At 38.1% G+C, this 72,089-nt stretch overlaps 1 protein-coding gene and 1 pseudogene across 1 annotated transcript; both read left to right on the forward strand.

Moving 5' to 3' along the window:
• Positions 1–7,179: 7,179 nt before the first annotated feature.
• LOC107136618 (microtubule-associated protein RP/EB family member 1-like) lies at positions 7,180–7,965 on the forward strand. The gene has a single exon (XM_048811958.1). The coding sequence runs from the start codon at positions 7,180–7,182 to the stop codon at positions 7,963–7,965; it is 786 nt and encodes a 261-aa protein (XP_048667915.1).
• Positions 7,966–8,039: 74 nt separating this feature from the next.
• On the forward strand, positions 8,040–54,409 carry LOC107136619 (annotated as a pseudogene).
• The last annotated feature ends 17,680 nt before the right edge of the window (positions 54,410–72,089 follow it).

Here is a 72,089-nt window from a genome sequence, read left to right on the forward strand (position 1 = left end):
CTAATTGGAGACCAGAGCCAATGAGTAAATGCTTCCATATTTTCAGCTCATGAATAGAAGGATCAGATGCTGGTTTCATGAGGCTCTTCAGGGGAGCCTGCAGAATCAAGAAGCAGCCCCGACAATGAGGCCAATTCAAGAGCATATCCTGTGTTAGCTTTTCATCGCTGTGACCAAAATAGCTGACAAGAACAACTTAGAGGAGGGAAAGTTTATTTTGGTTAATGGTACCAGAAGTTCAGTCATTGGTGGATCGACCCTTTGCTCTGGGTCCAAGTGAGGCAGTCCAAGTCTGATCATGGAAGTCAGGAAGCAAAGAGAGGGAAAGGGGAAGGGACTGCAGGGAAGATCAACCCTTCCAGGGGACACCCTCAGTGACTCACCTCCTCTAGCCATGCTCTACCTGCCTACAAGATGGACTGATTGGGTTACAGCTCTCATAATATAATCATTTCACCTCTGAATATTCCTGTGCTAACAAAGGATATTTGGGGGGACACCTCATGTCCAAACTATAACAATATCCATGTTTGACTTTCACTACTTTCCTTTTTAATTGCTCCTCTTCTTCACTCTGGCACTATGAGGTCACTTTACAAATAAACTTCTTTAAAGACAGGCTCTGCCTTGTCAGAAATCTAAATATAAGTTAATTACTTTTATTCTTTTTTTTTTTAGTGTCACAATTTGGGGGTGGAGGGCACTGGGAATTGAGCCCAGGGATACTTTACCACAGACTACCTCCTGATCTTTTTTATTTTTAAAAATTTGAGACAGGATCTTGTTTAACTGGCTTAGACCTCTCTAAATAGATGAAGCTGTCCTTCCTCTTATAATCCTCCTGTCTCAGCCTCCCAAGTCGCTAGGATTGGAGGCATGCACCATTTTTAGTTTCATAATTTTAAAAAGCTCTTTGCTTATAGAATTTATAAAAACATTCTCTTGGCTATAATACCAATACAAGAATTAAAGTTTTCATTTTCCATGAAATTTCTGAATTTTTTTTCAATCTCCATTTGATTTGCTAGTGGATTATACTAAGAAGTATTGAGCCACTGACAGAAACATTGTTCTGGAAATGCTGTCTGCTTTCCATTCCTCAAAAACTTAGCATGGCCTTATAATTAGGTGACTGATTTGTTTTTTCAGGTATGACAATGGCAACTAATTACAGTATTTCTGCTAAGACCTTAATGTTATTAGCAAAATGATCAGGTAATAAAATACCACAGGAGTAGTGATGTTTATTTTATTACCTGTGAATAGAAGGATCAGATGAATAAGTTAAAAATTAATATCAACATCATGAATCCATCATTTTTAGTTATACAAAGGGATGACTGTATACATATAGTCCATCATTTACTGAAGCTACATTGACATTTTATTTAAGAAACTAGTGAGGTTAGTTCTGTGAATTGGACATTGATTGGCACTCTAGCTAGTAATGAAGGGCATGGTTGGAAGAATTTAATATTTTTCTTAGGATATTATTTCAAAGATTTGATCCAGCCATTTAGTAGCCACAGTTTTATTTAAAGACCCTAAAATAAAGCAGATCATCTTTTACCAATTACCCAATAATTATCCAAAATAATTGGTAGCAGGCAAAACACACAAACATTTACACAAACACACACACACACACACAGCCAAATTCAACCAGACTTCCTTTGATGCCCCATAGTCAAGAGGAACTCACTCTAGCTCCTTGAAGCCACACCATAACCACTTCCTTACTAAATTGGAGCCTTGCCTAAGCTATCAAAACCAGTTCAGGGCCATCACAGGTTTCTTGAGAACCAAACCATCAATTAATCTTGAGTTACATTTAGAGCTCCCTGTGGAATATATTGCTGATAAATCACTATTACAACTGGAAATAAAATAACTAGTTTGAGCGTTTGAAATTGAAAGGCTATAATAAAGATGATACTGAGAATTATGGTCTATTTTCTAAGTAACAACTCTACTCTTACACTAGGTATAATCTTAAACCAATTATGAAAATTTAGAACTAGGAGATGTTCTTTCAAAATGGCCTCAAAACCCTAATGTCTTAAAATGTTTTGAATTTTTGACCAAAGATACACAGAGGGTATTTGTTGTTAAATTTTTGTAATGAAATGTAATCTAGTTAGCCATCCATGTTCAGAGGTTCCACATCTGTGGATTCAGCCAACCATAGATTGAAAATATTAAAAAAATCTTTACATCTGTACAGAACATGTTCAGACATTTTCTTGTCATTATTTCTAAACCATATAGTATTACAATTATTTGCATAGCATTTACATTAGGAATTATAATCTAAAAATGATTTAATGTATACAGGACTTGAGCATCCATGGATTTTGGTAACCACGGGGTCCCTGAAACCAATCTTGTATAGCTACAAAGGGATGACTATATACATACAGTGAAGAGCACTATATATATACCTTAAATAGCACAATTCAACACATTTTTATGAACTGAATGCTTTATTTTCCATATCACTTCAAGTCAACTATTTAGATAAATAACACACAAGCAAATAAAAGTGATGCCTGAGAGTTCTTGCAGCAAAAGTGATGCATTCATCTGCTGTGGAGACTTATCTCCCATTTTAGAGACAGTAGGAATTAATATTTTTGTTGTCATGTGATTTTTTTGGGGGGGGACTGTAAAGGTCTTTTTAAAATTTGTTCTTTTTAGTTATACATGACAGTAGAATGCATTTTGGGAAATCATACATACATAGAGTCTAACTTATTTTAATTAGGACCCTATTGTGGTTGTACATGATGCGGGTTACCCTGGTTGTAGATTCAAATACAAGGCTAGGAAAGTTATGTCTGATTAATTCTACTGTCCTTCCTATTCCCCTCCCCTCTCCACTCCCTTTGTTCCCCTGAACTAAATGTTCCCTTCCCTGGTGATTAAGATTCAGAGCGTTTCCAACACTACAGAAGGCTCCTCCTGTCCCATTTCAATCATCCACAGTCATTTCTCCTCCAAAGGTAACCAATATTCTCACTCCCACAGTCATTGGTTCTGCTTGTTGTCCAACTTCATGTAAATGAAATCATAGAAGGTTATGTACTGCTTTATTTCCGCCTTTTTGACCCACATTTTATATGATATATTCATATTTTAACTTATAGTCATAATTTGATGTTTTTCAGTGTTGCACAATATCCCATTTAAATTTATCTAAATTTTTTTATATTTTCCACTTTTAATGGGCATTTGGATTGTTTCCAGTTTAGCACTCTTAAACATAATGGTAATATAAACATTAAAGATGCTTTTGAGAAATATATGTATATGTTTCTGTTGTGTAGACATCTAAATAAGGTAGTGTACATTTAGCTTTTATAGATATTACAAATAGCTTTCTAAAGTAGTTGTTCTAATTTATACTCAGCAGTGTAGGCAAGTATTATGTTACTCTATTCGTTTAACCATAATTGATGCTGTCAGGTTTTTGGTTTGTTTGGTTTTTTTCATTTCAGCCACTCCAGTGTTATGTCATTGTGCTATAATATACATTTTTCTGTTAACTAATGACGTTGGGCGTCTTTTCATATTATCTTTTATCTTTGCATACACTACTAAGTGCCTAGTCAAGTTTTCTTTTGCCCATTTTAATTTAGTTGTCTTTTTATTTTTTGGTTTCATTAATATTTTTCGGTAAAAGTTCCTTGCTAGTTGCATGTATTAAAAATATCTTCACCCCTATGTAGCTTGAGTTTTAACTCTCTTCATTGGATGTCTTTGTTGTTGTTTTGTTTGTTTGTTTTGTGATACTGGCGATGGAAACCATGGGAACTCTATCACTGAGTTGTATCCTCAGCCCTTTCTAGTTTTTACTTTGAGACAGGGTCTTTTATTTTTTTATTTTTTTTATTTTTTTTAAGAGAGAGGAGAGAGAGAGAGAGATGGGGAGAGAGAGAGAGAATTTTTTTTAATATTTATTTCTTTTTTAGTTATTGGCGGACACAACATCTTTGTTTGTATGTGGTGCTGAGGATCGAACCCGGGCCGCACGCATGCCAGGCGAGCGCGCTACCGCTTGAGCCACATCCCCAGCCCCGAGACAGGGTCTTGATAAATTACTGAGACTTGCCTAAAACTTTTTCTCCTCTTGCCTCAGACTCCCAAGTAGCTGGCATTGGAAATAGGTGGTATTGTCCTACCACACACAGCTTCATTGCATGTTCTGAAGCAGTTCTAAATCCTAACATACTCCCGTTTGTCAGTCTCTTCCTTTATAGTTACTGCTTTTCTGTCCTTTTTAAAAACCTTTGCTCATCACGAGTTTGTGTAGATCTTGTCTTACTTTAACCTTTAAAAGATTGATTATTTTTTTCACATTTAAACATATTACATTTAAACATTCCATATTTAATCAAACACATTAAATCCACCTAGAATTAATTTTTGTACGTGGTGTGAGGTAGGGGTCAAGAGTTGTGTTTTTCTAAGTGGATATTAAACTAACCAGATTCAATTTACTTTTAAAATTCTTTTCTCAAAATTCGTTAAAACTGCACCTTTGTAGAAAGTCAAGTGACTGTATGTGTGTAGATTTGTTTTTAGATTCACTATGTCACTTTCGTCTTTATGCCAATATCATACTGTTTTAATTATGGAGCTTTGTGTTAAGTGTTGATATCTTATGGTGTAACTTCTCCAACTATAATCTTCTTCAAGATTGTATTGACTATTCTAGTATGTCTAGACACATACTTTTCTATAAAAATTTTAGAATCAGGTTTTCAATTTCATTTAAAGACATGCTGGTGGAATTTTTATTGGAATTGTGTTAAATCTATATATCAATTTAGAGTGAACAAACATACTTGCCTTGTGTATTCAAATTATTGGAAATGATATGTTTTATTTATCTTCTTTCACTTACTTCAATAATAGTGTAGATTTTCACGTTTGAAAGATTTATTCTTAAGTATTTATTGCTTTTATTGCCATCATAAAGGGTATCATTTCTTTAAAACAATTCATCTGCAAGCTTATTGCTATTATATTTTTTAAAAATAGAAGTTCTGTGTATTTACCTTGCATTAAGTGACTTTGCTAATTCACTTGTTAAGCCTGATTATTTATACATGTGGGGGTTCTGTGTACATAATACCATCATCTCCAAATAATAACCATTTTGAGTTTCTAACTTTAATAATTTGTTTGTTTGCTTTATATACTGACTAAGCCTCCCTACACAATATTGAATAGAAATGGTGATAATACACACCTTTGTCTTATTCCTGAACTGAGGGCAAAAGATATTTACTATTTTCCCATTAATAATTAACAATAAATGCTTTAGATATATAAATTATAGTATAAATATTTTTTTCTGTTTCTAACTCCTAAAATATTTTAGCATAAATAGGTGTTGAATTTTATTAGATGCTTTTTCTGCATCCATTTAGATTATCATGTTGCTTTCTTATATTTTTACTGTAGTATATTATGATTGAATTCTTAATATTAAGCATTGCTAGAATAAAGTCAATTTGGTTACTATGTATTTAATTTGCTAATGTCTTGAGGATTTGAATTTCTATTTATAAAAGGATTTGATTTTTAAATTTTTCTTTTTTGAATAACTTTGCTAGGTTTTAATATCAAGGCTATACTGGTCACATAAAATAGTTGGGAGATGTTTCTTATTTTTCCATTGTTCATGTTTTCTCCTGGAGCATGGTCTGTTAGGAGTTTCAAATGTAAGTCTGGGGTGTTTATGAAGAACACACCTTAGAAAGCCTAAATTCCAGTTTTTTCTCCTTACAGTCAGATTGCCAAAGCATCTGCAGCTTAGCTATTTTAGCCTTTTAGCAATTGGAGTCTTCTAAGTTTCTGTATGTCTTATCCTATGCATATAGAGCACAGAAGTCATCAATGACTCAAGGAAGAACTGCACAACGAATGCTGGGTACAATTCTCTGCAGCATTCTCTTCTTAGCACAAAGAACATTCAAATTCTAGTTCATAGTAACTCTAAATTCCAGCTTTTGTATCTCTGTCCCAGTAAAGCTGCTGTAGCTCTAGGATGCTGCTTTCTTCCCAGCCTGTGCCCCAGGTCTTGAGTGTTAAAAGCAGCAGTGAACATAGGACCCACCTCAATTTTTTTCTTTCTCTTTGGGACCTTAGTCTCTCAAATCCAACTGTCTGGATTATTCTCCAGTGACTTTATAAAGACTGTTTTGTTGTTGCTGTTGTTGGTTTGTTTTGTATTTTATTTACCTTTTATAGTTGATATCAATGAAAAGTTATTCGATAAGAGCTCCTCCATCATAGCTACAATCAGAAGCCTCTCAATAGAGCTTTAAAATAGATGAACATGAGACATCACTACTTACTCTATCATTTCACATCTGCCAACAAGCTGCTCTTTTGCTGAGGTCAGGAGTTTGAGCCCCAGTCAGGGACCTGATGAAAGCCTTTATCTAACTCTCCGGAGCCCTGTAATTGTTTACTGGATGGGAGTCATCTTCATGGTCCGTTGGTGCTGCCTCCAGATAATTTTTTTGGTAGTAATATTTATATGACTATTCATTGGGGCATGATTTTACACAGACTAGATTTCTCAAATTTTCTCAGTTGACACTAAAACTGGAGATACTACATGACATAGTAAGCTTGCTTATTTGTTTTTCTGTTCAAACAGCTACCATTTCCCCTTATAGAGGAAAAATAAATACTACCTCATAAATCAGAAATATGAACCTATCACCTGAGCAATAACAATGAATATACCTATGATTGATTCATTACCTGGAACTTCAGCAGTCATAGTAATTCAAGAAATGTTTATTGCATAAATTTCTTCCATATGGGCCCCAATGCATGTCCTGTTAATGTTAACCACATACAGTCAGAAATTTATAATAGAGTCCAGAGGACTCCTATGGTCCTATTCCTGGTCCTTTTTTGGAAAAATCCTGTATATTGATTTTTAAAAGAGAGAAATACCTACAACTGAAATACTATTCTGTCACTGTGCGTCTAAGAGCAGCATGCAGATAGGTTTATTTAATCTATAATAAAAATATTTTTTTAATTTTAAAAATTAATTCTGGCTTACGTCAGCACGTCACGAGGTGTTGGGGCGGGTGAGGTCACCACGCTTGGGCAGGATCGGCAGTTTGAAGGAGTCGGAAGACTCAACGGAAGATGGCAGTGACCCGTACCGACCTAAGTCGACTTGACATGCTGGCCTGGATCAATGAGTCTCTGCAGCTGAATGTGACAAAGATCAAACAGTTGTGCTCGGGGGCTGCCTATTGTCAGTTTATGGACATGCTATTCCCTGGCTCCATTGCCTTGAAGAAAGTGAAATTCCAAGCCAAGCTAGAACATGAATATATCCAGAACTTCAAAATACTACAAGCAGGTTTTAAGAAGATGGGAGTTGACAAAATAATTCCTGTGGATAAATTAGTGAAAGGAAAATTTCAGGACAATTTTGAGTTCGCGCAGTGGTTCAAGAAATTTTTTGATGCAAACTATAAAGGAGAAGACTATGACCCTGTAGCTGCCAGACAAGGTGGAGAAACTGCAGGCACTCCTTCCCTGGTTGCTGCAGCTCCCAACAAACAGAAGAAACCCCTCCACTCCAGCAATGCGGCTCCCCAGAGAACCGTTTCGACACGGAAAACTACCGCAACTCCCAAGGTCGCCCCAGGGGTGGTGCGAAAGAATCCTGGTATGGGAGACGGGGACAGCAAAGCAGCCGAATGGATGCAGCGGGTCAACGTATTGAAGCATACTGTAGAAGGTTTGGAAAAAGAGAGAGATTTCTACTTCGGAAAGCTGAGGAACATTGAATTGATTTGCCAGGAGAATGAGGGGGAAAGTCACCCTATACTGCAGAGGATTGTAGACATTCTCTATGCCAGAGACCAAGGCTTTGTGACACCCAATGAAGGGGCCTCAAAGGAGGAACAAGAAGAGTTTTAACAACCTACACCAGCAGAGCAACTAGAATTAACATCTAGTTGATTCCCCTGGGAAACAAACAAAAAAAGTTGACCATGGGTGGGGCTCGCCTTGAGGATGGTGGTCAACTGATTGCTGGAGGTATTCTGATGTAATCCGCTGAGGTGGAGACTTCAGTAGAGAAATGCAAAGACCAACTTGAGTTTAAAACTAATGTGAAATCTTGTCAGAGAATGTTTCAATAAACAAATGCCTTAAGAATATTTAAAGTATGCTTCCATATTTCAAAATAGAGTAACATGACCTGTGTCTAACATTTTGTCTGGGAAAGAAGGGCCAGATCTCAGAACCTTTTGGAACCTGCTGTCACAGGTCTTACAGGGTTGCTTAAATCCTCACAGTTCTAGGCTTTGGCTCAAAAGGAGAGTTAAGAAATTTCTCTGTAAAGCCATTTGGTGTCATTGACCAATCGCATCCCTGCAAAAAGCAAGATGCATGGTTGCCTGGATGAATAGAAAGTATTTTTCAGCCCAGAGATGTGGGTTTTTTCATTCATTCCTGAAATTTCTATGTATTGTCCTTTATGGGAAATGTTTTGTCCAGTTTTTTAATCTAACCCCTATTTGGGGGAACTTGACCACATCTCTGAGATTTGGATAAGGATTGTGTCCTCTCTTCCTGTTTTTAAGTTTACAAATAACATGTTTCTCCTCTCTGCTCCCCTTGCCCATTGGAGACTCCTCTTTGGCTCCTTAAGTTTGCTACTTACTATTGGAAGTAAGCAAGCAGGTGATTGTGCTGCAAGTTCTTGCTGGACCTCTAGCAAAGGCATGATCAGTGAAGGCCATCTTTGCCTCAATCTACAAGGCTGGGGTGGTTTCAATATCTGCTGTTCATGGCTCTCCATTGTTAGCCAAATACTTTGCCAGTATTTCACTAGTCTCTTTTAGAGAGAAAATTCCCTATTGTGTTAGCTAAATATTAATTTCTTTTGCAGAAATACAGTACCATGTCTGGATTAATTCTTAATACTGAAAATATTCAATTTCTTCACCTTATTTGCTTTGCCCATGGCCTATTCAGTCCCTTTGTCTGGCAGAATTGTGTAAAATATATGTTACTCACTACTGACAGGTTTGTGTTGATCTGTTTATGGTGGTAGCTTGTCCAAAAATATATGTGGAAAACAGATATTTTATGATAAAATTGCTGTGTAGTGCATGCTCTGTGTGAAATTCAGAGGAGAACCCAGATTCATTGATTAAAAATGTCAAAAAACGCAAGTAACTAGCCATTCTTCCAAAGTGGCCTTTTAGATCTTTGTTGCCCTAAAATTCCATTTTATCAGAAACCTAGTTTCCATCTGTCTTGTTGACAGGGTTGCCCCCCCACACACACACTTTTGTTAAACAGTTTCTAAATAAAATTCTGTATTTCAAGAAAAAAATTAAAATAAAAAATTTTTCTGAGCTGCTAGTTTCCTAAATTCTACAGGAGAAAAACATTCATATAGTGGTAATGTCACTGAAAAGCTTGGTGGCATTAATTTCCAAGTAGCCATGGAAAGAGATGAATAGGAGCAAGAGTTGGGGGAAAATGTATTGCTCAAAAAAGATCTCAGTCCCTGGTTTTAAGCTGTCAGTCCTATTGTCTGTCTTCTTGGGGCCTCCATTCTCTCACAGTTGTTTTATCCTGAAAGGGCTTGCTTTTTGATATTCAGGGACATTACATGTTATTGGTCTAAATCACTTTGCCTTGGTCGTTCATTCATGCTGATCCAGCTTCACATGATCAGATGATTACAGATTATTACAGAAAAAAATCTTGCTCCTGTTGGGGTTCTGTACACAGAACCCCAAAATACAGTACTTTGGAATCTGTGAAAACTAAAAAGCTGAAAAGTGTCTCTGACCTCTCTTCAAGACTCTCCTGAGATAGGTGTCCTGCCCTATCCTTGGAGAAAAGGGATGAAGACACAGCGGTGCCAAGAAGAATCTGACCCAACTGGCCTTGCCATGTTCTCTTGGTCTGTTACCATTAGATCATATCCCCTCTTATCCAACCATTCTTCCACACACCCATCCACTCTTGAGCAAACCTAAAGATGCAGAATCCCCATTTCCTTGATTCTTCATTTCTGAAGGCTTCCGGGTCACATAAAACTTTGATTACATATATTTTTTACACTTTTATCTCATTTATCTCTCTTTTGTCATGGAGGTGTTGGTTATCAACCTAGCAATGGATAAGGAAACGATATTTCTTTTCCGCCCCTACCTTCAGATCTACCAACAGTGAATAGCAATGTGTGGGACCACCCTCATCTGCAGCCTATATGAAACATGAAAGAAACCTCACCATACATTTGGTGACAGAGTGAAAAAATAAAGTCACACTTCTGCTTTAGGTCAGGGAATGAGTTAATGACTATTCAAAGTCAGCTTTCTTCCTAAGATTCTCTAATTATATAATACCATATCAACTTATTATAAGAAATTCATTATGCCACCTATATATGGATGATGCGACAGTATGGGAAAATCTGGGTATTCTCTTAGAGACATTCCAAGACACTGGAGAATAGAAGAAAACAATTCACCAAAAGAGAAAGTAGATTCTCTATGATCTGAAACATCAACCAACAAGTGTGTGGTAACACAGACTCACATTCCTAAAACTCCTGCCCTTAAAGAATTCATGGACTAATTAAGAAATAACTAAAATAGATGCTGTGGAATAACACTAGCATATTTCACAGGATTTGGGGCATTTCAAGTCTGGCAGTAGTCATTGGTGATACATAATTTTTTATTCGAATTTCTCTTACATATTGAAAGTAAGAGAAATAAATATCCTTAAGGATAAGAACTATGCTTTCTTCATAAAACCTAAAATGACATTCCACAACTATCTGTCCATTGAAAAGGTTTGGGATGTAGTCAGGTCTACTCCATGCAAATTCTTTTTCAGAGCAAAACTGCCACTTCAAGTTCATGAAAAGAGATGTTTTCTGGTCCCTTGAGATGCAGCAGAATGAAATACTACTTATTGGGGAGTACTATTAACATCAGGAAGAGCAGAATGGCTGTTCACACTACATATGTCTTTCAGAAAAATTCTCCTGAAAATGATTAAGAAATTATCTGTGAAGGATTCACAAGAAGTTCTTAAAGTTATGTGTGCTGAGTTAGTGCTGCCTGGCATTCTATTTGAGAGATTAATTTAGAACTTTGGAGTGGACAATCACCCATGCTCAACCTTGACAGCCTGACTTGTATGCTAAGGGCTTAAGTTTCTGTAACTTCAGCAAAAGATTTACTCCCCAAAGCAGACACAGTGCAAAAAAATAAATAAAATTCAAATATGTAAAAGGCTGTAAAGTTTGACTTACTAAAAATGGGACATTTTCAGTGGTGCTCAGGGAAGGGTCCCCTTGTAGAGGTACCTTCAGTGTTTTCAAATAAGTTTGCTATGCCTTTCTTTTCATTTTCAAATCACCTGAGGCTTAAGAGTTTATATGTTTTGCACTTTTCTCTGCTTTTTGATGCTTTTCTGTCTCAGGAAAGCTCATTTTTATGTTACCAAGGATAACAAAGCTGTTTGGGCCAGGACCCACAGGGCAACCTGCCTCATGGTTTGTTTGAGGTGGTTGTCTTTCAGAACATTCCACTCTGCTATTAAAGAGTGTCTAGTTTCTCTGAACTTTAGATGATGTGACTAAGAATACCAGGAAGATAATAGTGGCTCAAATAATATTAATTGGAATTAACTATTCCTATAATTATCAAATATTCAAATTTACAAATAAGCAGTAACAGGAGAGTTGTAAGGAAAAAAAAATGGAAATCTCTCTTATAAAAAGAAACAAGATATACAAAAATAATAAATGCAAAAAAAGGTTCCTAATCCTCATGACTCTGGTTTTATTACATAAAAGTTATGGGGAGCCATTGATTTGGGACTGAGTACCTACACTAGTAGGCCTCAATAGACCAAAGCAAGATAGAGTCACTCAAGCTGGGATTCCACATCACCAAAAGGAAGCCTACGCTGTTTACTTGTAAGATATGACTTTCTGAGAAATTGGGAGAAAGATGATAATAAAATCCCCCCCCCCAAAAAAAATAATAATAACTAGGAGATTCACAGTAAGCAATCAAATCAAAAGGGACCTGATCTACCTAAGCTGGCATAAGGAAGTTCTCTCTGCTTTAACCCACACAAGGAAAGTAACCTGAAGTAACTTGATGTTAACCATTCCACTTTTTGCTGTGCTGTCTCTTCGTTCCTGTTCAAGCTTCCTTACAAAAACCAATCGCTCTGCCACGCCCAGTGGAACGCCCATCTATTTTGTAGACTGAATGCAGCTTGATTCAGAATCACCAATAAAAGCCAATTTGATCTTTAAAACTCAATTTGTTGAAATTTTGTTTCTTCACAGTTCTCAGCACCTGTATCAGATGTATCCCAGTTGCTCTGTGGGATTGAAACTCTGATTAAAACACAAGATTCTTTGTCAGTAAGAAAAACATTTCAGTGTAAGGATCTTTTGGTAATTACTTGTAGCAACACCAACGACTTCCTATATGTTACAAAAGTATTTAGAAATGTCCATGGATTCTGCCTATGTTAGGAAATCTATGTTGAGAAGCATATTTGTGGTGGTGTTTTAAAAAAATCATTTAGAGGAGCTGAGATTTTGTAACTGAGAAAAAATCATTTCAGATTCTACTCATTAAATAAGAAAGAAAAATGGTTATTTGAGGAAATAATGAGAGAAAATGTTTTGAAAAAATATAGCACAGTTGAAAACATGAAAGCAAATCATTTCACCTTGTTTTTGTTATAATGGAGGAGGCTTGGGTTTGGCTTCCACAGAGGGATTTCATTTGTAGTAAGCCACCCCAAGATTCCAGTGCTTTAAACTGAGGTCATATATACACCATATTAGATGTAAAAGTCAGAAATCCTCACACCTGTTTTAGTGCCCTAAATTTCTGCTTTAAGGCTGTTAGTAAAGATGTCCAGACTTCAGTTCTTGACCTTCTCATGAAGACCAGGAACTACTTAAAGTAAACTATTGCATATCCACAAGCATCAATCAACTCCAGTGATTTTTTTTCAAGCAGAAATCTCTGAATAGCAGGTCTGTATTTGATTTCTGCCAGTGACAAGAAGCTCACTACTTTGCAGAGTGTTCACTATTAGCTACCAGGGAAGTCTGTGTTTTATATCTCTGACCAGGGCTCTCGATGGAGTATGTGGCAAACTACTTCAAGGTCTGCACTTTGGCTTTTGAGGAAACAGCAGAAGCCAAAAGGTCTCTCTGACCTTCTCCCAACCCTTCTCCTCTGAATCAGGCCATAAGAAATTCTCTGAACTGATTCTGAAGCAGATCAGAAGTCCTATTTTCCAGAGGTGCCCATGCTATACCTGGAAGAAAAGAACGTTCTTATTCTTGAAGACACAGAGACACAAAAAAGAATGTGAACTCACAGTTCTTTATGAAGTCCCTCCAATGTATTACCACTAGTTCTTTCTCTTCAATCTCCAATCATATTTCTTGGTGATTGTGTATTCTTTATCAGGTCTAAATGTAAAAAATGCACAGGTTTATCTGTTTCTTTGGTTCTTCATTTCCAGAAGTATTTGTGTCATGTAAAACTTGTTTCAAATAACATTGTATGCTCTTCTCTTGTTAATCTTCCTTTCTTATAGGACCCTCAGCCATGAAACTAAGATATTTCCTTTCCCCTACACTCATTTTTTAGTATTTATTTTTTAGTATTACATGGACACAATATCTTTATTTTACTTTTATGTGGTGCTAAGGATCAAACCCAGTGCTTCATGCATGCTAGATAAGCACTCTACCATTGAGCCACAAGCCCAGCACTCCCCTACACTCTTAATCATTTAATTCTTCCCTTTAGAAACATAGTAAATTAAATCCCCAAACCAAATTAAATCCTTCAAGCTTTAGAACTCATGCTGTATGACACTTACCATATTTGATGTAATTATTGGCATAGCCCCCACCAAAATGTGCTAAGCTATGTGGGTGGGGAAACCTGGTTTTCCTTCATAGAAGTATCTCCCAGCATACAGCTAGCACATAGCAAGTACACGCAGTATTTCTTAGATGAATAAAGGCATTTTTATTTGTGGACTTGAGAAGAGAAAGTTGAAGCCAAACTAGTTTTTCTTCTTTTTCCAGCTAATTTCTTCAATCTTCTTTTCATCATCTTTTAGTCTCATTTTTCAGGTTAGTGTAACTTCAAAACAAATAGACACACATACCAATGAATGAAGCTGTTTGGAATGCTCTGAACTAATTTGAATACTCCAAAATATTAAACCAATCAGTCAACTTGAGTTTTGAATTCCCAGTATTCCTATTTTATGCAAAATGTAGAAATACATTAAAACCTCCAGATAACCAAAATGGATGAGTGAGGAATGTTTATCCTCAGGGTCAAAAGAAGTCTTATGCTGCGTTTTAAAGAATTGAATTAAGTCTTTTTGCTTCAGATGACATCTTTGAAAAAGACTGCCAAGTCTGTGACCTGCAACTCTAGCTTCTGACAATTCATCATTGCCTAGGACCTCAGGAGAAAACTGCTCTGTAGGAGTCCTTTGAGGTGAATAATAGCACTCCTCCTACCCTGCACTAGCTTTTCTGGAAGTCAGGACATTTTATTTTGGATGAAAGTAACTTTTATGAGCAAATATCAGAAGGTACAAACTTTACCTCAGAACACAGCAGCAAATAAGGTTGAAAGACATTTTCAAAGTTGACCTCAGCAATTGTCCAAGATAATATTCCAAGGCTTGGAAGGTTATGTATGAAATCATCAGGGCTTTGGGTCCATGAGCACAAAATGTAAACCATCATGAGGTCATTTACTTGAAAAAAGGAAAAACGAAGACTAAAATATGAATTGACATTAAAAAAAGAAAAAGAAAACATACCAATTTTGACTTCAAAAGGCCAATGATGTAAGTACCCTCTTCAAATCACAAATTGCTCCCTCTTTTTTTTTTTTCACTCAGTTGATTTCCCGTATCTGTCGATTGAACTGCAGTCCCATCTAAGAAGGCAGCTGCAGCTTGTATGGAAGGAAAGAATATATTTTCTGTATTTCTTCTGGGAAAGACATCATTGATCACAATAGATAATGTTGTTGATAGTTCAAGTCATTGTATCAATAATAAATAACACAGCTACATATAGATTTGTCAATGTATGTGACAGCTCAGATACCAGAGTTTTTCTCCGTGGACTCACATTCCCACACCGTTACTTACCTGTTAGGTGACCTGGGGAAGTCACTTTGCTTTACTGAGTCTGTTTTCTTTTCTATGAAATTATTTTCTGAAAAACAATGGCAGCTGGATCAAAGCATTTTGTTTGTAAGGTCAAAGACGTGATGCTTGTGAAGTTCTAAGTATAACAAACTATTATCTCTGTAATAATAATGCTTATTTTTATAGAAATTTTTGCATTTAACAAGATTATTATTTTTAAAAAATGTTATCAGCTTTTTAAAAAAAAAAAGACAATGACTGCAACTTTTTTCTTTTCCCTTTATTTATTTATTTTTATGTGGTGCTGAGGATCGAACCCAGTGCTTCGCATGTGCTAGGAGAGTGCTCTACTGCTGAGCCACAACCCCAGCCCACAAGATTATTATTTATAATGTTATTTATATTGTTATTTACATGGGTAATTTATATAAATATTAAATATATATTTATAATTATAGAGAATATAATTATTCTTGATTCTTATCATCATTATTGCCATATCAAGCATTGAGTCTAAAACACACAGATGTTTTCTCTGCGCTTTACCCTGACCTCAGGGCATCGTCTGGGGATGAAGCCAGATGCCCAGGGCTGAGGAAGGCTAGGCTTTTGTTACTAATAGAGAGACAGCTGGATGGGAGCCGAGAAACCTCCAGAAAGCCAGTTCCCTCAGGTGTAATCATCGCCCCCTCCTAAGCCCCTTACCACATGCACAGCATTCTTCTAATCTCCAAAGGTCCATGCAGGGCCCTACTCTTCGGGTTTATTTTGATAAATGCTCAGGCTCCAGAGAGCCAAGAAACTTGATTCCTTTGCTTTTCAAATAGCAAACCTCTACCTGCACAAGGAATGCTTAGATGAGGGCCTCGAGATGAAAAGTTCTGAGTTAAACAGGCAGTTCTCCCCTTAACCTATTGTCTGCTCTGTTCCTCACCTCAAAGTCAGAAGAAAAATGCTTACAGATAAAGACAGTTGTAAATCACTAGTGAAAAGTTAAATATGATGTAGCAGATATAAATTTTATCTTGAAAATTAGGGTTATGATGGAACTGCCTTTGTATTTAAAGCCAACAATGTTCTCAGAGGAATTATATGTATGTTGATAAAATTGTTCTGCCGAGTAACATAGTTCAGATTCTTTGCTGTATTTCAGTATTCTTTATATCTCCTGTTCAACATAAATTACCCCTGGCCATTGAAAGTGAGTAAGAGACACCATTTTTTTTTTTCCATTGGAAAGAAGAACTAATATTTCTTGAGTACTGTTTTCTTCCAAGAAGCCTGTGTTTGGGTTATATTGTGCTATTTGGTTGAGAAAACCTACATCATTTTTCAGACCAGGCACTGAGACTCAAAGAAGTTAAAAAAAAATTGTCTAAGTTCCTAGTGCTAGAAAATAGGAGATGGACTTAAAATGCCGATGTGTATGATAATGAAGACTGAAGAAATGCTGAGTACTGCTAGAGAGCTTTCATCCCACCCATTAAACAGATTGAATCCACAGCAACTTATCTATAATTTCCAACACTTTGTGAATCTGAGGGAATATAACTTTGAAGTTTGAGAAATTATGTAGTATCTGCATTTGATAATCAATTTCCTGGGAGAAAATCTTTGCTAGCTACTTACATTTCTGACACAGGATTAATGTTTAGATAATATAAAGAACTCAAAAAACTTGACAGCAAAAAAACAAATAACTCAATTAATAAAAGGGCAAATGAATTAAACAGACACTTTGCAAGAGGAGAAATATAAACAATGAATACATATATAAAAAAGTTCAATATCATTAGCAATTAGGGAAGTGCAAATCAAACTACACCTGAGATTTCATCTCACACAAATCAGAATGGCAGTCATCAAGACTACAAACAATAGTAAATACTGGAGAGGATGTGGAGAAACAAGAACACTTTTACACTGTTGGGGGGATTGTAAATTAGTACAACCGTTATGGAAATTAGTATAGATGTTCTTCAAAAGACTAGGCATGGAACCACCATATGGCCCAGCTGAACCACTCTTTGATATTTATCCTAAAAAATTAAATCATCAAATTATAATGATACATGAATAACCATGTTTATAGAAGCACAATTCACAATAGCCAAATTATGGAACCAGCCTAGGTGTCCATCAACAGATGAATGGACAAAGAAAATGTGGTATATATACACAATGATATCCTATTCAATCATAAAGAAAAATGTAATTATGTCATATGCAGGAAAGTGAATGGAACTTGAGATCATTATGTTAAGCAAAATAAGCCAAGCTCAGAAGTTTAAGGGTCATATGTTTTCTCTCATATATGGACTCTAGAGAGGAAAAAGAAAAAGAAAGATGGGGGTGGGGTTGTGACTGCATAAGTAGATCAATAGAATAGAAGAAAGGGACCAGGAGGTGGGATGGGGGAAGAGAGCGGAAAGTCCTGGGGAGGAATAGTGAGCAAATTATATTATTATCTTTTGTATATGTACTAATATATAACAACAAATCCCACAATTATTTAGAACTATAATGCACCAATAAAAAATCTGGAAGGGGGAAAAAAGTAAAAAAAAATAATATTAATAATCAATTCTAGCTCATTTGTTAGCTTACATTTTATTGGCTATATTTCTTCACTGTGATATAGTCTTTGTGTGCAGATATCTTAGTCACCTTTATGTCATAGCCTATAAAAATTTCTCCCATTGAGAAACAGCTTAAGAAATATTTTGATCTTGAATGAATAGGATATTTAAATATGCCTAGTTCTATAATTTGGGCAGAGGTCCACGTGTTAAAATCCCAGTCTCCAGAGTGACAGTACTGGGAAGTGGTGGAGCCTTTGAGAGGTGGGGCCTTATGGAGGGTCTATAGGTCACTGGGATGTGCCCTTGAAGGGGACTGTAATAACTCCATGAGCTGAGTGGCTTTACTCCACCATGAGTTCCCACCCCCATATACTACCTTGCCACAAGCTGAGAGCAATAAGGTCAACAGATCATCAACTGGAACAACCACTCTTTTCTCTTTATAAGTTAAACACCCAGGAAGATGAGTTATTAGGAAGTCAATTCTCACTTTCCCTCTGGAAGTGAAGAATGTTAGTAATAGCTCCAATGTCTTGTAGAATTTTCTCATTGTGATATATATGGCAGAAAAGAAATCTTTCCTTCTGCTTTGAAAGTACAAGTAGCTATTTCATTAAGTCCAGAGAGTATAATCATTATTTATGACTTTGACATGCACTAAATCTAAACTACTGAATCCTTGATAATTCTTTAATTTTGTAAAAAAGTTTTTTTTTTTTCCAAAATTCCTTGGGCTAATCATAACAATAGAAGCACTGACACTGGGATGATGTGCATGTATTGCTTTAGATTTGACATCAGATTTTCCTCACAAGATTCTTCTGTATTAGTGAGCTCAGTTGGATAGAGCTTTATAAAATGGGGCCTTGGTTGTGAGTTGAAATCCCTGATGGAATAATTAGCTTATGCTTGTTTTCAGGACACAGTATTGATTCCAAGCTCTAGCCAGCTGGGGTTCTGTGCCTAACATGGCACCCTTAACATGTTAGTTACTCTCTGATTTTTCTGTCATTATTTGTTTATGTGTGTATGTGAGTGTGTGTGTGTGTGTGCATGTGTGTGTAAAGATAAATGCCTTGGTTGTTTCTTTATTTCTTCTTCCCTGAGTACACCTGTACATTCAATTGCTGACAGAACCAATACTTGATAAAACTGTGAAGTACTCATGTGTGCATATAGTTCCCTGTTTTCATCTTTTCACATTTTGGGGCCTTCCCGTAAACTCTCTCCTCCCCGACTTTCTCTTCATCCTGCTCATTACCCCCATCCCCACCCTTGTTAAAAATCTGCTTGCAGAAACATATCCACATCAGCTATTTGCACTTGCATTTAATTTGTATTTGGACCTTATCTTGCCAAAGGATTTTTAAACTTTATGTTTTGCTTCCTTATTAAAACATCTCTAGAACAGATCAGAAAGAAGGTTTGGTTTAGATTAACTTTTGTTTTGATATGTTGTGTTTTCTAGAAGAAGCATAAGGTAGGTAATAAAAGAACAGAGGTTCAGCAGTTCCTTAGACCTAAGTTTGAACCCTCACGTTCTAAGGCTTCATATCTTCTTGAAAGGAGGGAATAATCAGTCTACATAAAGATGACGTTAATATTAATGAGATCTTTTATAAAAAGAACAAAAGCACTACCTTGTGTATAAGAGATGCAATACATATGACATGTTTTTCTCCTCTGAGCAGCGAGGGTCTCTGTTTTCTATGAAGGACAAAGCATGATCATCTGTTAAGAGTGAAGTGGATGTCGTAGGGCAATAAAATTGAATAATCTTGAAGGATTAGAGTAGCTGCTGTGGGGAATGAAAAAGGGAAACGAACAAAAACAAGCAAAATGGGACCAGACAATGTTAAGGTCAGGGCTGAGTTGGAGATTATACATTGATAGGGGCACTATGATGCAGGACTCAGGTGCCCGGGATGGGGTCAGAGGTAACAGAATGCTAACTTGGCCCAGAGTCTGGACCATGGCTGTCCTAGAGCCTTGTGAGAGAGATTCTTGTCAACAACAGCAAAGACTTAGCCCTCCATCAGGGCTAAGGAATAGCCAGCTCTCGGGTCTGGTCTTTGTCGAAACTACACTAAACATTCATTAAGAATGTGCTGCTGTCACAGGAGGCCCGGATTCCTGTCACAGGAGGCCCGGATTCCTGACCCAGTGCCTGCTTTCTCAACAGGAAACAGAAACCTGGTTTGGTTATGATTGTGGAAGATTTACTTCCTAACTCTAGGGTTCCCTTTCTCTTTTAGGTTAAACAAAAGGATGTGACACAGGGCATGGGACCAAGGTCAGGGATGTCTGTTTATCCTGGATTTCCTCTCTGTCTTCATCACCATGTTGACATGCTATCACTCTTGGCCTGAGTCTGGACATCATCTTTTTTTGAAACTTAGATATAGAGAAAGGTAGTTTCTTTGTTTACACATCTACGTAAGCTATTCTGATGGTTCTGGGGTTTTTTGTTGTTTTTGTTTTTGGTTTTGTTTTCTTTAAATGTGTTACTGCTTCCCTTAGTCCAATCATTGGTCCATTCAAAATTCCTCTGTTTCCTTCTCACTAGCCACCTGGGACATAAATTGCAACCTCTACCTCAAATTCACCAACAGACATCACTAAAAAAGATGTTTCACTTTTTCCGCAGTGTGAGAGTATGTTTTGGTTTGGTTTGTATTTCTGTTTGTGTTGTTGTAATTACACTTCATGATGTACTAGGAGCTTCTTGCATCTGTTTTATATCTGTTAAGAAATTTGGGGAATTTTTGGTTGCTATTGACTGTTTCTTCTGCCTCATTCTCTCTCTTTTTTCTTTTTGGCATTCCAATTACACATATGTTAGACCGATGCTATCCTACATGTCTTCAATGCTCTAGGGAGTTTTGTTTTGGTTTGATTTTTGTTTGTGTTTTATTTAGGTAATTTTGCTCTGCTTTTTTTTCCCCTCTTTGTGTTTTAGATCTGGTAATTTCTGTTGACCTATCTTCGTGTTCATTGATTCTTCCCTCGGCTTGTCATGCCTAATAATGAGTCTAGCGAAGGCACTCTTCATGTCTGTTACCATGTCCTTTTCAAAATTCTAATGTCTATAACTTCCATTTGCCTCTTTCTTATAATATCTACTTCTTTGATGAAATAAGTATTTGATGTAGCACATTGTTCACCTTCTCTATTAGAGTAGGGGTCACCAAACTATGGTGTAGGGACAAGATCTAACCAGTGGTCTCCTTTTATATGGCCTGTGTATTTAGAATGTTTTTTACATTTTAAAAATATTTCTTAAAACTTCTCTTAAAAAAGAAAATTTTGTAGATGGGCACAGTGGCACATGACTTTCATCCCAAGAACTCAGGAGGCTGAAGCAGGAAGACTGCAAGTTCAAGGCCAGCCTCCACAATGTAGCAGGACCCTGTCTCAAATTAAATAATAAAAAGGGGCTGAGGGTATAGCTCAGTGAGTGTTCCCGGGTTCAATTTCTAGTACCAAACTGAAAACAACAAAACAGAAGAATCTGCAACAGAGATTACATGTGGCCTATAAAACACAAAATACTTATTATCTGATCATTTGGAGAAAAAGTTTGCTAATCCCTACATGAGAGTCTTTGACATATTACTGTTATTTTAAATGTTCTTTTAGCCAGTTACAACATCTGTGTTACACCTGAATATGCTCCTAATGATTTCTTTGCTTCTTGGCAGTATATTACTTTTGTTTACCTTGTTTGGTATTTTTTTTCTTCAAGAAAAATATCCAACAATGAGGGGGGAGGTAAAAATGAGAAATCTTATTGAAGAGAATAAGACCATGGCAAATGTTTTTGAGGTTGGAAATGGACATGTCTTTCCTTCTGCTCAGCCTTTAGTTCGGGAGGTTGAATTAATCTGCTCAGGAGTTGTACTGGATATTAGGTTTGTTGTTGCTATGGATACCACCAGGGCCCCACACGTTTCAAATCCCTCCAGCAATACTTTGGTCTTAGTCTGGGCGATTGTGTGTCAGATGGTTTTTCTCAGTGCTTGTTCCATTCTGCTTTAGGTCTTTCCTTTGCACTCTGCCCCTGAAGAGGTCTGTTTTATGCTCTTGAAACTCCCTCATACATATTCTGCTGTTTCTTGTTACTCAACACTTTGGGGTTTGATGGTTGGGGAGAAGGTCCGTTAATCCTCAGCTTTAGACAGGCACCAAGCTCCTTCTGGGTGCCACATTCCCCAAATTGTCTGTCATGGCCCAGTACATATATCTTCCCTGTCTCCGGGATCAAGGTCTTCCTGTTTCTATCCCACAGCTACAGTAGGTTTTTACTAAGGCAATAGTGTTTGTCAACTTTCTCTCCCATACCCTTCCATAGCAAGGCGCTTTGTGTGTGTGTGTGTGTGTGTGTGTGTGTGTTGTGTGTAAATCAGGGAGACTCTTTCTGATGGAGTTTCATGTCCCACCCTTGAGGACTGCACATGAAGGACGCTTTCTCAGATGTCTTGTCAGTCTTTTTTTGTGAGCACCTGATTTAATACATAGAGCAAAAGTCTACAGGAGAAGGGGAGCTCTTATATATTTGCAGCCCCCTGAGGCTCTACACTCTCCTGCCAAACCACATTCAGCCTCCACAAATTCATATCTATTACAGCTGAGTTCTCACCAGCCTCTGACTCTATCAGGCTGACAAATGCTTGCATTTCATTTACCCAATAGGCAGTCTAGGCTTAGTTTTCTTTCTTTCTTTTTTTATTATTTGTTCTAATTATTTATACTATGCTTAGTTGTCATACTGGTCAGTTGCTCTGAAATCTCAGCTCTCTGTTGGCCTCAAGAAAAGTCCTGAACTTTCAATTTGCCTAGTTATGCTTCTGTTTAAAGGATCAGAGTGATACTCTCTCCACATCCCTGGGTGGAACCCCCAAATCCAGATGCCTCACTTTTTTTTTTTTTGCTTACCTTTTAGTTTCAAAGAGGTACACACAAGTTTATTACCAAAGTCAAACGGTTTTAGAGTATGTCTACCTAATAATGCATGTTTGGAAAAACTCACAAGTTGACAGGGATATCAGAGGAGTACTAGGGATCCTGGGCATAGGCAAAGGGCTATGTTGTGTAGTGGACAGAAGAGCTTTGTTTCATCTGGTCTTATGAGTGAACAGGTTTCAGTGGAATCAGGGACTAAACATGGTAAAACTGCAAGATGAGCACAGAAAAATTATCAGGGAAGTTGAAACTGTTGTTAAGAGGTAGATTGGAGTGATGGATGAGGGGATTCAGAAATCTATGAAGCCAAATATGGGAAGAGAAAAATGGAAGGATCAGAAAGTTAGAGGTTCAACAAGGCCAAGGAGCAGATTCACTGCTAGTAAAACACAGGAGAGCCAGAGAAGCTGATGTGTGGGAAAGAGAAAGAATGAGCATCCCCGGAGCTGAAGGGCTCCAGCTGCTGGCAATCCACTTTATGAAGCAGAATCCTCCCCTCCTGTCGAGGGACGTGGTCATTGAGAACAGCAAAAAGGAAGGCTCTCAGAGATGTCGTAGAGGACAGCCCATGGCAAAGGTCAACACTTCCTCTGGAAACGGAAGCTTTTGCTTCAGATTTCAGAAAGGAGGCAAAGTTCCAAGAGCAAGAAGAGCAGAAGCCAAGGGGGGAACCTCTCAATAAGTCACCAAAACTGAAGGGAATACAAATAAGACATTCAAAGCTGGATAGCAGAGCCAGGAATGGGAGACAGAAGAGGCACAGCCCCTGCCTTGGTGAGGTGGAAGTGCTCCACATTGAAAACACCGTCCACCAACCACAGGCTCAGCATTGAGAGATCAGTTCCTTGACCCTGAAGACTCACCTAGTGGGCTTCTTGGTTTTGTTATTATTGTTGTTCCTTTGAGCCTTGTAACCCATCCACCCTTCACCATCAGCAACCCCTTCCTAAAGCCAACAGAACAAAGGCAAGCTCTTTGTTCTGTTGGCTTTAGGTTATCTCTGCTCAGCTGCCTCCTCATCTCTGTTCCTGGGCTCCACCTGCACAGTCTTCAGGTTGACTCAGCTTCAAAGACTGGTTCCCCAAAGAAGCAATCTACAAAACCTGCCCTAATCTTGAGTGGAGAATCGAGGGGTGCTATCTCTGAGTTTCCTTCTAACTCCATGATTCAATAAGCTTGTCTCAGCTTGGAGAGTCTACCAGGGGTGAATAACCACAAACTGAAAACCACCTTCTCTATTAACTTCAGGCTGTCTGAAGTGGAAAATGTGCTTAGTGTGCAGCCTAGCTTTGCTTTACTTTTTAGTTTCAAAGAGGTACACAAATTTATTACCAAAGTCAAATCAAAACTCCAGAGTTTTGGAGTTTGGAGTTTAGATGGTGTTAGAGTATGTTTACCTAATAATGCACGACAAGCAAAGCTTGTCTAGTTTTAATTTTTAATTTTTTTTTGCAAGTAGTTTTGTTTGGCATTTGGTTATACATAATTGTGAAGTCAAGATCCATAAGAAAAAGAAAATTCATGTAAAACCCAAACTTTTCATGCTAATGAAAATGACAAGGGAATAAAACCAGCAGATAAAATTTCTGGTTTTGCCCTAGTTTGTTCTCCAGTGGATGTATTAATGAACTATAAAATGGGCAGAAAGGTCACCACAAGTGGGATATCTGGGTAAACAGAGACCCTGGAAGATTCATTAGCTTGGATTAATGATAGAGTTGCCTTGGCATGGGACCATGAGAAGCCCAGATTCAATGTGATTGATTATCTACAATTTTGCTATTGAGAAATTTCTCTATTAACACATCTCAGGTCCAGAATGGCTTCATCCTTCAACTCAGCTATGGTATTTTCTCTTGGCATTAAATCAGTCTCATGGGGTTGTAATCGTTTTGTCGCAAGGATTACTCGATTTGAGATACACAAACTCTACATAAACACAGATGAAAAAAGTACACTTGTTCTCACATAAATACTAAAGCCAAATGTGCTAATCCTTTGCTGCCTTCGCAGTAATCTGTCAGGAAACTTTTGCCAAACAGACTGGAATCGAGTCAATGTTACATTTTTAAAAGGAGAATAAACTCTAGGGATAATACTGTGCCAGTTTCCTCCTGACAAAGCTGATGGGCAAATATTTCTGTAAATTTTCTCCTCCTTATGGGAATGAGAATTTCAAATTTCTTGAAATACCCCCAATCAAAAAAAATTAGAAGATGCATCCCTAATAAGCGTTAGCTATACAAATACTAATTTTATGTGATATAAACCTAATCTGAAAATATGTTATGGATGCAATAATGTTTAAAAGCATTTAAAATTATGTGATAAATTTAACATAAATGTTTCCTTACAAATTTTTGTATCTCCCTCATTGACTTGTAACCTAACACACAATATAAGAGAGTTTGATGGGTTGTTAACAATAGTACAGATAAATGCACATTTTTAAATAGTTGCATTGATATTTATGAATTTTTACTGGCTCCTTGTCAGATCCTCCTAGTGTAGCAGATAGAGTTCCTACTATAATTAGTAGTGACAACTCTGACAATGCTCTTATTCTTAGGTTTAGCTTGCATTAACAGTGTTATCTTGTCTCTGAATTTTCTGTGCAAGACATTTTATCAGTCATGTGTTCCAAAACTGTGAAAGTTAACTTAATAAATATGTAAGTAACAATATGAAATAAGAAATATAAGTAATTTTATCCAAAAAATCCACATAGGGAGACACTTCAATTACAATGCATTGAATACACGATCCATCATCTGAAGCCATCAATGTTAACCCCACTCCCATGATATGGAACTCATACTCTTCCTACAAGAGTATGAGTTCTACATATGAGTTCTATACCTTCTACAAAAGCTAAAAATATACATGCAGTGGGTGAACATCACTGTTAGTGTGAAAGTTAGTGTACAAGCAATAAAAAAATAGATTAATCACTCTTCATCAATACTAAAATGTTTTATGCATCAAGGCATATAATCAACGGAGTGAGAAGGGAACTCACAGAATTAGAGAAATATTTAAAAATCATATATCTAGGGCTGAGGATGTAGCTCAGTGGTAGAGCATTTGCTGAGCATGTGCCAGGACCTGGGTTCAATCCCGAGCACTGCAAAAATTAATTAATTAATTAATTAAAAATCATGTATCTGTTGAATGATGAATATGCAGAATATATATATATATATATATATATATATATATATATATATATATATTATATACAATGCAACAGTGAAAAAACAAACAACCCAATTTAAAATTGGGCAGATGTCTTGAATAGCCAACTCTCCATAGAAAAATAGACCAATGAGCAATAAGAGTATGAAAAGATGGTCTACATTATATATCATCAGGAAAATGCAATCAGACCCACAATGAGATATTATTTTACCCCCTATTTGGTTGGCTATTTTTTTAAATAAACAAAAACAGAATAGCAAGTACTGGTTTGGATGTAGAGAAATTGGAATCCTTATACATTGATAGAGGAAATATAAAATAGTGAAACTTTGTTGGAGCTTCAAAAATTTAAATGTAAAATTATTATATGATCTGATCTAGCAATTCCACTTCTATAAATATACCCCAAAGAATTGAAAACAGATATTTTAAAATCAATCTTCATCATAGCATAATTCACAATATCCAAAATATTTAAACAACTAAATGTCCATCCATAATTAAATAGATAAACAAAATATGAATATTATATAACTCTAAAAAGGAATAAAGCTTTGATACATGAGACAACATGAATAAAGCTTGAAAACATTATGCTAAGTGAAATAAACCCAATATAAAGGACAAATATTATATGATTTCACTTACACAAGGTACCCAGTAGAGGAAAATTCATGGACACAGAAAACAGAACAAAAGTTAGGAGGAAAAGGGGACTGGGAATTGTTGTTTAATAGGTGCACAGTTTTTGTCTAGGATAATGAAAAATTATGGAAGTGGATAGGGATGATGCTTTCATAACAATATGAATCTACCTAATGCCCATGCGTTACATACTTGAAAATGATCGGAATGCTTATGTTGCATCTTTTTAAGTACAAGTAAAAAAAAAAAAAAAACCAAAAAATTAAAGAAGATTAATTTTCTTAAGGTTACTATAAATTAAGGCTTTATGATGTTTTCTTTGGTATCCTTACAGGTCTCTATGCGTCTGTTAGGGTCTTCCACTTTGGAGACCACTGGACAACACTAGTCTTAAATCAAACTGTACCTGTAAGTGACTTGCAAGTAACATACATCTTCCTGGGTGATGTAAGGTTTCTCCATGATCTAGGATTATCCTATGTCAATACCCTTTGGACTGTTGTATATTTTTCTAAACAAGTGCCTTAAAAAGTGTTGCCCAGCCAGGCATAATGACATACAACTATAACCACAGCTACTCTACTTGGGAGGCTGAGATAGGAGGATCCTATGTCCAGGGACAGCCTGAGCAGTTTCAACACTCAATCTCAAAACAAAAACTAAAAAGGCTCATTTAGTGGTAGAGTGACCCTAGGTTCAATTCCCAGAGCTGGGGGTGGGGTGGGGAGTATTACCCAACTGAGGGGATAAGTTGAACTGAAATCTCACTCATGCCCTAGAGAAAAGCTGCTTCCTCCTGGGGAATGCATGCATTTTTAAAATCATTTTGAAAGGTCCAAAGTTGCCATATGTGTCACAACCAATATTTCTTATGACTATGACGTAAGTTCAAAACCCTAAAGCTGGAACTTAGAATTTCAGGGTTTCATTCTAATACCCAATCATATACTTTTCCTGGCACATGTAGCAAAAACTGTTGGTTGATGTGCCATCTTTTTATCCAAGACACAAAAAAATCTATTACTTTTTATGAGTGCAAAAAGGCAGGAGAGAGAGAATTGTTGAGTGGGACAGGAGAACCTTCAATCTCCGAGATCCTAGTTAGATTCACTGCATTAGTTAATTAATAAAACATACTGCAAATACTTTGTGCCTAGTGAATGAGGAAAGCAAAAACTAAGAGGCAGAGAGGGCTCCCCAGGGCTCCCAGGTCATTATTGGTCAAAGCAGCATCAGAATCTGGATCCCTGTCAGCTGAGACCCTGGGATACCTGCCAGGTCAGGGAGCAAGCATGGGGGACCCGATCCAGGCACTATTGGGAACATGGGTTCCACAGAGTAGAATGTTAGCGTCCTGAGTATTAACTGAGAGGTTCAAGAAAACTTCATATAAAGTAGAAGAAAGAAAAGAAGAAACTAAGAAAAATGTTGTGACTGCTTATAGTCACCATTTTATGTCAGTTCCCTAGGGCTTTATTTTGCTTTTCTTGTGGACCTTTCTATGTTATCTGTACTCTCGATCTGCCAAGGCAATATCAGAGACAGTGTATACAGTTACCTATATATTCATTTCTCTCCATTTACATAATCGGCATACTCTTTTAAAACTTGTTATCCTTAGTGAATGTTCTGGAATTGCAACTGCTCCTCAAAAGAAGGATGTCAAAAACCTTTTACATCTCTGGCTTAGTTTTGAAATTCCATATCTCCATGAAAATGAATCCAGGACGAGGAAAACAAACCTAAGAAACAATCTCATCTACATTTTTATTGCATTTTAATGGAGTAATAAAATATTTTTTTCCTTAAGAAGTGGAAGTTGTTTTATTGAAAACTTTTTCTTAGTTTGGTTCCTCCCTGTGGAATCCTTCCAAAGCGAAGGTTTTGCCAGATAGCACCAGATTAAGGTGAGAAAATAGAACATCCTAGGGGAAAATTCTTTTTTTTTTTTTACCCATATGACTAATTGTCATCCCACATACCTCTGATTTTTAAGCTCCTCAGATGAAATCCAATGAGCTATAAGCTAAACAACTTGAACACTGGCCAAGTTCACACAAGATGGTATAAGAAACAATGAGAAGGACCTAATTTCTGAGAAGAGTTCTAAAGTGAAAATCTTCACCCTTGGGTTGGATTGTTTCATGGCAGCTGAAACCAAGTTCCTCTTCACCCATGGAGCCATGCCTCCTTCAGCTGCCTCCACTGCACATGGATTCATTTTGTGCACTCAAGAAATCATGCACAAAGCTGTGTAGGTCTTCCAGAGGTCATTTTTTCCTAGAGCCTTCAGGCAGTTTTCCCCTAAACTATTCCAGATTTTTTATTACCCAATTCTTTAAAATGCATTGAACAATGGAGAGTGAATTCTCTGTTGTCTATAGGAAAAAAAAATTAGAGTCCATGAGTCTTAATTTTAAAATATGTGTTTAAAGCCAGAATGCCCTTTAAAGTCAAAATCGTTTGTGCTGTCTTTCTTCTTGCATTGCGATAACACTTTAGGAAGCTAGTATTAATGGGCGGTCAGATCACAGGCTAAAGGAAGAATTATGCTTTATTTGATCAGAGACTTTTAGACAACAAAATGATAGTTCAGTGTCTATATTAGATTCCTTTCTGAATTTAGCCTTTAGGCAATCGGTTTATTAAAGGATTCTAAAAGCATTTGGCCTTTATTTGAGTGAGTGTAAACTCTACAGAGTTTCTAACTGTAATGAAATCAGAAGGGTCATAAACCCCTGTGCTGTAGACATTAATTAATGACCAGGCTGTCCCTCCTCAGAGTGAAGTTCTGGGATAGCAGGTGTGTTTGGGGGAGGTAACAACTGCCTGAGAAGCAGCTGGACTCCGCAGCTTTTGGAGTGAGAACAGAGAGACCGCAAGCCTCTTGCAAGGGCTGGTTTGTCTATTCCTTTGACCCACCCCACCCCCATGCCTTAACTAGATGCCTTTGTTTCTTATAAATTTTGCATCAACGTGTAGAAAAACATGGTTTTCTTATCTTTAAAGGGAAATATGACTGCTTCCCACTCTGACCCCTCTCCCGGACTGTCATGAGGCAGAAGAGAGTTCAACAGAACACGTGATCGTCTTCCATGGTCTCTGAAATTACTTCTGTGAAATATCCACCTATTTTCCACAGCTTGATTTACTGCATCGCCTGGAAATAACAAATGTAATTAGGCTGGAATCGACATAATATGAGGCCAGATTGCCTTAACATTCCTTTTGCTTGAGAGGAACTTAATATGAATGAGAACCAGCTGTCTGTCTGTCATCGTGAGCATTTGGTCAGCTTTCATAACTGATGACAGATATGGCTCTTTTGGAAAATACTATAAAGTCACATCATTGTAATGGCCATTTTTTTCTCTGACATCTTTAATATCTATAATGAATCATGTACAACATATCTATTTTACCTGAAACCAAGAGATACTTTTGTGCTCTCCAAGTGGCTATCTCCCCCAGAATAGTTTTCCCTAGCCTAATGTTTTGAATTTCTTAATAAAAGGGGTAGTGTAGTACACTCTTATTCAAGAAGAGAGAACAAATGAAGCTTGTGATTTCACCAAGAAAGAAATGTTTCATGTAACCTGGGGCTTTAGATAGCAAGAAGGGGATTCACAGGGTATGTATAAAATTTAATTTAATTAGCCTTTAGTAAGCATATACTATTTCAGAGAATTTTAAAGAAATAAAATTTTTTAAAGGGACCAGAATTTGGGGGCACTCTATTTTTGTGTGAAGCTGTCTACATTCTCTTTTATTTAACCTCCACCACAACCCTATCTTCTGAGTTAGATATTATGACCTGCCTTTTTCCAAATACTGACACTAATAACTTCCCAAGGACACAAAACTAGTTAATGATGAAGTTGAGAGTAGAATCTAGGATTCTTTGACTCAAAGCAATAATAAAAGTATTAATGAAAGAGTTCAGTAAAATTGACAGATCAAGATCATCCTACTTAAACTGGCAACTATCTATGAACCAATAATAACTAATTAGAGAGTATAATATAAAAAATTAATTTCAAATATAAATAAGAATAATGAGAAAATGTGGTGGTGACTCAGAGATGAACAAATTACCAGTGGAAGTAGAGCTGACCACAAGTATTGATACTCGGGATGTAACAGGGATTAATTATCGGGAAAAGGATAGGCAAATAAGTCAGTGGTAATGGGGTAATAAGATCTCCATATAAAAATATTTGATTTCCTATCTTAAATATTAAAAATACACCAGGGAAACTAACCTAAATTTGAAAATTAAAACTTCAAATACTTCAGAAGAAAACAAAATAAACAATATTGAGGTATGGAAAGAATTCTTAAATAAAACATGAAAGCACAAATAGCCCATGAAAGATTAATGATAATGAACTCACTACATTAAAATGAACAGTCGTATACAAAATAAATAAATAAATAGTAAAAAAAATTAAAAATAAAAAATAAGCCACAGGCTGGGGAAAATATTCGTGATACACATAACTTAAATAGTATAGCATCCAGAATATATAAAGAATGCACAGAAAGCAATAATTTGATAGAAAAAAAATAAGCAATTCACAGGACAGAAAATTCTACTTAGTATGTAAATATATATCTAACTTTACTAGTAATAAAGGAAATAAAATTAAAGCAAAGCAATATCTTTTCACACTTGTCAAAATGACAAATTTTAAAAGTCGAAACATAATCCAGTGTTGAGCAGATGTGATACAACAGGAATTCCCATTTATTGCTGATGGGATTGGATAAGCTTAGAGCATGACAAATCTCTGGGCCCTTTTTTTAATGGCTTATACTTCATGTAGTGACTCATCAATATTCACAGGCAATAAAGATGCCAATACTGCTCACCTGATATTAAGTGATTCGACCACTCCTTGGTTGTCTGCTGATCTCTGCTCTGTAGTTCCTTGAACATTTCTTTGAAAGTCATTGAAGCTACTATGCAGCTTATATTTTAACATTCAGGTGTTTTCTTGCTTCTGCTTTCTTAGGTTGGGGGGAACTAGCAGGGGGTTTATTGTTCTGTTTTGTTCCAGCCTATCTGGCAGGAACAATTGCACTTGCTCAGTCATTTTAGTGAAATCTTTCGTCTGAGCGTAGTCTAAATGACAGAGAAGCCACATCACAATATACAGGACACCTTCAGGAAGATTCTCCTGGGGTAACCCTGGTTTCATTGTCATTCCTGAGGAAGCCCCTGGAGATTCATGAACTGCCCAAGCTTGAGGTAGTCTCCAACAAACAAGGAAAAGGACAAAGAACTCTCACTTTTAGCCACGTGCTGTTTTGTCCTGTCATAGTGACTATTAAGGTTTGGATCTGAAATGTCTTTTTCAAAGTCGCATGTTGAAAGCATGGTTCCCAGTGCAACACATTTCAGAGGTGGACATTCAGGCAATGACTGAATTGGGGCTTTGACCTCATCAATGTATAAATTCATCAAATGGATTAATCCATTGATAGCTGAATGGACTACTGAGAGGTGGGACCTAGTTGGAGGAAGTGTGTCCCTGGGGGTGTTGTGCCCTGGAAGGTTTATCTTCTCCCTATCTCTTCCTCTTTCTCTCTTTCTACTTCCAGGATGATCTGAGCTGGGCAGCTTTCCCCTACCACACCCTTCTACCAGGATAGTCTGCCTTGGATATGAAGGCGATCTGGCTGCGAAATTTGTCACCCCATTGATTGCCCAGGTTGATTGGGCTGATCTGGCTGTCTAGGCAGGTGTCCCCTTCCTCCCTCACTGCTCCATGTGAATCTCTCTTGAAGCTGCATAACAATCAGTCAAAGAGGATGACTTTCCCTGATAGAGGAGGACCATTCTTTGGTCAAAGGTCTACAAGTAGCTACATTCCCCTGCTAGAACCTCCAAGTGAGCTCTCAAGGTGCAGGATAGTCTGCCTCACGTCATTCCCAGAGCAATGGAATCTGCCCATCATGAACTAAAACTTCTGAAACTGTGAGCCAGAATAACCTTTTCCGCCCCTAAGTTGTTCTTGGCAGTTATTTTGGTCACAGAGATGCAAAGCTTACTAAGGCAGTGACTGCATTCTGAACATTGCAGCTAGATACTATGCATACTATGATTCTGTAGGTCACTCTGAAAGGATGAAGGAATGAAGGAAAAATAAATATCTGAACGAATTATATACTTGACTCCCCCTCTGAATGGAGCTCTCTTGCTGCCTCCTCTAGGCAGAAGACATCCTAATTTCCCATTTCCTATATTTGTAGGGAAATAGAGGAAATACGTGGGGCAAAGACATACATATAGAAAATGACCTCACAAGTAAATGCTGGACCTCGTATCCGATGCTGTCCTGACCTTGTACACTCAACTCAGAATGGGATTAGAGTGAGGGGGTTTACCACTTTTCAGAAACTATTTTAACAAGTTTATCACAAACGTGGTAGCCTGAAACAACAAAACTTATTTTCTTGTAGTTCTGGAGGCCAAAAGTCTGAAATCAAGGTGTTGACAGAGTTGGTTCATTCTGGACACTCAGGAGGATCTGACTCAAACCCTTCTCCTACCTTCTCCTAGCTTCCAGTGACTGTCAACAATCCTTGGAATCCCTCAGCTCCTAGACACATTAGTGCAGTCAGTGCCTCTGTCTTTATGTGGCTTTCCCCTCTGTGTCTGAGTCTCAGATCTCTTTCTCCTTTCTGTTAGAATACACCAGCCATTGGATGTTAAGTCAATTCTAAAACAAGAGGGTCTCATTTCCAGATCCTTAACATCTGTACAGACCCTATCTACAAATGAGGCCACATTTACAGTATCAGCAATACTTTACCTCACTGGGGCCACTACATACGGCACTAAAGAGCTACAGAGTACTTGCTTTATCATTGCTGCACCAGGAGAATGTAATACAGGTTTCCTCTCTAGTTCTCCTTGGCTCTAAGAATGAGAGGAAATCAATATAACAGCACACTGGATTGCCTACACATGCACACTGAAGTGGGTTTTTTTGGAAACTCTTTTGTAAAGAAGAATAATAATAAGGAGACAGAGAGAGAGACAAGGTGTAGAAGCAGGGAAGGTGGCAGAGTGGCTCTTTGTCCAAGCGGCCATGTTTATTTATACCAAAAGGTTACATTAGGTCATTAGTACCATAACCACATTATTGTTCAGAGTATCAGTAAGGTTGCTTAGTCTGCAGTTATATTTCACAGTTACAATATGCAGTGTTAGGAGCTTTGTGCAGTTCTCAAGAAAGTCCATTGTCTGAAATTACTGTTAGGCAGGCAGCTCCAGGAGCACTGGGAGTTTGGTGAAACATTGTAGTTATCTAGCAAACAAGTTCTTCTATTTCCAGGAGCTATGTGCCTGCAATCAAGGTTGAGGTTTGATGAGGCTCTAACACAGAGGCATCTCAGGGCATTGCCATACCAGCTAGACATTGTTCATATATTAGCTATATTATTAAATCCTAAGAGAGATTACAGGGCATTCTAAGGGTGGGAAACAGGGTGCCTGTTACCCCTCCAGGAGTTTTCTCACCAGGGGAATGCTTCCCTGTGTATTTCCACGGTCAGAATCCCTACACTCTTTCAGGGACAAATAGTGTTATAGAAATTGCACTTCCTAAGGTGGAAAGAAAATGGGTAGATATGTTATAGTCTCTATCTTAATAAAAAGAAGGTAGCTTTTCAATTGCATCATTAGCAATTTAATATATTAAAGTTCTTCCAAAGAATTTGTTCTTTTAAATGATTAAATAACCTAATCCCCGCAACTTGTTCACAAGCTTACTTTATTTAATAAACCAAATCTTAGCCTGGTCTGAAGCTAATTCGTAAGAAATCTGAATGAATTAAGTGTGAGTTGATGAAGGGCCCTGATGCTGAATTTAACCAGCAAGAAATATCTGAGGAGTGACACATAATATCACTTTTTTAGACTTAGATATAGAAGTTTGATTATGTGGTTGATTCTAATGACCTCTAAATAAAACAGAGGTCAACTTCATTGGCTAAAAAGTAGGGCAATATCATTATTGAGATGCTTGCCACATGTTTTTGTACATAAAATACTGAAAAAGTTACAAAAGAGAGGATTATTTTTTATATTCAGAAATTCCTATTAGTTGATGTCATAGACATGTTGATCTTTTATTTTGACTGTGGCATGTTTTAGTTTTCAAATAGATTAGGTAAATTATATATAAAGCTAGAAATAAAAAGGAAATCTATAAAACCCAAGGTCCTATGGAAAGTAGTCATAACTCTCTTAGCAAATGTGGTGAGCTAACAAAAATGCATACATAGACTACAACTACCCAAGCATTGCAAAGAATCCAGTCAAAAGTTAATTCCACCCTGTTTGAATATGTACCATAAGCTATAATATTTTATTTTAATATAACAAAGACTATATCAAACATCCACAGAATCTGGATCAGAGTACATAAGAATTGAATTATTCTGACAAAATACAAGCTGAGCAGTCATATTCCTTTCTGCAATTTTTTGCATCAGTTGCTTTGGTATAATGCAAAGTGCCTTTATAATAACATGACATCTAACATCTTGGCTCTGCCACTCACTGGTCAATCATATGGCCTGGAGCGGGGTGGGTGGGAACCCTGAACAATGTGACCTACAACTTCCTCAATGAAAAAAATTGAAGCATATTGCCTATCTCACAAGGTTTATGTAAACATTAGAGATACTATGGGTAAAGTGTCTGATTTTGAATGCCTGCTATTATTCCTAGACTGTGGGGTTTTATTTTTATTTTTCTTTCCTTTCTCTTTTTCCCCGCTTTGGCACCAGGCAGGCATTGAACCCAGGGGTGCTTAACCATTGAGCTACATCTCTAGTCCTTTTTATTTTTTTATTTTAAGACTGTCTCACTAAGTTGCTTAGGGCCTCACTAAGTTGCTCAGGCTGGCTTTGAACTTGCGATCCTTCTCTAGCGCCACAGAGATTACAGGTATGCACCACCATTGAGAAACCATAGATAAGTATGTTTGGCTATTTGACATGACTGTGTCTAACAAAAAGTGAAAATATTAATAATCTGTGGGTTATGACTACACACAAAAAGCTGGTTGTTTATATTTATTTAATTATAATTAAAGTGTATTATTCAGAAGGTGGCAAACATTGAGATGAACTGCTCAGATCCCCATTCAAGAAAGGACTAGATTTCCAGCTGGGTGGAGTGTGGCTAGCTCACAGCCTCCAGCTGTTAGTCCTTCAGGCTCTTCTGCTTTCCAGCCAAGGGCACAGCACTCAGTGGGTGAACCCTGCCAATGACTGAGCCAGGCAGTGGGAGCCAAGACCACGTTCTGCTCACCCACTTCCAGCCAATGACTGAACAAGGAGGGATCACGGCCCAGCTATTTCCACCCAACACAGGATTCTTCCCCTGGGCAAGCTGGGCTCCAGAGCTCCCTGTTGGGGGGCTGGCAGGGGCTTGGAAGGTTGGCATCATGGACAGAGAGCCCCACCTCCTGCCCCGTCCTACTACCTTCCTTTTCTGTTCACAGGTTTACTCCCCACAAAAATGTTTTGCACTTGTAAATACCTCAACATATTTGGGAGAACCAAATGACACAAGACAATGTTAAAGAGATTTGTTACTAAACAACAATAATGACTGCCCCGACCCCTAAATATATATATATATATATATATATATATATATATNATATATATATCTCCTGGCAGAAGAATCAATGGAAGTGCAGAAGTTCTTCATAGCTCCTCTGTCTGTACCTGTGAGTGTTAAACCAAGGTTAGTATTTGGGAGGTGTTTTTTTTTTTTTCCTCCTATTTAGTCAATATAAACTTGCTTACTTCTAGTTAAGTCCACATCTTCTCCATGTCTTCCCTGTAAGATGAAGAAACAGGCACCAGGACTTAAGACCCTTATGTCATTTTTTTTTATCCATTAAGAATCTCAATATCCTTAAACATCCCTCTGAGGTCCGATTTTCCAAGCTATTCATCATTTTTATTGCTTTTCTTTGGATGTTATCCAACTCTTCACCCTGCATCTGTCTTCAGATACAGAGTTTCAAACTCATAGCAGGTCTCCTCCAGCAAGCAGCTGGCTGTAGTATAAGAGCGAGCTCAATGGCCACATCTACTGACAAGGACTAACCATGAAAACCAGCAACACAAGCTTTGTAGCTGTGTTTCCTTTGTTATTTGGGAATTGCATATTTCATTTGTTTACATCCCACCTCTTCGTAAACAGTGTTTTGGATAGTATTTAAACTGCACCAAGAGTCAACAATATACAAGGCATGACTCCAGCAAGCAGAAACATAAAACTGTGTTTTCTATAAATTGCATAAATAAACAATTTAGAAATCTTCCTATTAAAATAAAAAAGCTGATTCTGACACCCACACATGTCCTTAAAAGTCATGATTATGGACGCAACAGAGGGAAAAGGGACCACTATTTTTTCTCTTCCTCTATGAACATTTAATCTTTTAAAAGAAAGACAAATATTGCCATCAGCTCTGCCTGCAGTCCAGTTCCTTGTGAGCCAGATTTCTTGGCCCCACAATCTGGCATGTTCTGCTTTTCCAGCACATTCTCCAAGAATCCCTTCATCCACTCTAAGTTCCAGACTGAACTATATGCCATTTCTCTGCAAACACTGCTGCTTTCCCTAACTCTCTACCTTACTTTTAATTTCTAGTCCTCAAACATTCATTTCCTCCCAGTGAAAATGGTTGAAGTCATTCAAAGGCCAACTGGAAAATCTCATTTGCCTGGAAGCCCTGTCTAGTGCCCACAGTGGTACACAGTGGTACTTTTGCCCGTCTCTGAATTGCCACAGCATTCTGTTGCACGATCCTGTTCTACCCTCTCTTACCTGACAGCCCTATGCATCTTGCTGCTGCAGTCAAGGACAACGACTATTTTGTCTATGTCCTCTTTCTATCACAGGAGTCCCCAAGACTAAAAAGAAAAAAAATAAATAACAGCTGCAATGTCCACAGAACATGGACCTGAGTAATGTAATTTCTTGGCATATACTTCAGAAAAAAATGATTGTTATTCTTGGTTTAAAAACAATGTATACGTAGGTAATTGAATAAGTTCATTGTTTAATTTTGGGGTCAAAAATAAATAAATAAACATTTTCACCTTTCTGCTAGACATTCATCCTATAAGTCATTGAAGTGGTCACAAATATGTGCCAAGCACTCAAGTAGGTGTTGGAAATAGAACTATAAACAAGGTTGACTCAGTGCCCATCCTCAGGGACTAGTCCAGACGGGAAGAACTGAAAAGCCTGACTAGTCCCACTGTGGTCAGAGGGCTCATGAGTCAGTGTGGGAAATACAGAAGGGCTCCCAGCCCAGGCTTCAGGACCAGGGAACTCTGATGAAAACTGTACTGCAGGAGAATAGACTGATTGGTGGCAATTGGTACTGATAGAGAAATAGTTCTTGAAAGGTTAGGGGTGAGAGAGCACTTTGGTGTCAAAGCACCGTGGGGGGATCATGAAAATGCGTGGAGCTGCCCCTCAAGTAAGACAAGCAAGGCTAAGATGCAAGCAGAGCCAGGTCAGAACAGGCTTTCAAGACATGTGAAGGAGTACAGATGTCAGACTGAGACAATGGCAAGTCACTGGAGGATAATCATAGCATATTTTCAAAACACCCCTCTAGCTTTAGTGCAGACTAAGTGGCAAGCATGAAAGACAGGGCACTGGGATAACAAGCATCAGCCAATGCAGACATCCAGGCAAGGCTCAGTAGGTGGTACCTGTACACAGGTATAAGTTAGCAAATTCCAAGTCAAATGCATCCCTACCAGCTTTCACCCTCTCCATGAATAAAAATTTTAATAAAATTGACATTAAATATAATTGAGAGGCCTCTGACTGTCCTATACCACACTGCTTCATCCAACATCTGAGTTTTTAACACACTTGGAGACCTTGAGCATTTCAGTCTTAACTATCATGGAAAATTCACTGAGTTTCCAAGTGTTGCTACAGTTTGTGATTCATGTGGACAATTGATACTGCAAGCATTTTAATTTTTGAAACAGACACAATGACTATACCTAATTAACAAGCGCTGAAAATAAACATACACAGAATATATTCCACTGACAAGGATTGATACCATATCCTCCTTCTTAACATTCCTTTAACCATGGGCAAAATCAGTAGGCACTTTTGCTATTGCCTTGTTCTGAAACTGATGGTTAGATGAGAAACTATTTAAAAGCAACTTCTTTGGGAGTTAACCTTTTTGATCAGGAAATAGCACAGATCTCCCTATGTAATATAAAAGTATTTCTGAATGGCAGAAAAGAACTGATGGCAAATCACCTTAAGGCCATCCTTCATGGTGACAGCATGGCATATACCTGCCAATTCTGAGAGGTCACAAAGTGAGTGTTCTCTTTCCTGCAGATCCCATAGTGGGACTTAGTTATGGCTACTATAACCAAACACCATAAGCCAGGTGGCTTATTCACAACAGAAATTTGTATCACATGGTTCCAGAGGCTAAAAGCCAATCAGGTTCTGGTGAGGGTGATCTTCTTGGTTGCAGACTATCACCTTCTCCTTATAGGCTCATATGATGGAAAGAGGAGAAAGAGCTTCCCAGGATCCCTATTTTAAGGGCACTAACCCTGTTCTTGAGGCCTCTGCTCTCATTTTGTAACTATCTCCTAAAGCCCCACCTCCTAATACCATTCACCACACATTTTTGGTGAGGAGGCCACAAACATTCAGTCCAAGGCTAAGTTATAATGAGGACCTGGGAATCGTCATAACAACTGCCATAGCAACTATCTAGTTATTACCAAAAAGAAGGATCATGAATTAACCACTTTGAATCAGGTTGTCCTTTGGGGTAAATGTCTTCTATTATCTAATTGACTCAAAATTAACCAATTTACTTATTCAATTACCTAAGTACACACTGTTTTTAAACCAAATATAAGGATCATTTTGTTCTGAAGTATATGCCAAGAAATACATTACTCATGTCCCTGTTCTATGGACCCTTGTTGCAGCTGTTGTTATTTATTCGTTCATTTTCAGTCTTAGATGATGAGGTGCTAGGGGAAAAAAAGAATAAACTGTATTTTGGTGCTGTTCTAAGAGAAATATTTGGGCCTGTTTTTTTTTTCACATGTCTATGAGCTAAAATGGTTCAAAAATTATATTCCATGGGTTTTCTTGGCTAGACTTTGCCCAGAACCTGCAGTTAGACACGTCTCCTTGTTGGGCTTCTTACTTTCTGAATGAATTGATGGCCATCCCCATCAGCACAGATCTTGCTCAGCCAACTGATAGAGATAAAACTGGATAACATACACTTAGTAACAGAAAAGATTAGATTGCAAAGCCCAGCTACTTGTCAGGGAAAATGACCTTGAATTCTTTGTTCCTCAGTGAAAGATCAGAGAATATGCAATCCATCTGTTTCTTTAGCTATTCAAAATCTTTACTGGATTAAGCCTGATAAACGAATCCTGTCATTTGATGGCTTCATTTTGGTTTCCTGGTTAAATTGCTTTTTTTCTCCCTCAGATGTGTGTTAAATCTCTCATCAGCATACCTTGAATGGACAATATGAAGAAGAATCCTATAAAACTCAGGATTACATTTACTTTACAGATGCCATCAAACACATTGTTTCTTATAGCACCCAGGGACACCTTTAAAAGAACTCATAGGATAAATTTCTCACAGGGTCTTAGTGCCAGAAAGAACTATGTTTCCCCCCAGGCAGTTGGAGTCTTTGTTTTATGGACACCGTGAAGCAGAGACCAGGTAATGGTCCTGTCTGTGTTGGTTACTAGAAAGCACACAGTCAAATTGGTGACTCAGAGATTCACATTAACTTATTCTATGCATTTTTTCTTCTTATGAAAGGAAAACATAATTATTAAACAAAAACTGAAAATTCTGATAAGAAATTAGCATAAAAATTCTTTGTGATCTCTCTGCTCCGAATGATCCCTATTTTTTGTTCTATTTCTTGGTGTTTTGTTTTCATGCTTATGTCCTTTTATTCTTTATTACAAAAATAGAAACATATAACACTTTGTAACTTGCTCTTTTTACTTGATAATATACTGTGAACAAAATTTACATGTTACTAAATGTCCTTCTACAACATTTTCAAAGACTGGCGAATAAACATTCCTCAAATGTGCCAACATCATTGAATCATTCCCTTAAAATGGAATATTTATGCAATCTCCCTATTTGTGTTATAAATGTCCTGATAAACATCTGCATAAGAGTATCTTATAATAATAAGTAATAATAATCTTTATTTAAAAATAAATTTTTAAAAGTAAAATGATTAGATCAAAATCTGTAAAATTACAAGGTTGTTTTTTTTTTAAATATTTATTTTTCAGTTTTAGATGGACACAATAGCTTTATTTTTACTTGTATGTGGTGCCGAGAATCGAACCCATGCTAGGCGAGGGCGCTACCACTTGAGCCACATCCCCAGCCCCTTACAAGGTTGTTTTTAAGAATAAATTGGTCTTCAAAAAAATTGCACAACTTCCTGGTAGGATGAACGTTCTTTGTCACATAATATAAGTGGCAGAAACTTGTTTGTGTTACCTGGCAATTCACATGTACATTCTTGCACACATGTGTAAACACACATGTACACATTCACAGAAACGCAGACTATCACCGCTGTTGTTGGGCTTGTTTCAACAGACACAGACGTGGTGGCCACCTGCTTCTCATGACTTCTTTGAGTCTGGCCCCTCCAGGATTGACTTCTCAGAGATGGACCCCAGTGTTGTACTCCACGATTCTGGCCAAGTCTAATTCAACTAAGGGTAGACATTTAATCCAAGTTAGGCCATTTTACCCACTCACTCTAAGTTAACAAAGAGAAGTGACATAGCAACTGGAAAAGTGTTAGATTTGACTCAATAATAGAAGGCACCTCCATCCAACTTCTGAAAATATTCACAAATTCCTGCTGTTGGAATCCAGAGGCCTGCCAAGACCTCCCCTCACCTGCCAAGACAGTGTGTTCATCAGTACCAGGCTCAGGCTAACCTGGGCAGTGAATAATGATTAAAATGAAACTAACAGTTACTGGATGTTGGGGATGAAACAGTGCTCTAAGACCTTTATTAGTCCCATTTCACTCACTCTGTATAATAACCTTGTGAGGTAGCTAATGTAAAGATCTTGATTTTTGAGATGAAGAAACTGAAGCACTGAATAGGTAGGTGATTTGCTGTTTGCCCAAGTTTGCAAATTTCTTAATGGAAGTACTGAAATGCGAGCCAGAAAAGTTTGGATGCACAGCCCACATTCTCAACAATCACACTGGAGTCGTCACTCCCCCTCAGGAAGTCATACAAACCTCATCTCAACACAACCCAAAGGAGCCATGTTGTAACCACCCATGGCATGAGCAGTACAGATGGGGTTTGCTAACCAGGGCTCATGGTGTCCCCAAAGAGCAATAAATTGGACTTGGAAAGGCTGCTACTGAGCTGATGGCCACCTGAGAAGATCCACTTGGGACAGGAGGGCAGTTCTGCTCCACTCCACAGTCACATTCTCATTCCAATTGCTACTAGAGACCATTGGATGTAGCTGCTTTACTTTAGGATGCAATCACGTTCCACAGAATATTTATAGAATATTTGTAGAATTTGTAGAATATTTCTACAGTATGAGTATTCTCATGAATCCAGGAAGAAGGTGACTCTGATCCCACCATTGAGGGTTTTTTTTTTTTTTTAATAATATCAGGAGATCCATTCAGGCCTCACCTGGAGAGCAATCACCAGAATAAAATAGAGAGACATCAGCATGCCCAGGGGCAAGAGAGAGATTATTCTATATAATTAAAAGTGGTGATATTACCAAGTTTAAAGCATGTTTATTGAGTTGACAGGAAACAATATTATTGTTTCAACTTGCATAAATTCTATGATAATTGATTTAATGATTGAGGATTTTTGAGGGAATTCTGTCTTTGGCAGCCAACTTGACATTCCTCAATTGAAACTATAAAGAGATAAAGCGGATTGTAATGATTTCTACATTCATGGCTCTAGGTCTTACACGATATCCACACTGCCTGGATTTAAAAATAAATGGCATCATCTTGAGTCAGAAGATCAGCACTTCTTTAGTTTTATCAACTCTCCTCAACTTTAGTGTCTCTGTTTCTCCTCAAATTCCTTCTCCGTACTTCTGGGAATCCCCAGGCAGGGGTCTGGCTTCTCCACAGCTTTGGCCATCTGCTCTTTGCCGGTTCACTGAGGCCATTCTCTCCATGTCAGCTGTCCTGCTGAAGTCCACCCATGGCACCAGTGTTGCTGTGGACATCAACTAAATGTGTCTGTGCCACCCACTAATTCCCACCAGATCTGTGCAGAGGCCTCCAGTGCCACTCTTCCAGCTTTGAGGCTTCTAGAGAGAATGCCATTTCCTCTTCCTGCAGGGCTGCCAGCACCAGCACATCCCCTGACCTTTGACGAGCACAAGGACACGGGCCTCTCGGATTCATCACTTCCCACCTTGAAGCACCACGGTTTGGGAATAAGTTACCAAGAGATGCCTAAAATCATCTTCCCTTCCCTTATTGTCCCATCATCTTTGAACCGACTTTGTTCACCCAGTTATCTGCTTTCCTTCAGCGTATATTCTCTCCTCGAAGACTCCATGGTCACTTAAGTAAATTGACATCCCCCCTTGCAGAAATTCCAGACATGTCTGAATACATGAGTAAATACCGATTAAGTTGAGACTGGAATTTTTTTCTATTATATCTATTATCATTATTGCTATTATCTCATCATCATTATCATCATCATTATGTTGTTGATGATGATGATGATGATGATGAATTGGAGCCTATTAATGATACTTACTATATATCAGACCACTTCGAAGAAAATTAGATGCACTTACTTCCTCTGTCTCATTTTTCCAATATAAAAACATTTCTAAAAGAACTCTAACATTTAATACAACTAGCATAGCATTTTTCTTCTTTTATATAATTGATGTTATATACTAGAAAAAAAATACATGCAATAAGCCTAGACCTATATTTTTCTTCTTGCATATGCATAAAATTGATATTGTATATTAGAATAGTGAAGAACAAAAAAGAAGCTTCTGTAATCTTCTGTCCTATCTGTAAGCTATTTGGTTTAGGAGTTTAAAAGTATGGTTACTAAACACATTTTTTCCTTTAATTCACTGTGCCAACTTAGAAAATACTCAGAACCACCCCAGACCTCAGCTTCCCTATTAATAAGATGATGCCAATGCTGGTTGTATTTAGAACTAACTCCTGGATATTCAATTCCAAGAATAAAGCAAATGCTTAACAATAATTATTTTTCTTTCTGATCTCTCATCATTTGCCAGGAATTATACAAATATCATGTCAAAAGTCAGTTTTGGAAAGCTACAGCCAAAGGTGAGTATGTGACTAGTAGATGAATACAGACACCAAGAGGGAGACGGATATTCATTCTATCTGTTAAGGGAAAGCTCAAAACATCTTGTTACCAGTATGTTCCTGAGAAAGAAAATCAAAGGTCATGGCAGTCAGAAGAAATGATTTTTCCTCAATGTCTGGATATCTATGTATCTATCTATCTTTGTTTATTTTGTCTTCACCACAACTACAATCAACTTGAGCCTGTGACTAGGGAGCCATAACCAAAGCTACAAGAGCAGCAGAAAAAATCAGGGATGTGAGTAAAGCAATCGCTACCTCAATTTTCTTTATCCACTTCGCCTCAACCTGCTACAGCTCCACTCCACTCCTGCAGGTGCCTTTATGTCACTCATTTCAAAACTCTGTATATTAAAAAATAATGTGGAAAAAAAAGAGAGAAGGTCTTAGGCACTGTGGGGCTGTGGAGTATAAGAAGATGAGTAGACTAGGAATGCTACTCTCAAAGAGGGAGTATTTTGGAATATATTTGGATTCACGATCTATATAATATGCTCTTGTCTACACGTGGATATCTCTGCTGCGTAGCAAATTATCCCCAAATTTAGTAACCTAAAGCAACAAACGTTTATTATTTTGTGCTTTCTGCAGCTCAAGAATGTGGGAGTGATTTAGGTGGGTAGCTCTGCCCCAGGGATGTGAACTAACTAGGGCAGCGTAATCTGCTTCCACGATGGCTCACTTACACAGCTGATGGCACGAAGCCCCGATTACTTGCCACAGGAACCTCCAAATATAGTTATTGTAGCATCCTCACAATTTGGCAACTTCTCTCCTCAGAGCAAGGGATATGAGAGAAAGGAAATGTGGAAGCTGCCTCCTTGATGGCCTACCCTCAGAAGTGATACATTATCATTTCCAAAATGGTCTCTGGTTTTCATAGGGTCAGATTATTTTTTATTATTATTATTATTATTATTATTATTATTATTATTATTATTATTAGGATTGAACCCAGGGACACGTTTAACCACTGAGCCAAATCCTCAGCCCTTTTTATTTTTTGAGACAGGCTCTCGCCAAGTTGCTTAGGACCTTTCTAAGTTGCTAGAGGTGGGCCTTGAACTTGCAATCCTCCTGTCTCAGCCTCCTGAACTGCTAGGATTTCAGGCATGAACCATGGTGTCCTATGGTCAGCCCTTTTTATTGTGAGAGGGAACTATTAAAGGGCATGAATGCCAGGAGGCCGGGATCATTGGGACTGATTCTGGGGATTGGATGCTATAATATGTAATGGAGTCTCCCCAGATCTTACTGCCCTGTAGATCAAAGTCACATTACTACTTCAGACTTCACCAGCTCTCTCCCCAATCACTGACTAAACACGCCAAGCTCCTAAGAGTCCCCTTTCTTTCACCACATTTTCTAAGTTACTACAGAGGCACCATTCTCCTGCCCAAGACTATTGCTGCCTGTGGAATTGCCACTGAAGAAACAGAACCCTCAGTGCCAAACCAAGCAGCACTTATTCCAAGTTGAGGGGTCTCCTTTTCACCTGGAATCTCGGCTCACCAAGTTCTACTCATTGGGTCAAAGTCACCTCTCTCCTGTGTCCTTTCTCCTTTGGCTTGTATTCTCCTTAAGAAGGCTCCACAATCCTTGTGCAAATAAGCCTCCTCACCAGCTCACCAGACAGACCCAGATGCATCTGTATTACCCTTAAATTAGGCATTTCTTCCCTGACTCTCTTCCAAATGACCTCATATATTCACGAGAATAAAATAAAAATGCCACAAGATAGAGGAATGTTTTGATATATTTGCTGAGTTTCAGCCCTAGATGGTATTTTCCTACTAGCTGAATTTCCATTACTGCTACTCTTACAATGAGGTCAAGAGAAGTCCAGAGTCCGGAGTCCGGCCCATCAGTCACTGCACTGCTAACCTGCAGTAATAAAACCCTGTAGTGACGCACGGGTGGATGAATAGATGGGTCAACAGCCACTTTTGTTCAATGACTACAGAATGCTGCCTAAATCTAACACAGAAGCTTGCTCAGCACATTCACATCAAAGACAGAAAAGCACACTTTAAAGTTACTATAATAAACTTACCTTTATTTCTATTCTCTTTCCACCATTATGAGGGGGAAAAACTGTATTTTTAGTCACCTACTTAGATATTCTTCAGTAAAGCCTAAATCTGAACAGAAAGTTGGAATGAATGCCATGAAAGGTTACCTTGTCGGCAGAGCCATTAACAGAAAGATTCCAAGTTCATCCTCCTATCCCTGATTGAAAGCTCATTGCCTTACGTCAAAAATTTCTGTCACCATGGAAGCCAGAAACCAGCTAGAAGAGAAGTGAAGTGGCTCAAAATGTTCATTTATAAAAGGAGTAAGCAGTGTAGTACACATCAGAGAAAGACAATTACAAAACAGGCAAGCTCCCATCTGATTTGTAAAGTCTTCATAGTTGAAATTCTCATTGATGGTATAAAGGAACAGATAGATAAGGATGGTGGGAACACAAGGTTAAAAGAATAATTCTATAAAATGAGCCCACTGTACTCTCCACATGTTTTCTTTGCCAAAAAGCAACCTGCCTGCAGCCCCACCTGGCCTGAGGGGACAGAATATGTCACATTCCTTCACCCCTGAGGCAGTGGATGAAGGTCTGGCAGTCAGTGCAGATAATGAATGATGGAGGTCCAAAAGGATGACTGGTTATATTGGTTATCAAACAGAGAAGACAATGGGTCCATAACAAGCTAACCTTGGTTCCTAACAGTTACTCCCTATGCTCCTGCTCCTTCCTGCCCTTAGGCACATACTAGAGAAGAAAAAAGAAGATGGGGTGGGGGTTCTGGAGTCTATAAAGGAAGAAGACACCCCAACCCCTCTGGATTCTCAGCTCTGAGGAGAAGTCATCTGCCTCTGTCCCCTTCTTAAATAAAACTTGCTTTCTATGCTTGTCTAGGTATTTCTTGGGTGTTTGATCTTCAACACCAGGAAACAAGAACCCATTCCTGATTTCCAAGATTGGTATCAATGGGACTAATTCAGAATGCGAATTTGTGCATTCAGAATTAGAAATGGGGGAGACTCAGCACTATCATGGCTGAAGTCTAGCTTTGCTTGGCAAGGTTTTCTTCAAAACAATAACAAAGGTAAATCATGTCACACCAGAAAAAATGATAAGTAGTTGAAGTAATGCATATGTGAATTTATTCAATTTAGCCATTCCACAACATACAGACATTTCAAAATGTGTACACGATAAACATATGTTGTTTTATTTGTAAAATAAAAAAGAACATTCTTTAAAATGTTTTTAAAAGTGAATCAGAGTACTAAGACTTTCAGTCAGAATTTTCTCACTAGACTGAACAGTCTGAAGGATCACATCAAACCATTAACTTGCAGGGAATGGATGTGAGGTTACCACAATTGGACAACTTAAAACAACACCTTCTTATTAACTGACAGTTCTTTAGATCAAAAACACAACTACAGTGTGGCTCCACTGGTCTCCCTACTTAGATTATCACAGCTGGTTCCCCTACTTAGACTATCCGAAGGGTTCACTTTTCTTTTGGAAGACCCTGGGGATGAAGCCACTTTTAAGTTTGTTCAAGATGGTGGCTGAACTCTTGAACTTCTTTGATAGCTAATAACAGGGGCTGGTTTTCTCTCCTGGAGACCTCTCTCAGGTCCTCCTTGTACATGCCCTTCTCCACCTGCACACCAGCAACAGAAGATCCCATCCTCACACTCTCTCTGGCTTCCTCTTCTGACTTCAGCCCAGGCTCTGTTTTTAAGGGCTCATGAGATTACATTGGGCCTACCTGAATTACCCAAACTAATCTCCCTATCTTGAAGTCAGCCAATTAGAAATCTTCATTACAACTGCAAAGTCTCTTTTGCCATGTAAAAATAACATATTCTCTGGTGTAATAACAGAGAGGGAAGGACATGGGGCCAAAATTCTACATCCCACATGGGGGAACAACGTAGAGAGAGACTTCTCTTTCTAACCATTACTTCTCTATTGCTTGGGCTTTAAACCAAGCCAATGTTAACTTTGTAATTTTAAACACTTTTTTTATTTAAAATATTTAAATAGTCATCCATTTTCAAATACACTCATTTGTTTCAAAATCGTTTGTTCACAAATAATACAAATTGCCTCGTTAGTTGCTAATTTAAATAAAGAAATCTATTATTATTTTGCTTAGTTTAATTGAGGCAGGTACTTTCAAAATATTAATCATGTCCAAAGGTTTTTATTAAACATTTTTCTTTCTCCAAAGGTATATCACTAGCATCAATTACAGAATTGAAAATGTATCTCCAAATATGATCAAGTGGGATTTAGAAAGAAAAAAAAGTTAAGATATTAATTAAACAATTAAAATTTTAAAAGTGCATTATGTACTCCCAGCACTAAAACATCATGACAAACTAAATAAGGAAACAGCTGCCAGGTTACTTGTAATTTCCATGAGAAGACAAAGATAAGAAATGCACAATAATAGCAATATGCTCTCCTGGGTTGTATACAGTTTGCATTTTTAGACTTCAGAAGAACAAATTGTCCCTGACAAATGGGAGTTGTGTTTCCCATAGGAGAAGAAATTTGAGCTTGGTGATAGTGTTTTGCTGTTTTGAACCCCTGCCCAGCAACATCCTAAATTCTGAGAGAGTAGCCGTCGTGTCACTGTATTCTAACCTTTTCTTATCACACTAGTGCAAATTCTGCAGGGCTCTGACACAGACAGCTGCAGATGCAATCCATGCAAATTATGGTGGATTTGGCTGTCTCAGATCAAAAAAGTCAGAAGTTATCACAATAAACTTAATTCCTCTTCTCCGTGTTATTTAGTTCTCAAAGATAAAATGTGAAATATGTAGTCCTTGGAACAGCAGTTGAAATTGTCAACAGCTCAGTCTTCTAATTCTATCATACTCTTATTATAATTTTTTAAAATATCATCAGTTTCACCTTCAGCTCTCCTACATGGACTGATTTAGAGTTTTGGCAGCACAGAAAAGTGGTAACTGTACTGCTTTTCTTTTCACCTCATAACTAGGATTCCCCCAACTTCCTGGAAATATTTATCTAGCAGCTTAAAATAATTTATTTAGAATTCTGAAAGGCTGCCTTGGACAATGTCCATCTCTCTTCACAAGTTATCAAGCAGATAGTTTAACTTGGACTAAAAAACGTTGTTTATCATAATCCATCCCAAAAGGGGTTATCAGCCAAAGTCAAAGACATGAGTGCCTGGTATTCTCAATTCTGTTTTGTTTGCCAAAATTCTGAATAATGTTAGTAACATTAGATGGAGCACTTCTTAGACAAGGCTATCTGTGTCACTCAAGTTGGCTGGGACCTGGTACAAAGATGTGGATGTTTAGTCCTATCAGAAGATTACTACTAATAGCACTATGATTAAATTAATAAATAATAAAACATTTTGTGTTTTTGTTGCATTCTGTAGTCTAGAATAACCCAACTGCACTTCTATATAATAATACCAGGCATAGTAATTGCACTTTCTAGCATATGTAAAGCATTCTGAAAAGAGGATTGGTTTTAAAGCCAAACATTAACTGGACTCAAAAATAACCTTAGTCCTTCACCAGCTATGAGACTGAGCAATTTAACTAACTTACTGGATCTCAGTTTATCATCGATAATATAGAATTAATATTTATTTTCAGGTAAGCAAATTTATTGAACTGAAGAACTGAAATAAATTGGACATGGTAGCACACACCTGTAATCCCATCTACTTAGGAGACTAAGGCAAGAGGATTACAAATGTGAGACCAGTCTGAACAATTTAGCAAGACCTCGTCTCAACATAAAAATAAATAAATAAAAAGATTAGGGGAAATAGAGTGTCCTGGGTTCAACCCCAGTATGGGATAGGGGTGGGGAAGAGCTGAAGTAAAGATCTATAATAGTAACTCAATAAAAATAGTGTAATGGTGGGGCTGGGGTTGTAGCTCAGCAGTAGAGCACTCACCTCACACATGTGAGGCCCTGGGTTCTATCCTCAGCACCACATAAAATAAATAAATTAAGTAAAGGTATTTTGTCCAACTACAACCAAAAAACAAATGTGTAGAAAAAATTAGTGTAATCGACTTCTAAGATTATATGAGGACATTGAAACCCAGATGTTGAATTATTTGCCCCAAATTTAAAAAATAAATAAATAGAAGACCAAGTTAGAATGTAGTGTCTCTATGCCCTAATAAAGACAGCTGTATACCGTACATGGTACATGCATAATATATCTATGTCCTATCACATATTTGGAATAAGCAGGAGAGACCAGCAGATTAAATCTGGTGTTGCTGTTTCCTTACTTCCAATACAAGGAAAATTTCAGAATCACTTACACATAAGATTTCCACAAGGATCTGTAAAACAGAATGTTTCTGGTGGGCAGGGGGATAGTAATCTTCTAGGCCATTTATGGCTGAACAAAACACTTTCAGTACAGGATACTTTCTGCAACTAATTTTATACAAGGTAGAGAACCACATGTATCCTTCCCAAGTGGCAAAATTATCTCTTCTCCACAAATGGGTCCCCACTGGGATTTGATGTGAGCAAAAGAGATGATCAGGAACTACAGGGAGAAAAAGAGGCTACTCTGAGACCTAATGTAAGCTCTTTTTCAGGAACTGTGAAGCATACAATGCCATCATAATGTAAAATGCATTAAACTGTCAGAATGAAGATCCTGTCTTCAATCATGTAAAGTCCCTCAAGATTTCAATGCTAAATTTTACATTAAGAAATCTCCCAACCCTCACCCCCATTTGAAAAAAAAATAAGTTGTCTTAAAAAGAACAAGTATAAATACTTCCAAAGACTGTGTGGTACATGAACAGGTACCAGGTAAAACTGCAGAACAATTTCTTAATTTAAATAGATTCAAACCCCAAATTCCATGAGTATTTCTATAAGTAATTCTGTAAATAGTAATATTTTTCATGGTATTGGGAATTAAACCCAAAAGTAAGAATGTCAATTAGATACTGTTTTGATTATTAATACAAAAAAATCAAAATCTAGTTGCTAGGAGTTAATAGCCAATTGCCAAGATCTTTCTATTTCAACCCCACTGATGGTTATTACATAAAACTGATTAGTTAGGTAGGCTATGCAATGTCCTTAGGAAAGGATACATGTCTCTAGTAGATATTTTGAAGTTTGATAAAAATATATTCTTTGTTCCTTTTGAAGCTGCAAATGCACTGATAACTACTGTTTAAAAGTTCTAATTTTAGATCTCACAGCATTTTAAAATTTAGAGACCCTTCCTCCATTAATAAAACATTCCCTGATTGAAAAACAGATGTTTTGTTTTTATAAACACAATGAAAACAACAGAATGCTGCCTTCTTTTCTCATTTTATTCCCTCCCTCTTCTTTTGTAGTCTTTCAGGAGCATCTTTGTGAGAACCTGAGTCCTAACGACTGAAAGGTTTTGCTGAACAAAAATTCCCACACACTCTACCCATGCTCTCTTCTCCTGCCTCTGGTTTCCAGTTCTCCTGGAGGGCTTCATCTTCCATGGATGATGACAGAAAAATCACTCGTAATTGCTGAGCCACAGGAAACTGGTATGAAATTAGCATCATATTGAAGTGTCCAAATAGATCCTTTGTTGCTGATAGGGCAAGCCTAAGAATATTTTGTTGAAGGGCCATTTTTCAAATTTTATAAATTTTGCATTTATCCCCAATTCACAACATCTGAATTTTGTCTCATGTTCTTTAATAAGAGCTAATTTTAAAAACTGAAAAACATGATGTCCAGAACCTTAAGGAAATCAGAAAAGACCAAATGAAAATTACCCATATGTTTAATGAAAAGTTTAACTATTCAGTACCAAATATTTTTAAAGATTTTTGTTAGTATTAAGAGTTAATTCCTCAAAAGTTTTGATTTTTGCCTAAACTTATAGCAATATAACCTGTACTTATAGAGAAATACATTATCTGTTGAAGTTTATAAACCAAATTAGTTAAGGTATCATTGAACAGAACAAGAATAACTACAAAACATTGAACAAAACAAGGAGAGGAGCCATACTAATGAGCATAAAACAATTCATATTTTGCAAACCAAACACATTATTTACAGACTACAAATGGAAATATGTTTTGAAAGGCTAATCCTGGTTGTCATTTCGGTTGCCTCAAAAATTGATAAAGCATTTTTCTGGGTGGGTCTGGAAGGCAGCAGCTCTTAGGCATGCAGCCTCGACCTGACCTTCTTAAACAGGAACGTTTGTTGCTATTGACAACATCCATGGACAGCAGCCCCCAGATTCTTCCACCTTTGATAGTGAACATGCACAAGGAGCTTTCCAAGGGACTTCCAGGCCTCCAGCATCAGACTGGGGCTTCATCATCAGTCCCTCTTGTTTTGAGGCTTTCAGCTCGTTGGATAGAAGAGTAACTGGTTTCTCTGATTCTCTAGTGTGAGGCCAGCCATTGTGGGGTATCCAGCCTCTGGTTTTCTAAGCCAATCTAATAAATCTCCTCTTATAATTTTATGTATATATATATATATATTTTCTATTAGTTCTCTTCCTCTGGAGAACACTAATATACACAGTATAATACATAAGTTTTCACATGTTTTTTGAAAACTGGTTTAACTGAAATTTAGAACCCCAATAATTCAAACAAACTTCTAGATGGGTTGATGTGTGGCCCAGTGCTAAAGACTCAGTCTCTCCTTCACACCTTATGATTGCCTCCAAAAGAACTCCACAAACATCTAGAAATCAGTCATTATAATTGGTAAATAGAATCAATAATGATTCTGAAGACCCCAGTTCTAATCCCACGTCTTCACAAAGATTTGTGTAAAGCCGGACAGTTCATTCAACTTTTCTGAGCCTACTCTGTAGAGTAAAGGAGTTGGATAACCCACCACCAACTAACCCAACTTCAATAGCCTGGGATTCTGATTGTTTTGAGGGGGGTTCAGTTGTGTTCACTTTACTCAACAAAATTCAAATCTGCATACAATTTTAGCCAAGGCATTTTTACTACAAGTGTTCTGGGTCTTCCCTTCCCCCTCATCTCTCCTAGCCTGACCGACCTACGACTTGGCAATGCATGAATGTTGTTGCTGCCCAGGTGCTGTTTCACATAAAAACCAGTTCAAATGATGTCTAGTAGAGTCACTTAACCTGATCTTTCTGGCATTAGTTTCCATTTGGGGTTTAGGGACCATTGCAAAATATACTTCTAAAACTCAGATTTGTTCTCCCTCTTTTTTCAGTCGTTGAACTATGTTTTTCTTCTGGTCTTTTACTTCAAAGACAAACCTAATATTTAAGAAACTCATCACTAATGCAATTATTATTGGGTCCACAACACTGAAAACCCTTACAACTAAGTTGCTATTAGAGAAGAGAACAGCCCACTCCATTCCACTAAGTGTATATAACTTGTGTGGTTAGGAATTTCCATGGTGTTGATGCCCTCTAATGTCCTCCAACCCTGTGAGAAGCCCATATATAACGGTAGGAAAGGTCTCTCTATATAGGTATATTGATTTTTAGTAGCAACTTGCATGAGAAGGGGTAGGGATAATAACTCCAAAAGTAAACAATGACTAAGTGTCCCTAAACATATTAGAGCAAACATAGCCTTTAAAAGAGGTGACACTATCTTCCATCTCCTCACCCCAATATGAATGGTGTTTTCCTTAAACTTAAAGAGGAGAGGGGAATCTCTTCTAAACATTAAAAAAAAAACAAAACATATTTCAAACCTTGTCCTGAGTATTTGTGTAATCTTCAGTGTAATGAATTCAGCTTCTTATGTTTTTCTTAAGAAGGAGATTTAAGGGTTACTCCAGACCTGTAAAATGGGAAAAGCTATGGGCAGAGAGAAATCATGCCTAAATCTACCATGTATAATTCAAGAGTCTTTTTGGAGCTGCTGTGTGTTTGTTTGATCGGACCTCGAACCTCTTTTGTAAAGCAGCAGCTGAGCAGACTCCAGCGCTGGCCATGAAAAGCCCAAGGAAGGAGTCAAGACTGAGAACAACGATCATACTAACTTGAAGGTGGCAGGGCAGGATGGTTCTGGTACAGTTTAAGATTAAGACTCATACACCACTTAGTAAACTAATGAAAGCCTATTGTGAACAACAGGGATTGTCTATGAAGCACACCAGATTCTGAATTGATGGACAGCCTACTAAAGAAACAGACACACCTGTGACAGTTGGAAATGGAGGAGGAAGACACAGTTGGTACTTTATTCTGGCAGCAGACAGGAGGTGTCTGCTAAAAAGAGAACCTGCAACTTTACTCCAGAACTCTGTTCTTACAGAACAACAGTACATTCTCAATTAGAAAACTGCAATTTGGTTCCGCCACATTCTGACTATTAGAATATAATTTTCTCTATTCTTTTATTTTCCTTTTACACATTCTTTTATTGTACATTAAGTAACTGATGTATGTGCACAAGTACATTGTGTTTTTAAAAAACTAAATAGTCAATGAGATGTTTCAATTGACACCAAATGGAGATGGGATGGGAGAAAATACTGGTTCTGTGAAAATTTCCCCATTCTCCATTAGTGACACGCTCATTCAGCTCTCACTTTTAGATTCCAGTAAGTTATTTTGCTATCACTGTTTTAACAAAAAACCTAAACAACATAAAAATCCTTGCATACCTTGCTCAACTGGAGAATTTTAATGCTTTTCATTTATTATTGTAAAACCAAGGACAATTTTATAATTTTTTGTACATAGCTATTAAATGTAGGGTAATCTGTCTTTAACTAGGGGTAAATTACTCTTTTTTTAAAAAAAGAGAGATTTCTAGATAGCTTTCTCTTTAAGTCAAGCATCCTGTTGTTTAAATAAACTTGTTTTTTTTAAAAAAGAGTATATGTAGTATGTAGATTGAGTTCTACTTCACAAAGTATATTTTTGCTTAATGTGGATCTAGATACTAATGTTTCAAGAATTAATGTTTGGGGGATGAGTAAGTTTTATGGGTATATGTAAATATTCTATTTAATAGTTACCAACTTAATCCTCATTTCTGGCAAGGGAGTTAGAAGGGACTTAGACTGGAAGGTTCTAAATCCACTCTGGATGTTTCCACTGTACTGAGATTCCCAAGCTTCCTCCAAGATTCCTCTGTCAAGCCAACTTCTATCCCTACCATGGGATGCTCCTAAAGACTTTGAAGTCTCAAACGTAGAGAAGCATCCTGCTGGGGAATACTGGGTCCTGTTACTAAGTGAAGGAAAGAGAAAGATCTTAGGGAAATATGAAGCCTCAGAAATAAAAATGCAATCTATGGAATTTTCCAGAAGGAGGTGCTGTTCCTTACAAGAGACGACTGTTATGGTTTGGATGTGAGGTGTCCCCCAAAAGCTCACATGTGAGAAAATGCAAGAAGGTTCAGAGGAGAAATTTGGGGAATGTGAGAGTCTTAAACCAATCAGTGAATTAATCCCCTGATAGGGATTTAACTGAATAGTAACTGAAGTGGCAGTGTGTAGCTGAATGAGGTGGAAATTGGGGGCGTGGATTTGGGGTCTGTATTTGTATCTGGCAAGTGGAGACCTTTCTGTCTGCTTCCTGATCATGATGAGAGTTGCTTCCCTCCACCACACCCTTCCACCATGATGTTCTGCCTCATCTTGAGCCCTGAGGAATGGAGCCAGTTGTCTACGGACTGTAACTTTTAAAACTGCGAGCCCTTAAGTAAAGTTTTCCTCCTCTATAATTGTTCTGGTCAGGTCTTTTAATCACAGCGGCAAAAAAAGCTGACAAAAACAATGGACATAAAGTAAAGGAGCAAGAATTAGAACCGGGGCATATGCTTGAGTTGGCATCCAGAAAGCATTTAAATGTCTGTTTTCATTGAATGATAAGAACCCTTGCATGAAACACAGAATTTTTTTTTTCCTTCTTAGGATATAGTTACCTTTATTTTCTCCAATCCTTTAGTTGAGCTACATATAGCAATCATTTGGTAAGATGGAAAACAAAGGAGCAAGATAAGCCAAGGAAGCATGGTATGACTCAGTCATCCTTCTGCCAATGCCTACACACAGGCAGAAAACCTTATATGAGGCCTGTGGTCCAAAAGCTTAAGACAGAAGATGACCCGCAAGCTAAAGAACTGGCTCTTATTTTCCTAAATAAATATGAGGAAAGCCACAATTAATGGAAAAAACTGATATGTGGGGTTGCAGAAACTTTAAGCATTGAGCAGATTCAGATTGGAGATCTTGAGGTAAAAGGCTTTGTATCTCCTATGAGCTATCAAATGAAATTTTTGCCCCAGCTTTTTAACATACATTCTAAGATAATCTTTGTATGAAGGTATCACAAAATAGAACAAGTCCTTTGGAAACACAGAGACAGAATTTCCAGTTTACTAATGAAATATTAAACTATTCTCATTAGAGATTTCTTGGAGGTGACTAAATTATTTCATGCAGGTGTATATGTGGGGGGAAAAAAAAGGAACAACAAAAAATATATTTTCCTAGGACAAGCTTTGAAAGCCAAAAACATCTATTAAGCTTGAAGGACTGCCTGCCAACAGCTATAACTTTATTTAACTTGTCAACCACATCTAAGTTGGGAAGAAATAGTTGCAAAACCTATAAAAGCCTAATAAAAGCTTGGGGTTTCCCCTGCCTCAGTCTTACATAAAATAGAGGGAATAGCATAAGCCCTCCATTTTCCCCACCTACAGTGAAGCATTACAAGGTGTTAGGAATTATGCTGGGATGACCACAAGCAGCAATCAAGTAGTCTCACCACTCGTCCTCAGACATGCCTTCTGCACTCCTTTACTCTGATAACATATGCATTTTAACATGAAATTGCCCTTGGAGCTAGACTTCAGTTAAATTTTACTAAGCTATTTAAAATGAATTAGGGGATCTAAATGAATCTTGAATCCTCTAAGGACAAAAGCACCATGTGAACACAAATATAGCATGGGGCTATGAGAAACCCATTAAGGAATAAGGTGAATCCCACAATAAGAAAACCAGAGGGGAAGGGCTGCAGGCACTGTCATCAGAAGGATGCACTAAGGGCTCAAGGAGAGGGTTGAGAGGCAACATAGCACCGCATCCCAGAGAATCTATCTGCCACACAGAGGCCACACCTGTTCTGAGTACTGAGTGTTCTAAGGAGTAGGAATGGTGACCCAACCTCATTTTAACCCACAAGATTAATGAAATCATGCTCAAAAGCAGCTTTGGACTTCTGAAAAAAAATGATTCATGGATGCCAGGCATCCTCATTCCCAGAGAAGGATAGAAAACTGCCACCGTTTTCTTTTAATATAGGAAAGAATAAAAAAGAATAGGAAAATTGAGCATCTTAGAGGAATTTTAGATAAGATTATCGTGAAGTTATAAAAATAAATGCACTCTAATACCTGAAATCAAACTAATGTGGCAAAGATGTCTAGCAGTTCACTAAAACATGCTTCTCTTCCTGATACACAGCTAACCTACATTTTCCAGTCTCCATGAGTTGGGTCCAGTCTTCTGAGTTCCAGTCAACAAAATGTGGACAGATGTGTTACCACTTCCAGTCGGCCCCACAGAAACCCCAACATGCTTCACGCTCTTTTTCCTTCCATCAGCTGCATGGTTGATGTTTTAGTCAGCTTTTTCATGCTCTGACTAAAGGACCTGGAAAGCACAACTGCAGAAGAGGAAAGGTTTATTGAGGGTTCATGGTTTCAGAGGTCTTAGTCCAATAGAAGGCCAGCTCCATTCCGCTGGGATCAAGATGAGACAGAACATCAGGGTGGAAGAGTGTGGCAGAGGGAAGCAGCTCACATGCTGATCAGGAAGCAGAGGTGTGGCTCCCTGTATCTGGTAAATGGAGAAGTGCCAGATACAAAATATATACCCAAAGCCACACTCCAGTGCCTCACCTCCTCCAGCCACACCTCACCTGCCTTCAGTTACCACTCAATCCCATCAGGTGATCAATGCACTGATTGGGTTAAGGCTCTTGTAACCCAATCATTTCTTCTCTGAATCTGTTTGCATTGTTTCACATGTGAGTTTCTGGGGGACACCTCATATCTAAATCATAACAGTTAACAAGGAGGCCCATTTTACATTTTCACTTCTCAAACTCCGCTCCATAATCCAGTAGCATTTGTATCACTTGATACTTATTTAATATGCAAAATCTTAGATCCCCATCAAGACTCTTGAAAGCAGAATTTGTGATTTTTTAATTAATTAATTAATTTGTTTGTTTGTTACTAGGAATTGAACCCAGGGATGCAGTACTACTGAACTACATCTCCAATCCTTTAAAACATTTTATTTTATTTCCAGGCAGGATCTCACTAAATTGCCCAGGCTGACCTTGAACTTGAAATCCTCCTGCCTCAGCTCCCAAGTAGCTGAAATTACACTTGTGCATCATGGCAACCAGCCAGAATCTACATTTTACCAAGCTTCTGAGTTCATTCATATATGCATTCAAATTTGAAAAGCACTGGTCTAGATTGGTGGTAAGACACAAGAGCTGGCAAATGAAAAGAGCATGAATCCTTTAGCTCCTACGTGGAAGAAAGCCAACAGCCGACCAGAAATATAACTTGGATTCATGGAAGACCTGAAAATGAACTACACATGAGACATTTTAAATTTTATTTCTATTTGTAAACACAGATGAGCATATTCATAAATACATCTAAACATATCTTGAACCCCAACTCTGTCCTTCTGGAATCTGGAATATCAGCAACACCGTTAGTTGCAGAATGAATTAATCAAAAGACTATTTTATCACATGACAAATCTCTGCATGGCTCCACATTGAGGGATTTTTTTTTTGATACTAGCAGATATATTTTATAAAATAAAGGTAGAATTTCTTCCTCCTCCATCTCTTTTCAGGTCAAGCTTCCCTTTCTGCCATGATCCCATAATGTTATCGAGCCCTTCTTAAAAGGGCCAGTGTCAGTTTCAGCATCCCTGCTGGCTTTGAGTATCTATCATTTTAAGAATGAAATCATTCTTCATGGCATATTATGAGCCTTTTTTGTCAGGTAGTTAACTAAACTGGCACCAGTTAACTGTGATCTAAACTTTATATTGACAGATCTGGCAACAGTCTGACATTCCTCGCACTAATTTTGGCTGCCCAATCTGAAAAAAAAAATATGCTTGAAATATGATTTATCTTAAGCTGACAGCAGTCTTCATTGGGGTGCCAGCCATGACAGAGTGAAGGAGAGGACCTAGCATAAAAATCCTAGCTGAATATGCTTTCAAGGCAGGAAGAAAGAATTTAGAGCCCCTGTTCCTCAAAGTCATGATTTAATTTAACAACCAAGGCTGGGAGGAAAACAAATGTTTCTTACTAAGCCTCACCGTCAACAATCTATTTTTCTCCAATACCACATTTGTCTTACCTTGTAAAGCCCAGAATCACCATCCCCAAGTCTTAACAGTAATGCCTGACATACACCCACTATTCCAGCAGCTCAGCAGAACCCCTGAAATGCAATTATAGGGAAAGATCTAATAAACCAAAGATTAGCAACAGAAATGTGAGCACTGTTAACTGTTTTTCTTTGGGGCTGATATGAAAGCCAGAAACTAGCCCGATGGAGGAATAATGACACAGTAGGAAAAGACAAAATGGGAAAGATCCATCAACACAATCATGGCGCATAAAGGACAGTATCAGGGTAGCAGCAGAATCATCTGACCATTAGACCCTAAATTGTTGTTACATCTCTCTTTTTTTCAATGAAAATGAGATGCAGAAATATTTTCAGACATTAACAAGAAGCTGTCTGGAACTTTATTAATATTCCTTACACCAATCATGCCTTATTAGCAGCTCAAATCCTGTGTTTTTATATTATGGCAATGTTACATGCAAATACATTAAAATGTAGCTGTTCACTGTCATCTTTTACTTTGGGTACAATTTGGCATGAAGTGTACATTTGTATGTATAAATAGTAATGATGAGAAAAATAAAATAGTCCTGGATTTTGTGTTTAAATCCTTGCACGGGTATTTCTGGTAATAAAGGAAATGGTGTGGAGGGGAATGTATACTGCATAGAAGCCAAAATGATTTCCTGGTGCCATGGAGCCAAAGGGAATAAAGTTCTCCTGTGGAGACACTATTCATTCAAATGGGCTAAATTGAACACTATGGTGCTATGAAGTATACCTAAAGTGATCATTCACCCAAAGGTAGCGATTGGTGTTTTATAAAACAAGCTGCACTCTCTTTATCTCTATTTACATGTTTTGGCAACCAAGGTGTAAATGTAGAAATACAAACATGTAAAAGATGAAACATATCCCCATGCACGGCAGGGACCCAGTCAATAGACTCTTGGCTCTGTGTACTGTCCACCCTTGCTTCACTTTCCAAGAGGAAAGTGCCACTTGCCCCTGCTGCCTATCCCCTTTTGTCGGTGAGACCCTGCTAAAGTTTCTCCTGGACCTCTGCTGCTTTCCTCCCCTCCTTCCCCCCATTAAATAAGTCTTTTACATGGCCCACTTTTTTCCCTCCCCTTCAAACAGATCAGCCCATGCTACGTTGCCAGAGCCTTGCACTCCTTGAGTGCTTTGAAACAAGGACATTGTAATATGGCAATGGTGAATATCGTTTGGAACAGGTAGGCTTAGCTTTTTTCAAATAGCTTGATAAAGGTGGATTTTTTTTCCTTTAAGTGTATAGGTCTGACTGATGAGGAGCAGGAGGGGCAAAAGGACAGTTATGTAGGTAATGCATGATTGGGTCAGGAAGATGGGGGCTGATTCAAGAGGAAATAAAATGCTAATACCTCCAGAGCACGCCTCCTCCTCCAACCTATTGCCAAGGTTACCTGCCTCTAGGAAATTGTTCCTTCCTACAAGGAATTGCTAATGGGTAGGCCCTGGGTGGCTCCCTTCTTCCCTTTCTGGGCAGATATGAAGAGGTACCCCTGGAAGGCTCCTTTCCCACCTTCTGGCCATAAAGGCAAGATAAGAGGCGAGGGGGCATAAGAAGAAAGTATAAAAGGGGCAAGACAGGCCGGGCATGGTGGTGCACACTTGTAATCCCAGCAGCTCATGGGAATGTGGCTCAGTGGTCTAATGGCCCTAAATTCAACCCCCTATACCAAAAATAAATAAATAAAGGGCAGAACACCCACTCCCTTGGGCACCAAGCTGGACCCCCTCCTCTGAGGAGGAGTCTCTGTTTCTCTCTTTCTCTGTTCTATCCTTTAAACAAAAATTTTGCTCTTGCCTCAGCGTTTCTCAGATGTTCAATCTTCAAAACCCAGAGAAGGAGACTCGGAATACCAGTATTATACCTGGTCTCACTTAGTCACTAAGAAAGCCTTTATGACTTAGGTAGGCAAGAAAAGGGGAAGGGAGTGTAATATAAAAATTACAGGAGGCAATTCTTCTGTACTAACTATTTGCCAGACCAGGCAAAATCAAGATGGAGTCCTTCATGCTCACATTGCACACTACCAAGCTGAAACTGAGCTGCTTATCTAACCTTCTGAGAAATCAGGATTGGAAAGATAACACCAAATTTCCTCAACAGTCCACTTTTCAGTTGGCATGACAATAAAGTTCCCACTGCCTTAATCCCTACATAAACAAGGTAACCTGAAGTAACCTGATGTTACCCAATGCATGGTTTTTCCTTGTCCCCATCTTATAATAAAAGTAGTTTTGAAATAACCAGTTTATTTTTTATTCTTTCATTTCTACTTTCTTCAGCCTTTTTCTGCCCAGAACACCAATACTTCTGCTCATCCCACAGGAACACTTACTCTATTTTATGAAATGAAGTGTTGCCCGATTCTAAGATTGAAAATAAAACCAATTAAAATCTTTAAATTGCAATTTTGTCCTTTAACAGAAGGGAAGGGAATGGGGACAAAAATCAATTGGTGTTCACAAAAGAACTGGTGTGTGGAAGAAAACCCACATACCTGGTCACAGAAGAGTTTCTGTGTGAGTGTAGACAGAGACCACGAGTACATTTTACTAGATATATTCTGACCCATCATTCTGTCAGATGAATGAAAGATCTAATTTCTTTATTTTGTCATGAAGCAAATTTTCCTGAGGCCTCCCCCTTAGACACAAAATCTTCCCAAGTATTATCGTTCCTAATGTATCTATAACTTCATAATTGCTTTCTCCTGCCGCCTAATGCAGAGCAGCTACAAATTAAAAATGCCTAGACCTGTCCTTTGCTCTCCTCTTGACTAATGTCAATATTTTAAACTCTGCACCGTTTAGGAAAACAAGGATTCTTTGTCAAAGTGTGTTCAAGATTGAGTTTATAAACAGTTGGAATTCTCTTTCCAAAGGAACAATAGAAACACCCTGTGATGGCCCTTTGGGTGAAGATGCAGGTCATTAGTGGCAAGATGACATGCAAGAATTCACATTGATCTTGGCCCTGTCTGACATTAATGCAAAATCCACCCCAGACCCTGAGGGCTGAGGGGTGAGAAGGAGAGCCAGGTGATGTGATAGTTACTGGCAGCTTTGCACTGGGTAGGGTGGGAGACAGGAAATGCAGCCCGAGGGGCCTCTCATTCTCCCACTCTTAAGTATTCAAGTCTGTGCCATGAAATGTATTGCCACTAAACCATAAGCAAAAGAAAGTTTCTTTGTTTCGTTATTGTTTTTAATCCATTACATCCAAAAGGACTGTGCATTTAAGACAGTAAAAGAGCAGCTAGAATAAGGAGGAGGTCGTACCAGGCAGTGGAAAGGACAATAAGGTGTGTGTGTGTGTAAGAGGAAGGAAATACAAAAGAGTATCTCTGAAGTCTACCAGATGCAAACACTTCTTCTCACCCTCTCCCTTAACCTTTTGCACAAGATAATGCTTGAAACAAGGAGACACCAGGGCCTAATTTCAAGGTAATATCCATTTCCCCGCACCCTTGTTGAAAGATCTGCCAAGGATTCTCACTGTTGTGTGCTGACTTCAGCACCTCAGCCAAGCCCACGGAAGCCTTGGTTCACAAGGGATTAAAATGAGCCTGTGACAGGCAAGCACAGCACTGAGCAATTCAACACACACCATCTATTTTAACCCATGCAGAAACTGCTTAATAATTAGGATTGTCTCCACTTTACAGGCAAAAAAAGATTGAGGCACAGGCATATTAAGTGAACAGCCCAAGGCCACCAGCAAGTCTGAACAAAGATCTATAGATGTTCTGACTGCTGGCCAAATGCTCTGGGCCTATGATCCTAAGTTTCTGTTTCTATAAATCCCCACCCTCATCTCAGATGAGGGATCCAAAAGCCAGAGGCAGGAGAAGTGGATTGGAAGAATATAAGGAAAGCCTGCTACCAGTGCCAATAAAGAAGGGAGATTTATACAACATGAAAACTTGTTTCAAAACTGGTGAGGCTTAGTTACGGTGCCAGACCCCAGCTTCTACAGAGGGAAGAAATGGAGCCATGGCGTGACATGACAGCCACGGGAAGCTTCACGTTTGGAAATGAGTCAAGCTCCCAGACCCTCAGTGCTGTGAGAAATAGAAAGCTCCCTGGACCATTTTCAGAATATAATATTTATCCTTAATTGGGATGTAAGGTCCAGTCGTAGTCATTTTGAGATCCAATTACAGCCATTTTAACTATAGCCCTTCCCTTTACCCACCCCAATTATAAAATTAACCAATCACATAGATGATAACCCCAAGCTCCTCCTATCAGAGCAAGAGACAGGGCCGTGTTGGGGATAAAAACAGGCAGACTGCCTGCCTGTTTAGTCAGCTTTTTCACTGCTGGGACTGAAAGATCCCATCAAAACAACTGTAGAGGAGGAAAAGTTTTAGGGGCTCATGGTTTCAGACGTCCCAATCCATAGACAGCAGGCTCCATTCCTCGGGGCTGATGTTCTGCCTCATGGAAGAAGGCTGTGGCAGAGAGAAGCAGCTTACATACTGGTCAGCAAACAGATAGAAATAGAGACTCCACTCACCAGATACAAAATATATACCCCCCTACAGTACCTGCAATGAACCACTTCCTCCAGCCACACCCCATCTGCCTCCAGTTACCACTCAGTTAATCCCATCAAGGATTAAGTCATTGATTGTGTTGGTGCTGTAATCCAATCAGTTCTCCTCCAAGCCTGCTTGCATTGTCTCACACATGAGCTTTGGGGGGATACCACATCTAAACCATAACACTGCCCAACTGCATTTGCTTGCCAGACTTTGTTCAGTAACACACCCTTCTGCAGAAGTTTTCCTTGCCCAGCTACGTCTGAGCACGTGTTTGATTCCCCGGAGCACCCCAGTATTTCTAACAATGTGGAGGAGTTTGATTAAATCTGGACTCAGAGCAAGTTGTAGGACATCCAATTGCATACTTTATGTTCTCTAGTGGTGTTCTGAGCTGGCCCAGAAGGCACTTACACTATAGAAAGAAAAGATCTGATTGGATACATGGCTGTATATTTGTCAAAAATATAAAACAGAAGATTCCAATATCAAAATAAATATATTAAATTAAGTGCCTTTCAAAATTTCTCCAACCTTCAGATTCCATGAGAAGAAATATGCTCTGTGTCCCTATGTAACTTTGCACACTAGGGGGAGAGGATGACGAAAACAATAGTAGTGGTACTGACAAGTATTTATGGAGCTCTCATTATGTGCCAGGCACTCCTATCTCTGATTCTTAGATGCTATAACCCAGTACCATATGGGCAAAGGCAGTAGCAGAGGTAGAACAAGGACAGCAACAAATTAATTAACTAAGCAGGAATTTAATTTGAATGGAATCCAAAGAGAATTATAATTCATTCTGGCAGTTTGTGCAAGACCCATCTTACCCTTTGACGATGCAAAGAAATCATTAGACAAAGGAAGCTTCGGGAGGCTGCCATCGTTACCAGTGTTCCTGGCAGTGCACACACCCCCAGATAAGCAGAAGAAAACACAGAGGAGTTGTGTCAAAGATAATGCCTCTGACAAGTGACCTGGATCTCAGGAGTAGGTCAAACATTTTCTGAATGTTCAGAGCCTTTAGCGACAATCATCGCTATGATCACCTTTTATTAAAACATTACCAAATGCACTTTTTACTTCATTTTTTACTTCACTTAATGTGATGCCACCTTAGCCCTGAATTATTTGCCCTCCTCAGACTCGTTTCCAAGTAGATTCCTAAATAAACCACGAGTTCCTTAAGGGCAAAACCCCTGACAATTTTCTGTGCAATTCCGTAACAATTAGCTTACTGATAAGCACACAGTAGTGCTCAGTAAATACTAAGAAGAGGAAGAGAGTAGGAGAATGATCCTGATGTGAGATCAGCAGCCACTTCTACCGAGTGTACATGTACATATTGTTGGGAAAGCAGCTGTGACTAATATCAACTCTGGTCTGCCAGGGTTGTGGTTAAATGTGTCTCTCAAAGTTCATGTGTGGGAAACTTAATCCCCACAGCAAACATGTTGAGAGATAGAACTTTTAAGAGGTTATGAATTAATGCCATTAAGAGTGGGTCAGTTATTATGAGAGTGATTTCCTGATAAAAAGATGAATTTCATCCCTTCTTTTTCTCATGCCTGCATGTTCTCTTGACCTTCCATACTCTACCTTGGGATAAGATAACAAGAAGGCTTTTGCTAGATTTGGGCGCCTCAACCCTGGACTCTCCAGCCTCCAGAACTGTAAGAAATAGATTTCTTTTCTTTGTAAATTACCTAGTCTCATGTATTCTGTTACAGTAGCACAAAAATATACTAAGACAGTCTTCCAGAATATCTCCTCTAGCCCTCTGCAGTGCCCTCTTGATGCGCTGCTTCAATAGACCCTTGAAATTCTCTTCATATGTCTCTCTTCCTTGACCTCCTTGAGCTTATAAGAGGTTCTGTTGTCTTTCAAGCACTTTTCACACTTCAATTCTATGGAATTTTTTACTGTGGTAGTTCTGCTAGTGATTCTTCCACTTAAGCAAACCTAAATTTGTAGAGCTACCCTTAGACGTTCTTCTCTGGAACAGAATCAGGAATCTACAGTTTATAAGATACAACAGATACTTCCTAATGCAAGTGGTTCATTAAATACCTTTTAGAAATATTGACAGTCTCAAAGGAATTAATGGAGTAAGACCTTGATCTCATGATTATTATGATGATTCCTAGGAGCCAGAGTACTGAGTACTTTGCCTCTGGTGCTTTGCCTCCCTGCTGGTTTCCCCCAAATCAAGTTACCAACCAAAGGACTGTCTGAGACTAAGCATCAAAAGGCCTGAGGTTTAGTCATAAAGTTGTCCAAAAAGAGGGGGTGTGAAGCCAGAGCATCAATAAAAAAGCAACAGGGTCCAAAATCAGTTTTCAGGTCATAATGAAAGGATATTACAGTTCTTAACAGCACAAGGAGACAGTGAATCATCCATCTGGTTTGCTTTGGCCAAAGCTGGAGCTCCTCTATGGCCACCTCATCATTAACTTAAAGCAGTAATGCTCCATGCTTTCCAGAGCTTACATGTAGTATAAGAGATGTCCGTAAGCAAAATCCTAAAATACAAAATCTGTGCATTCCCCTAATTATTCTCTGTATTTCTGTAGTGTCGGTTGTGATATTGCCTTTTTCATCACGTATGCTGGTAATTTGAGTTCTCTCTCTCTCCTTCTCTTCATTCGAGTGGATAAGGGCCTGTCAATTTTATTTATTTTTTCAAAGAACCAACTTTTTGTTTTGTCAATTTTTTCAATGGTTCCTTTTGTTTCGATTTCATTGATTTCAACTCTAATTTTAATTATTTATTGCCTTCTACTGTTTTTGCTGCTGGTTTATTTTCCTAGGGCTTTGAGATGTAGTCGAGGTCATTTATTTGTTGACTTTTTCTTCTTTTAAGAAATGAACTCCATGCAATGAACTTTCCTCTTAGAACTGCTTTCTTAGTGTCCCAGAGATTTCAATATGTTGTGTCTATGTTCTCATTTACCTCTAAGAATTTTTTAATCTCCTCCCTGATGTTTTCTGTGACCCATTGTTCATTCAGTAGCATTTTGTTTAATCTCAGTGATGGAGAAATTTTTATTTTTTATTTTGTTGTTGATTTCCAATTTCATTCCATTATGATCTGATAAAATGCATGGTAGTATCTCTACTTTTTTGTATTTGCTAAGAGTTGCTTTGTGGCATACTATATGGTCTATTTTAGAGAAGGATCCATGTGCTGCTGAGAAGAAAGTGTATCCAGTTGATGCAGGTTGAAAGATTCTATACATGTCAATTAAGTCTAAGTTATTGATTGTGTTATTGAGTTCTATAGTTTCTTTATTCAACTTTTGCTTGGAAGATCTATCCAGTGATGAGAGAGGTATGTTAAAGTCACCCAAGATTATTGTGTTGAGTTCAATTTGACTCTTGAACTTGAGAAAAGTTTGTGTGATGAACATATCTACACCATTGTTTGGGGCATATATATTTATGATTGTTATGTCTTATTGGTTTATGCTTCCCTTGAGTAGTATGTAATGTCCATCTTTATCCCTTTTGATTAACCTTGGCTTGAAGTCTACTTTATTTGATATGAGTATAGAAACCACTGCTTGCTTCTGCAGTCCATGTGAGTGGTATGATTTTTTCCAACCTTTCACCTTCAGTCTGTGTATGTCTTTTCCTATCAGATGAGTCTCCTGTAGGCAGCATATTTTGGGGTCTTTTTTAAAATCCAATCTGCTTGCCCATGTCTTTTGATTGGTGAGTTTAAGTCATTAACATTTAGGGTTACTATTGAGACATGGTTTGCATTCCCAGCCATATTTGTTTATTTTTTTTGTTATTTTATTTGAATTGGTTTTCCTCTTTGACTAGTTTTCCTTTAGTGTACCACCTCTCTCTGCCAGTTTTCATTGCTGTTTTTCATTTCCTCTTCATGAAATATTTTGCCAAGGATGTTTTGTAGTGTCAGTTTTCTAGCTATAAATTCTTTTAACTTTTGTTTATTGTGGAAGATTTTTATTTCATCTTCAAATCTAAAGCTTAATTATGCTGGATACAAGATTCTTGGTTGCACCCATTATCTTCACAGCTTGATATATGTTGTTCCAGGATCTTCTAGCTTTCAGGTACTATGTTGAAAAATCTGCTGTTATCCTAATTGGTTGTCCCTTATATGTAATCTGATTCCTTTCTCTTGTGCTTTTAAAATTCTCTTTATTCTGTATGTTGGGCATTTTCATTATAATGTGCATTGGTGTGGGTCTGTTGTGATTTTGTACATTTGGCATCCTGTAGGCTTCTTGAATTTGGATTTCAAATTTGTTCTTTGTGTTTGGAAAGCTTTTTGATATTATTTCATTGAATAGATTGTTCATTCCTTTGATTTAGACCTCTATGCCTTCCTTTATCCCAATAACTCTTAAATTTGGTCTTTTTATGCTATCCCATATTTCTTGAATGTTCTGCTCATGGTTTCTTATCATTTTTACTGTGTAGTCTATGTTCTTTTCAAGATGATTTATTTGAACTTCATTGTCTGATGTAGTGTCTTCTAAATGGTCTACTCTGTTGGTGGTGCTTTCTTTTGAGTTTTTAATTTGGTTTAGTATTTCTTTCATTTCAAAAATTTCTGTTTGGTTTTTTGTAGAACCTCTGTCTCTATGTTGAGGTGATCTTTTGATTCTTGGGTTTGTTTATGTAGCTCGTTGTCAAAGTGATCTTTCACTGCATGTATTTGTTCTCTTATGTCTTATTTGAGATCCCAAAACCTTTTAACTATATATATCCTGAAATGTTTTTCTGTCATTTTTTCTGCTGTAGCTGCCAATGCTTCTAATGATGTGTTGTCTTGAATTGTTTGTGCTACTTTCTTCCCTTGTCTTTTCATGTTTCTCATGTGTCTTCCTTTCCAGCTCGGTGGATCTGGTGTGTTATTGTTTTTCCCTATAGATTTGTAGTGCTCTTGTAGGGTTCCAAGATCTCTCCTTTGTGAGGAAGGACAATGTTAACAGATCCCTATATCAACAATACATCGCCTATGAACAAATTGTTGTTATTAAGACATTTACAGTTTAGTCTCTATGTCCAGAAATGTTGGATTCAATTGTTATTTAAAATATAATCAGTAGTTTCATACAAAGGTTTTCAGTTTCTGGTGGTGAACAATGAACTGGGGGTCAGGTGTAGGATGAAATCTTGAGGGGAGAAGATGTGAAGGTATGTATTTAATTTATCTTAGGAAATGTGAAGAAGAAATCTAGTAAAGAGGGTTAGTAGCAGGAGAATAGGTAGGAGGTAATTTGGGATAGACAATTACATGGAAAGACATCAGAGTACATAAAACAAACACACGTATGTTTTTAGAAAAATACAGGATGTTAAAATAGTATAATTTGGAGGGTGAAGGAAGAAGAAAGATAAGAAAAATGGAAGAAAGGAAAAAAGAGAGAAGAAAAAGGAAAAAAAGAAAAAGAAACAAAAGGGGCTTATGCAATTCCTCTATATTATATTATTCAGATGACTTAGTCCTCAAAGTCCTATTTCATGCAAAGTTCTTGGTTTTACGTATGTTGGGGATATGAGGGCCAGAGGATAGAAGAGAAAGAAGAAGAAGGAAAAAAGAAGAAGAAGAAGAGAGGAAAAAAAAAAAAACTCTTAGAGATTTGTTTCTTTCTCTTCTAATCCAGTAGATGAGGTTGTCTCTTCCAGTAGGTGTCTCTGCCCTCAGGATGGTGTAGGTAACCAGGGTGTGAAGACTGGACCTGGTGTGGAGCATCTGGAAGCAGGGAGTGCCGCCCACCAGTCCCAGCAGGGAAATAGCGCCTCAGAGGTCTTTTTTTGTAACCACTCATCTGACTTGAGCCCCTGTCTCCCTATCTTGCCTGGAGATTTCCCAAATCCTGATCTCTCTGTTATGCTTCAGACTTTAGTCCCCTCCCCTCTCTTATTTATCATGTCCCAACTGCAGGATAGGCTCATACCAGGTGGGCTGCGCCCTTACTGCACTGCACTCCTGTCCAACTGAGAGCTGATCTTGTGTTGGGTGGCCACTGTGCTGAGTTAATTCTGTTGGGAGGGAGGAGGAATTGGAAATCAGGTACCTGCTCAAATGGCGATCCGATCTGACAGCCATGCCCATCACAAAATGGCGAGGAAGGTTTTCCAAGATGGAGTCAGTCTGCTTCCAGTGCCAGGGTGTCTGGTCATGTTGGGGAAGCTGGGTGATGGCTTTGTGCTGTGGATAGGTACATCCAAGTGTCCTGCATGGGAGCAAAGCACAGTCTGGAGTTCTGCAGAGGTGCTGACAGGTGTTTCTGCTAAGTCACTTGTGAGCCGTGCATGGGCTAGAACTGAGGGCTTTGGGTCCAGAGTCCAGAGACTTACTAGAGCCCAGAAGCTCTGAGTTTTGCACGGGTGGTTGCAGCACTGGTGATTTCTGTGAAAATCCACTGGCCCCTGGAGATCCGATCTGTGAACTGCCCCCACCTAATATGGCGAGAATGTTGAGCCAAGATGGTGGCGGTCTGCTTTCAGCACTGTGGTGTCTGGTGAGGTTGGGGGAGCCAGGTGATGGCGTTGTGCTGTGGGTAGGTAGAAGCTGAGTGACCTGTATGGGAGCGGAGTGAATTCTTGACAATCTGAAGATGTGTAATTCTGCTAAGGTGCTCCCCAAGTCTTGCATGGACAGGAACTTCAGGATTTGGGTCTTGCTCAAATGCCAGCATCCTACTCAAACACCAAGGCCCAGAGCCCTGTGTGGGGTCACAGCACTGGTAATTTCTGCGGAGAGCAGCTGTATAAAGGTCCTCTAACACTCCCAGAGATGCAGTATTCGACTAGGTGAGATCTGGATCACAGAGCAACACAGAATGCTGCCTCCCTTTTGTCCGCCATCTTGAAGAAGTTCTCATTTATTGATTCTTGATTTTAATTCTTGTGCCACAGGAGTCTTAAAGAAATTGGGGCCTAATCCCACATGATGGAGATTAGGGCCTACTTTTTCTTCTATTAGATGCAATAATGGCATTTGCAGGTAAATGGATGGAGTTAGAGAAGATAATGCTAAGCGAAGTTAGTCAATCCCCAAAAAACCAAATGCCAAATGTTTTCTTTGATATAAGGAGGCTGATTCATAGTGGGGTAGGGAGAGAGAGCATGGGAGGAATAGACAAACTCTAGATAGGGCAGAGGGGTTGGAGGGGAAGGGAGGGGGCATGGAGTTATTAATGGTGGTGGAATGTGAGGATCATTATTATCCAAAGTACAGGTATGAAGACACAAATTGGTGTGAATATACTTTGTATACAATCAGAGAGAAGCAAAATTGTGCTCCATATGTGTAATAAGAATTGTAATGCATTCTGCTGTCATATATAAATAAAAATAAAATAAAATGCTAAGTCCCACAAAATTAAATAAATAAATAAAATATTCTTTACAAAATGTGGAAAGAAAAGTATGACTAGATTAAATTTGTCTATGCCTAGTAATATAATTGCACATCATCAGGCAATCATGGGAAATAAACATGTCAAACAATGGACATTTCTAGTACTCTTTGGAATGCTCATGAGAGTAATCTTGCTGAGGAAATTGCATGAGATCACCGAGGCCATCTATGTGTAGAAGTTTTCTGTAGAGCAGCCAAGGACAAAGTTGGTTGCATGATTTATTCTATGGGTATCCCCTCTCCTTGGCTCCCACTGTACACAAGTCTGCATTTATCTAGCATTTTCCACACCATCCATACTGATCTTAAATGTTTCAGTTTCTCCTCTCCTCCTCAAAGCTATGAACAACTCATGGGAAAGAAACCAAGGGTTTCTTAGTCTCTTAGTGGTAGAATCACCATCCAGGTACATAATCAGTACTCAAAGGAATGTAAGCTGGGCAACTGAGAGAATGAACTTAATTGATACATACACAAGATTGAAGTAAGGAAATTAGAGGGAATTCCTTAGCTCCCCTAGCTTTGTAATTCAGATTTC

Source organism: Marmota marmota, unplaced genomic scaffold (assembly GCF_001458135.2).
Source record: "Marmota marmota marmota unplaced genomic scaffold, marMar, whole genome shotgun sequence".
Taxonomy (NCBI): domain Eukaryota; kingdom Metazoa; phylum Chordata; class Mammalia; order Rodentia; family Sciuridae; genus Marmota; species Marmota marmota.

Coding starts and splice junctions, on each gene's coding strand:
- LOC107136618 (XM_048811958.1), top strand. CDS start 7,180: ATGGCAGTGACCCGTACCGACCTAAGTCGACTTGACATGCTGGCCTGG.